Source organism: Paroedura picta, chromosome 4 (genome assembly GCF_049243985.1).
Source record: "Paroedura picta isolate Pp20150507F chromosome 4, Ppicta_v3.0, whole genome shotgun sequence".
NCBI lineage: Eukaryota > Metazoa > Chordata > Lepidosauria > Squamata > Gekkonidae > Paroedura > Paroedura picta.
Genome location: NC_135372.1, coordinates 44,416,231 through 44,488,319, shown reverse-complemented (window position 1 = coordinate 44,488,319; position 72,089 = coordinate 44,416,231). Strand labels below are relative to the sequence as shown.

Sequence of the window (72,089 nt, the reverse complement as noted above, 5' to 3'; positions counted from 1 at the left end):
TAAGCATACACATTGGCTATGGTGGGGCAGGGCCCTGTGGCACTTATTTAAGGTGTCCTGAGGCAGGGCCTGGCCTCTCCACCAAATACAGCCACTTGGACAGCTTCCCTCCCTCCCGTCCTCATTATTGTATTTGGAGGTTGTGCGTTATATTTCTTATGGGGTCTCCATAAGAGATCGGCTTGAGGAAGAGCTAGCTGGGTAGTCCAGGGACTCTGAGCCAGGTGGCTGGGTGGCTGAATGAGGTGGGCATCCATCAGCCATCCTCAAAACTGCCTCCCGGGGAGATGGACTCTAGGAGAAAGGAACCTGCCCTCCCAGCTGGGATGGATGCAGGAACCAGGGCACTCCCAGAGCCAAATATGAGCAGCCAGACAGCTGATGGAGAGCTCTACTTCTCGTGCCAGGCCAATCCTCCAGCTGGAGGTTTGTACATCAATAAAAGCTATCCACAGGTCAGTCCTCTTCCACACTCTACTAAGCCTGAGGAGTACACATGCTTGCTGCACATCTTTCCACACGCACACCCTCACTCCGGGCTACGCCACCACAACCCACACAACACCCCCCTGCAGCCACATGTCTTTCCAGACTGGACACCTCTCCACTTACTTTTCCCACCCCGAAGCTCTAATGCCCGTTGTAATCCTGGATACAACGGGCTTTGCCCCAAGTATTATACAGTGTCTTCAAAGTGGACTAGGAGGCGAATTGCCTAACTAAGGAGCAGGAACAATGGAGCACTGAAAGATTTTAATAATGCTTTAAGGGTGATTTTGTAATGTGATCTATGAAATGTGTGTTGTGAACTGCCCCAAGCCTGCTTGCAGGGAGGGGCGGCATATAAACCAATAAATAAATAAACTACTGCTGGGAAAGTAAGCTCGCAGCCCTCCCATATGTCTACAGAAGCGCCTCTTTGGATCCTGGCCCATATTTGCTTTGTCTTTTGCTCCGTCAAGCACTTTATGTCTTCTCATTATCACTGGGAAGCTTGTCAATCGAAATAAGGAAATATAAATATTGATGAATAGACTGATAGGCCTTCTTGGCTTATCTGGAGTTGACGGGATGCTGTCATTTAGCTTGATACTGAAACATATATTTTGTCTCCACATAAAGAGTGACAGTTCTACTAATACCAGTGTCAAACTTAAAAAGCAAACAGGCCAGTGGGTGGGGCCGTGGCTGGAGAGTGCACATCACTGTCCCCCATTTCATTCACCCCTCCCAGCATCTCAGAGGAGAAGAACTGTGTTTTTAAGGGATATCAAGCACACTGGAATGAAGCCACCCAAAAGGAAGCAATGAGTTTTTATCGCTCCTGTGTTTGTCAGCGAAAAGCATAAACACCCTCACAAAAGCTATTTTCTACTATTGATCGACAGTAATTTTAGTGCAGGCCCAATTCTCCATGATGAAACATTAAGCTTTGCAGAGTATTCATAATGAAATGATAACATCCCATCTGCTCGACAATGAGGCTGGAAAGTGATAAAGCAAAAAAGGGGGGAGAGAGGGAAGCTTTATTATTCACAGCATTGTTAAGATTGTGATTCACAGGCCACTTACTGTACGTTGCGAAGCAGAAGTGATACAAGACGTGTGAGAGACTTCCCCGCAGCCCTCTTTCACAGATCAAACCTTCAGGCAGGTAGGGAGCCCATGAACTTTGTTTGCAGGGAGGGCAGGGGTGATGTGAAGGAGTTGGCCCACTCCAAAGCAGTGGAGGGAAGAAGAAGACTTGGGAGATGTGCAGGCCTTGTCCCACTGCAAAGTCTTTATTACTTTGGTTATTCTTCAAATGGCTGTTATAATTCTATGCAATGTTTATTTCCATTAAGATTATATTCAATGACTGTTGACCAAACATTGGGCTGTTTACTTCAACCAAAGATGCCAATTTTAGATGTCTACTGTTACAGTTCCTGACCATGTTTCCTCTGTTTTTCATTCATTTCCTTCCCCAAGCTTAAATTCTTATTTTGGGCCTTCCCCATATCTCCCAGGGCAAGGTTTTGCAGCCTCCAGATGGGGCCTGGAGATCTATAATTACAACTGAAATCCAGGGTACAGAAAATACTTCTTTTGAAGGAAATGGCTGCTTTGGAGGATGTCGTCTATGGCATTATACATACTGAGATGCACAGGAAGTGACATCATCACATTAGTGACTTCCAAGTGATACTCTATTATCTGCACAACACCTCAGTGGTAGAAGCCTGTTTTACCATAGAGTTTTTGCCCAAATACCAGACCATTGCCTCAAAGTTGCTGGAGTGATGAGATCACTTCTGGTGCAATGGGTAAATCTTGGTAAATTTCCTGCCATCTTCTGCCAGTTGCTAGGAGGAATTGGTCAACTCTAGTATAACTTCAGTATGTCCAGACCTATCACTGGGTTTTTCAGGGGGTTGATTTGTATGTGCCAGAAGCAAAACATGCTTGCAAAGTATATGGTGTGTCCCTGTTCATTCAACATCATAGCCATCCATCCATCTCAGGAGCATATTTTCAATAAGTAGAGTTGCCAGCTTGCCAGTGCACACCAATGTAACATCTAAAAAGGGCTTCAGTCATCCTTGAATATAACTTCCTATTATGTAACCCCACATTTTATTCTCTCTTTCAGAGGCCGAAGAATTTGGGATCTTTTCGTCCTGCACCACAGTCTACCCACACTTAATAATAGCATCAGTTTTTTCCCCCTTTCTCCTTCCTTATGCTCAGCAGTTCTATTTCTGCTTGACTTGCATGCAGGTTAAAGAAGCAAATTAAAGCTCGCATTAAGGATTATTGGTAAATAGGCTATCCTTCGTCTATCAAAGGCCGCAATGGCACTGAGTGAGTTTCTCTGTACAAATATTTCTTTCATCATCACTTTACACTGTTGCTTGGAAGGAATATTAAAATCTGTGGAAGAGAGAAAAACATTACAGTTATGCTCTTCGTAAAAAACTCACACACAACAAAACAAAACAAAGTAGACAGGAAAACAGCCTAGACATCAAAAGATGCTGTGTAAGTCTGTTCCCAGTAAGCTATTTCATACCTCTTCAGCAACTTTTGCTTACAATTAATGCAGTCTGTGTAAATGTGAACCTTTTGAAAAGTCAAGCGGCATTTCCATTTGAAAGTACTCAAAAGCCTCCATGCTACAGTGGGAGAAATATAGCTTTATAGCTGTAAGAAGATTCTTGACCGGTTTTCATATTCCATAATTGTTTTTGAAGAAATGCACATTTCCAGATAGGTAGCCTGAATAAGTGATGCTCACACCTTTCCTTGGCTATTTCTGCTTTGCTGAAGAGAAACATTCAGGACAGGATTTTCCAAATGCTCACGGTGCATATTAATTTGAATTTTGAGCACTCAGACCCAGTATTGCCCACTGGTAGTCATAGAGACCTAGCTTAACTGTGCACGGTTCACACCAGAAAGGCCCAAGTACTTGGTTTAATTGTGACTTGGCTTAATTGTGTGTGGTTCATCCTCGAAAAGCAGAGACCTCACTTAATTGTGCATTGTTTCTGCTTGTAGTCTTCCATGACACAGTTTCCCCCATGTGCTAGAGCAGGCTTTCTCAACCAGAGTTTCATGAAACCCTGGGGTTTCTTGACAGCCAGGGAAGAATTTCCCAATTGGGTTGTAGTTAATTAATTTAATTTTTAATTTTTTTAAAGCATTTATCAGGTGTCGACCTGCCCCCCTAGTGGCCAATGATGGGCCTGGAGGGGGTAGAAAGGAGAGGATGGACATGTACACAGCTTGCTTCAACCATATTCTGCATGATTGTGCCCCTTGTGGGGTTTCTCAAAGCCTGAAGAATGTTTCAGGGGTTTCTCAATGATAAAATTGTTGAAAAAGGCTGTGCTATAGCTATGGCAAACTATTCCCATTCAAAATGTTCTCCATGCAAGATGCCCAATACTTTGCCGTCACTTATTTAGTTCCCATTAAAACGGGTTCCCTTTAAAACAGAAGAATTTCTTTTCTGCCAGAACAGTTGATAACCACAAAATGAGGAAGTGGTGGAACTGGAGAAGAAAGAGAGGAACGACTTCAGGGCCACGGAGCAAGTGGGCAGGTGGATCTATGATGGCTAGCAGGAAGTTTCTATTTGGGAAGAAAGGCTAAAGGGTACAACCAGTGATGCTGTTTGAGGTTGTACAGATAAATGCAGTGGCTCAAGAGACAGGACTTCAGCATGGCTCCCAGAATTCCAGGAGTTCCAGTTTCCCTGTGGCTGATGTCCTTCCCAATTCTAAATACAATGCATATGGGGGGTTCGAAGTGCTTTGTAAAGGTTAGGCATCCCAGTTAAAGTTAGCTTCAGATAAGAAACACACACTGAAGGTATAAATGGGAAGAAAAATTCTGGTCTGTAACATGTTAATGTGTTAAATCTCTTGACAGCTGCTATAGCTTCCCCCCTCCTTTTTTTGTTATCCTAATAAAAGGTGTTACTTCACCCAAATGTTATCTCTCTGTGAAAAAGTCTATATTTACAAACTGGGAAGTTTTGATTCCAGCAGGGAGTTCTTTAGCGCATATGGCGCCATAGACACGAGTGCTGATACATCTGCAGGTTGTCTCTCTAAGGCCCTGGTTGGTAGTAAATCTATTTCCTCTTTTGCTGAGCTCCATCTATACCAAGCTAATAGCTGTTTTTAACAGGAAGCAAGGGAGGGGAAATGCCACTGTTTATATACAGTACATCTCTGTTGTAAAATGAAATACAGGCTCACCAGTCAAAAGGGTAGGTTATGAGCTTTAAAAAAATCCAAATTTTGCCAAGCAGAAAAAAAAAAACATTGAAACGAATCATACAAAGCAGGCTGAGTTCATATATTTATTGAACTTAATATTTCTGTTAAAATTGAATATTTGGGGAGGGGGAGTGATCAGGAACAAAGAAAACAATAGGTGGAGGGTGACACATGTGGCTAACTGTGTGACCCTACGCACCCAAATGAGCTTAAACTGGAATCATTGTCTTGTTCTCTCATTTGGCAGAGTACGATCTCTCCTACTCTAAAAAAGTTCCTTCTTTATGGATTTAAAAACTGCACTGGAATTTATACTTAGACTAGAGGCAAAGCCCATTGTACTCAAGATTACAATGGCCGCTAGAATGCACACCTGCATTGTGGCCTTCCTTGAGGGCTGGCTACATGGCCAAAGCTCCTGCCCACCCTTGGACTCTTGAGACCCCGCCTCCAAACCTCAAGGAACACTCCTGACCCAGGGGTCACCAACCTCCAGCTGCGGCCTGGAAATCTCCTGGAATTGGACTATAAAGATCAGCTTCCCAGGAAAAAATGGCTGTTTTGGAGGGGGGACTCTAAAATGACAACTCATCTCCAGCCTCCTGGAAACTAAAGGGCTTGCTGGGGGGCGGACTCTTTGCTAAAGACAAAGTCTAACAAAAATTCCCCTGGATTTCTATTTTCTATTGGTCTGTAGGCCACAGAGATTCGTTTGATTGGAGACCTTATCACTAGCTGACCTTTGCTAGGGATCATATTACATGTTCTATATTATTTTGGGCCTTATGACCCCTTCCATCCTAACAGTTTATCAGGACTTGAATAGGTCAAATGCTTTTCTCTGCAGTTCTGTTGGGTAGATTGCAGATAGTGCCCTTATAGACCTAGCACAACTGAAACTTTATCTCACGCCCTTTGTAACAACACCCGCTTGAGGCAGGTCAAGCAAATACAGTATGTCTAGTCCAGGATCACAAAGAAGTTTCTATGGGGGAGTGGGGACTCAGATCTTAGACTTGTTAGATCATAGTATGACACTCTAACCAATGTACAACAATGAGATGTTTGGAGCTAGAACATGCTCTGGATGCTATCTGAACACTTGCAAGGGATTTTCCTGGAATATCCTTCTGTGTGTTGTCCAAGCAGTAACCTCCAAATGCTACTTACATAGGATACAACAATCACGTAAGGTCCAATTCCTTGACATTTGCCTGGGTATAAGTCTCTATAATCTTCATTTTTAAAAAGTACTATTTTATGGAGCATAAAACATTAACTAGCATAAATCATTGTCAGAGAGTGTCTGTCAAAGCCATTCAATCAATAGACTTTAAAAAGGATTGAATAGGAGATAGGCTTTATCAAAGGCACCGTGCATAATAACCAGAAATGCAAACCCAGTTTTCAAAGGTAATACGAAAACCGTAGGATTGATGTCAGCATCATGCTTGCTTGTAAATGGCCCTGGACCATCTGTTTGACTGCGATTAGCGATCAAATATTGTACAAGATGAAATTGTCAGGCTCTGGGCAAGAGCCCCTTTATATAACCAGTGTACAGAACCTAATGAAGTCAGGCTCAAACCAAATGCCATTAAAATCAGTGAGATTTAGTCCAAGGAAGCATGAATGAGATTGGTCAACATGGCACTTCCTAAAGAAGGATGCTCTGTGGAATAAAGCTGCAAGCCTCTTTGAAGGACTCTTTGTTTTTTTGTGTTCAGTTGTTTGCTGATTTTATGCCCTGCCTTTCTCCCCAACAGAACCCAAAATGATCCATCTCATTCTCCTGTCCTCCCTTTTATCCTTACCATCCAGTGAAGGTCACACAGCAGACTTCAGTGGCAGAGCTGGAATTCAAGCCTGGATTTCCCTGATGTCTCTCTATCATTCCTGATGGTTGAAATTGTGTCATATTAACTCCCCAGTACAGTTCTAGCCACATACCATGAGCCATGTTCCATGGCCCCACTTGGGAAGGCACATTTCTATCTCCAGCAAAAGGTATAAGTAAGCATCACAGTATGTCATTTATTTGCATTGTCTGCATCTCTTGAAGTGTGTTACCATGTACAAATCTTACTTGGTAGATATACCCAGTATGTAAATAACTGTTCCAAAAGACTATCCCCCCCCCAGACATATTGGAAAATCTGAAACATGGTTTATTCAACAAAATAATGTGGGGGCATGCATGCAAATATAGTCAGTTATTTGATTCAAGTGCCATGGCTGTCCCCCAATGACATCATTACATATCCAGATATCTTTGGCGTGGATCCAACCAGCTTTTCAACTAGTGAAAACAGAAGGAAAGTGACTATGGAAGGAATTATATTGGGGTGATGAGACCTGCATAGACAATGTCATGTGGAATGAAGGCTGTAATAAGGAGAAGAATTGGTCAAGACTGAATGAAATATCTGGCCAATTAATTAAGCAGGGAGGCATGAATTGGGAAAGTGTGACTCATGGGAGTTCATGTGGCTCATGAGAGATCACAAACCACCACAAACTCATCTGAATGCCCTCCAATTCCACTCCTGATGCTTTGGATTTTGGTAAACATTTTGACTGAGCAGAGATAGTCTTCTGGAAATGTATCCATTAACAAATCACTTGAAAGTTAATGAAAATTTAATGATGGTTGGCCTGCCACAAATTTCAGTTCACAAACCACGAACCAGCCAAAATTCATCATAAACTTTAGGATTTAAAAAAGTACCCACTTTCTCATACATTTTACCTTTGCAACTCTTCTTTCAATAATAAAAACAACCCAATGACAGGATCATGTTCCAATGCTATAATTGCTCAGTGCAAAGATCCACTTGATTTTCAATTAATGTCCAAACTTAAAAAAAATGTGATTGTCTTACTGTAGGAATAAAAGAGCCTTCTTCACCCACCACATCTGTTCTATCTCTACTTGGACAGCCCTCTTTACCAATACAGGTAATTGGATACATGACATCTGCCTGTATTTCACAAATGGAAGAAGAAACAGCTAAAATGAAAGAATGCAAAAGGTCTAACAAAGACAATGAAGTGGGCTAGAAGAAGAGCCAATAGAGGGAAGAAACTTGTGGTTTATAACTGTACGTTTAAAATTTACAGTGCTCTTTGTTCGTTTGTTTGAGACTGTTTGTTTGAGACTGTGAATCAAGGTGGCACCTGCTGTCACCAAGCATCCTCTCCAAGCCCCACCCCTGCCTCCCCAAGCTCCATCCACCCCTGGGTGCCAAATAAGCTAGGTAGGCTTCTAGCTGACACATAGGGTTGTCAGCCTACAGAAAGGGGCGTGGAGCTCAAGACTACAGGGATCACCTCCCCTGAAGAAAATGGCTCTTTTCTAGGCTTGACTTCATTGTGTTACCTGAACTCTATCACCAAATCTCCAGGAACCTAGAGCTGGCAACTCTAGAATTTCAGAGAGTTGGCAAAAATAATTCTCTCTCTCCCAAATACTCAAATTCAAGGGCATCCAATCAAGCTGATGGGCAGTAGGTTCATGAGTGACAAAATTATTATTATTATTATTATCTTTCGATTTATTGCCCGCCACTCCCTTACGGCTCGTAAGGGAATGAAAATGAAAATACACTGAGTGATTAAAAAGTGCAATTTGCTGCCAGTGGATGAAGTGATGGCTCCAGGAATTTACTTCAAAAGGGTATTAGATAGATTCAAGGAGAATAAGTCCATGGCTATTTGCAATGGTGACTGAGAGGTATCTCCTCATATCTAGCTAGCTGTTGTCTGTAGTCAATCTTCCAATCAACAATCATTCTGGAGGAAAGCAGGGAAGAAGTGAGCTCTAAAAAGCAGGAAGTCTTCTGTTGAGCCAATCAGGACGCTGGAGGAGATAATTTGAAAATCATCAGGCTGTTCCAATCCTATCTATGCTAAATATGCATTTCTTCAAATACCCTCTGCAGGACATCCTTTATGTTCTGCTCAGTTATGCATACTGCAGATCTTCCTATTCTGACACTTATAGCCCCATTGCATATCAGTGGTTTCTAACATGATTCTTCTGTATGTCTCCTGTGGCTTCATAGATACACATTCTCCTCTCCAGCAAAAGTTATGATAAAAGCAAGTTCTCACAACAAATAAAAAAGTGAAGTCATTATTGGTAGTCCTACCCCTTAGATGTTTTATTGGGACTACTCTTTCAGTGATACAAATTCCCCCCTACTTTTTAAACAGACTTTTATTACAATCTCATTGCTAGTCGACTTGGAAACACAGCAGAATGATAACACATTACATTTGTTAATACAGAAAGGGACTTTCTCTGAATGAAACCCAGTGTATGTGCTCGATTCCTTGGGTGAATATGCTGTTCAGAAGGGGGGGGGAAGAATCCTTTCATCTTGAACATTTTAAATACATTAGAATATATAAAAGGGAGAAAACAAACAGATGCTCCGTGGGTTGCCCAGGCGAGATTATGTCCATTTATTATTTTCTTTCAAATTTCAGCATAACCTTTCCAAAAATTGGGTCCTTTGAGTGGAGCTGTTGATGTTCTGCAAGCAAAGATACGGTTAAGGACAACACCCCCCGAAGTGGAAACGCAGTGCCCTTGTCTTTTAATTATTTGCTGCTTCACAATCCCTTTGTTGTTTCTGTGGTTGTTCTGAACACTTTGTGTTGAAAAATAAAAACAAATGGCAGAGTAACAGTTGTCACCAGCTAATTAATTTTGAGGGGGACATGCTGCCACTCATTAAGTGAAAGCAGACTGATGGTATCGACAGGAATGTTAAAGCAGAGCTCCCCAAAGCATAGCTTCAGGACTCTGATTCCTTCCCCCATCAACCCCTGCAAATGGAGGGAATGAGGAAGAGCAACCGCACCTAAAATGATGCCCTGAAAAACAAACACTTCATATCAAAAGTAAGGAACAGGTATTTCTTGAGCTCTTTGAAATTTTTTTCATAATTTCGATATGGTTTCCTTCTCAGATATAATGAAGCAGAGGTGTTGTTTCTCACTTAAACGATCTAATTAGGTCTCAGAATTTCAAGAGGATAATCCTTTGTGGACTCTCGATTGCCTCGTCTTGCCAAGACTACAACCAAGGTAAGTTTCTGCTTTGTTGGTTTTTGCTGTGTTCCTCCAGGGGTATCTATACTTCTTCCAGTTTGTCAGCTTGGGATATAAATAATAATAAATAATAAACAGCAAGCAAAGTGTGGCATTCCAAAGTCTTAGATTTAAAATAAGAAACACGCTGGTTCCCGCTAACAACTTGGTGCAATAATAGTCCTGTTCAAACATTACAATTTAGGACTATCAGGTTGAGAGTAAAAGCCAGCAGGAGGTTTGGAGTGGGGACGCAGGGGTGGGGAGTGCAGACATGTCATCACTTCTTGGGAATATGTAGAAATGTTGGCAGTAGCTCTGGGCATCTCTGGAAACTCTATGGTAAAAATATAGACAATCATGTCATTCCTAGAGCTACTGCCATTGTTGGCAGTTTTTGCCTGGAAGTTATGTCTTCTACCACTGAAGCCCACAATAGGATTGGCTAAGCAACATCAGCATTTGCCACACTCAAATGGTGCCTCTGCAAGAAGACGAACATCTCTCTCAAGACCAAAGCTTGTCTTTTGCGTACACAATCCTGCCAATCCTCTTATATGGATCAGAAACATAGACTTTACTAAAACCTGACATAAACAAACTTGAGACCTTCCAAATGCGATTCCTGCAGCAGATTCTGGGTGTCTTTCTATGCAATCATAATTTAAATGAGACAACCAGCTGGAAATTAAAGAACAAATCCAAAAGCACAGGCTGCAATGGTTTGGCCATGTCTGCAGAATGAACACCAGCAGACTGCCTCATAAACTCCTCTGATGAGAATGACCAACTGAATGGAAGATCCAACGACTGGCGCCAAAGAAAACATGGCTTAAACAGATTGAGGAAGACCTTAGAAACCAGCGATTGACTATCCATATGGCCAAAACGACTGCCAACAACTGGCATATTATAAACGGCAAAAAAAATCCAGCAGTACCTACACCTACACCTACAGCAACGTATTGGTTGAGAGGACAACCTGCTCCACCAACTGCCAGCTAAAGAGGAAGCATGGAAGCATTCCCACAGGTACTTCCTGTTTGGTGAGGAGAGCCAGTTTGGTGTAGTGGTTAGGAGTGCGGACTTCTAATCTGGCGTGCCGGGTTCGATTCTGCACTCCCCCCACATGCAGCCAGCTGGGTGATCTTGGGCTCATCCCAGCACCGATGAAACTGTTCTGACCGAGCAGTGATATCAGGGCTCTCTCAGCCTCACCCACCCCACAGGGTGTCTGTTTTGGGGAGAGGAATGGGAAGGCGACTGTAAGCCGCTTTGAGCCTCCTTCGGGTAGGGAAAAGCAGCATATAAGAACCAACTCTTCTTCTTCTTCTTCCTCACCAAGTGAGAAGAAAAAGCAGCCCTTCAAACAGCAATTGTTTAAAATCGTGCATGCAGTATTTTGTTTTGCCTTGTAACTCTAATTATTATTATTATTTATTAGACGTACATCCCACCGCTTTCTGAAGACTTGCAGCATTCTTTTTAAGGACTGATGCAACATTTTTGTCCAGGAACAAATTGTACCCGGAAGCCCATCGCTCACTGTTTTGGTCCATCATCTTTGGTTCTTCTTTAACACAGAATCTCTGCACAAGTACTTCCCCCACCCCTCAGTCTTTAATTATGAATAATCTAGAATTGCCATAACATTTCATTTAAAGTTTCAAAGGTTTGCTGACGAGAAAACATCTATAGAATTCAAAGGAGTTGGAGATCTGCATGCTTTCAATGGCCACTGGATTGTGCCTCAAATAATTTTGCTTGAACAAAACATACAATGAATATTGAGGGAAATAACAGGAGTTTTAAGAAGACTTATGAAATTTCCCAAGGGGGGTGGGTTCCAAAAAAAAATAAAAATACTTAGGACAATATCCATAACTTTCATCCTGATCCACAGTCAACTATAGGGGAAACATATAGAGGGAAAGCCTCTCCCCATAGTAAGAAGGAGCATGCAAATAATTCAGCCATTTCCAAAGATATATGTTTGTTTCTTTTCTGTACAGGGACACAGCACCAGTGAGACACATTCTTTTCAGAACCACAGATCAGATTTATTTTCACATTTCCAGATCATTACTATTCATCATTGTGATATGCCACGTGCACAATTGATTTAAGTGTGCATTGCTCTCCATTTCGGTACCCAGGCTTAGTTTAACTGGAGATTATCCCCATCCTCACCCCAGAAGCATCACCGAGTTTAACAGCACATCCTATCCCCTTCAAAAGCACAGACCTAAGCAGTTTCCAATTAATTGTGTAATTAGAGAACAAAAGTTGTTGTGTATCGAACTGCTACCTTATTAGCAAATCATGTATAAGTTCCTGAAATGGTGAAGATCTGTTTGCAGAATCTGCAGTCCATACAATACACTACCATGAAGGGGTGGGAGGATTAGATTTCAATGAAACCTGAAAGAGTGGGAGAATGTCAGTGACCTCTTGAACCACGGCAGTGGCTCACATTTCGGTAATACTCAGTAGAAACTAGGGATTCAGAGTCTTGACAGCTGACTGCTGGCGTGACCTGTTTCTCTAGCATGCTCATAAGAACAACTATAATAGCATTTTACCTGTCACAGCTGAGTAGTGTTTACTTATTTATTTGGGAGGACAGCGCTGCTCATGAGTGAACTATGAAGATAATCTAAGGCTCACTCCATTTCCCAGAACCAAATCCAGGTTTTCGATGTTGCTGTGCGTCGCTGGGCTCCTTCTCAAGGTGATCTGCTCTTCAAAACAATGGGGTGGCAAACCGTTTAATTGGCTTTCCTCGCGATTTATTCAAGTATAAAAAAATGGAAGTGGGCTTTGTACAATTCTCAAATTCCATTTAAATCCGGTTATAATTGAAGTAATAGGAGAATCGGACGCAGGTTGTCCTTGTCAACGCTTGATTAAAATAACTATAGAGAGCTGTCAGGCAACGGGTGAAGCAAATAGATTGCGATTAAAAAAAAAAAAAGCATGCCATCTTTGTGACACAGGGGGAGCCTGGTCTGTTTAGCCTGGAGAGGAGATGACTGAGAGGGGATCTGATAACCAACTTTAAGTATTTAAAAGGCTGCCATATAGAGGATGGATCAGAGTTGTTCTCTCTTGCCCAAGAAGGGCAAGAACCAATGGGATGAAATTAATTCAAAAGAAATTCCATCTAAACATCTGTAAGAAGTTCCTGATAGTTAGAGCAGGTTCTCAGTGGAACAGGCTTCCTCGGGAGGTGGCGAGTTCTCCATCTCTGGAGATTTTTAAACAGTGGCTGGATAGCCATCTGACAGAGAGGCTGATTCTGTGAAGATTCAAGGGGGTGACAGGTTACAGTGGGTGAGCAATAGGGTTGTGAGTATCCTGCATAGTGCAAGGGTTGGACTAGATGACCCAGGAGGACTCTTCCAACTCTATTATTCTATGATTCTATGGTTCTACTAGAATTAAAGCCCATTGTAGCTGATACAATGGGTGCTAGCAGGGAGGCAGGGGGCAAAAATAGCAAACACATTTACATTTAATATGGAATGATTTCTTACTATACATGTTTTTCAAAAGCAAATGTTTCAAAATAAGAAAATGAAATGGAGAAATTCTTCCTACGATCGCTTTCAGGGAGACCTATTTTCATATGGAAGCCCATTTGTGCTTTGGGTTCTCAGAGGCTAGGGTGGGCATTGTACATATATAGTCTAATAGCTTAGAAAGGGGTCATTATAGAAAATGGCTGCCCAACCCACTATGAAGTGGTCTATTCAAGGGAATGTACTGAGCTCAAGTATCACACATAATTGCCTACTCCACCAGCTCTGCTGTAAGTGAAGGCGACTGATTGTGAGTACATAGAATGCCCAGTTGAAAGCGAATTGAGTAGATCACCCCTTAAATTCATAGTGTTGTGGACTTAATGCCTCTGCAAATGCTCAAGATTAAAGGCAGGCAAACCTCAATAGAGGTAAGAAAGTGAGAGAGAGCTGACATCGACCAACAAAGACATCACAGAATCAAGGACAAGTGTCAGCTTCTGATTAAAGTGGTGCGGGACTGAAGAGGTTAAGCTGCCACCTCTGTAATGGCTGCTTTTAGAGAACTGGCAATTGTTTATTCAGTCCAGGGTGTGTTAATTTACCTTCACTATCCCAACACCAAAGGTGGACGGCAAACTAGCTCAGTCCTATATGTTACATTGAGATCAAAGGATGTCTAAATGCTTGCTTCCTGTCAATCTTTTGTCTTCATGACTTATCAAAAAGGGGAGGGGGATTTATTCACAGTTCGCCATTGTTTTCTTTATCTGTTTTTATCCCCATCCTCACTTTGCTCAGCAATGAAATGGACCTTATACCAAGACACGCCACTAGTCAACGTGTTACCAAGATACCTCTGTTGTTGTGTTCTTTCTTGATCCTGTGTTAGGAATCGGCTTCTCTCTACATGTCATGTCAGGGCCAGTAAAGAGATTCCTAGTCAATCTCAAAACAACAACAACAACAAATGGCATGCAGGAAAAGCAGGATCACACCTAACTGCATCACTGTGCCTGGCGGACACACAATAGCTGTTGCAGAGAGGAGGGTGCCCCTTTTCAGCCCATCCAATCATTCATGAATCAAGGATGCCCTGTACTTAATCGGTGTGCTATGCAATCGAGAACAGCAGCAATAGTCACAGGTAAATACAAATGGCAACATACAGACTCTCTGAATCAGGACAACGTTGTGTTTCAGGTAGAAAGCTGAGCTTGAAAACCATTTTCAAAAGGAGTCAATTTAAAATTGATGGTGATGTGCCATCTGCAGCGAGTCCTCTCAAGCATTGCTCCCTAGTTGACCATCAATGGACTCTTCACATTTCATATCTTAAGCATCCTTTGATGGTTTCATTTGTAGCATCATTGACATTGTATCCACAGATCTAACTGCAGGTATCTTAACTTATAGTGTTCTTCCATATGACTTTGAAAATCAGCTGTGAAAATTCCCCTAACTTTTGGCGGTAGACGGACACGATGGCTGCACGTTTGCAATGGCAGCTGTGATGCAGTCCTCTGATTTGTCTGCCATCTTTTTCCAACAAATTGTCCTCCTACTCTCTATCACTCTCTAAACAGTACTTTCAGTAACCTGAGTCAGATAGCATGTACTAAAAGAGAGCACATGATTGATCAATAAAACTGCAAGCAGGCTTGATTCTCAATGCTTACTCCTATATGTGAATGAAGGCCAAGGGCAGCACTTGGACAGTCCATTGTGATAAAGGATCCCTCAGCCACTGAATGTTTGGCCCTCCCCTCACTTTCTTCCTTGTACAACTACCTGCATGTCTTTTGATTTTGTAATGTCCAGTTTAGTGGTGTCCAGCAAATTCCAGTAGCCTACATCTTACCACTCCATTAAGCAAACATCTGAAGCCTTCCTGCAGCCCTGCATGACGTCTTCAGCTGGAGGAAGATTACTTAAGTTGGAGGACAACCCTGTAGGCTGAAGGCAGTTCATCCTGCCTAAAGTAGGTTGCCACCCAAAGTTTTCTCCCACTATTTTATAAATCCCTTTATCACATCCCTAAAGATTTGCATATGTTGTCCCCTGATCCTCAACTGACCAATATGACTATGCCATAATGAAATCTAGAAAGAACTCCTCTTTTTAAATATCTGTGAAGACACCAATGCAACTGAATGTTAGAATATGCAGGGTCTGTCAAGTGCATGATTCAAGATTCTCTGAAGAATATTCTACAGAGGGCATCAGAGGAGATTTGTATTTAGCATATACAGACCAGAAACTTCTTGGTATTTTTCAAATAACCTTCTCCTGTGTCCAGATTGGCTAAGTTGGAGACTTCCTGCTCCTCTGAGTACACTTCATCTCTGATTGTCTCCAGAAAAAGAACAGTTACTCAGTTAGACTGCTAGGTCTTGATCTCCCCTCATTCTCTTTGCAAGATTGCTTCTCAGTTCTTACTAAACTTAGTAAACTATTTATTTGTTAAGCAGCTCCTTTCCTATTTAAAGTCTGCTAACACTGAAAGGGTTCTGCATAGCCCCACTGAAATCCCCAAATGAATCACAAGAACATTGCAAAAAATGTGCCTGGGACAACAGGGCAATATGCAGACAGCATTCCCTCTATCCTCCATTCATGCTAAGAGAGAATCAAAGAACTTTCATTTAAGGAAAGATATTCCCAATGACTTTTGGCACTGACAGTGTAAGTCCATCATGAGGCAGGAGATCTCCCCTCAGGAGGAAGTCTTGGCTACCTAGGCTCAGAAAGGAAATTGGAGAATCCACCCTGTCAGGAGCCAACCTGTGGAGGCTGGTGATGATTCAGAGGAGGGAGAGGAGCCACGGTCCAGCACCAGCAGGAGGCTTTGAGCAGAAGGAAGGGGCACTCAAGTCCTAACTTGCCAAAGAAAGAGTGCCCAGCTGGCTGCTGACTATCACCAGAGGATGGAGGACTATCACCAGAGGATGGCTGCTGACTATCACCAGAGGATCTGATTCCTCACAGGATGGGGGCTGAAAGTGAGACTTCACAGGATCTCTCATTATCCCCTGGCCATGTTGAAGAACAGGCTGTTCAGCTTGAGTGCAACAAGTGGAATTGTTGCCTTGTCCATGTGCATCTAGGTTTCTGCCCATCTCTTGACCATGCCTGACTCTGGACTGACCATGACCTTGACTCCTTGCTGCCTGCCTCGACCTCTTGGACCATCTCTGACCATTCTGTACTGCTGCCTGCCTTTGGACTTGTGGATTGTGTACTGATCCACCTCTGCCTGGTTCCTTGGAGTCTGGTAACAGGCGGCCTGTGTTGTTTTTATGATCCCTGCAAACTGGGCAGGACTTGTGCTGCTGGCTTTCCATCAGGTCTGATAACTACAGCTGGGAACCCTACCAGCTCCAAGGTCAGCACAGCTAAGTACAGACAGTGCCTCCCACCCCTGCCGGGAGACAGCCTGGATTTCCAGCCCAGCCAGGGATCAGCCATCAGAGACCCACTTAGGCAACAGGCCATATTCAGAGGCACAGACTCCCAGATACCAGAGAAAAGGTTTTCTCCCCCTTGGGAGAACATGAAGGTTGCTAAGCAGCTGGCCAAGGGTGCTTTAGTGAATCTACAGTCCTAAGATCCTGCTTTAGCAACCTGGTTCAGTTCATGCTTCTGAGAGAAGCAGCCACAGCCAAAAAGGGGGCTGGCTGGTCTGTTTCCAAAACAGGAAGTAAAATGGTGTGAACAAATTCAACTAATATAAAAAAACATATAAAAACCATTCTATGCTACTCTTCTGAAAGAGAGAGGAGACAGTTTTGACAGTCGCCAAGAATTGCTTTCTTTCCCTTAGGAAAGAATAAACTGAAAAGCAATGAAGTTGCTAGGACCACAACATTAACTTAAATTAACAGAGAAAACATTTTTAAAAAACCTCATCTAAGCTCTAGAAATGTTTTTTCCCCCTTTCTTTTCCTATTGCTTTCTTGCACTCATAAAACTGGGGGGAGAAACGCACAATATCCTGTTTTGTTCCTTAAAGTTATGCTGCACATCACGTATCACTTAAAGAGAAATAAAAAGGGTATGGGAGAGTGTACAATGGTGCCATCCAGAGGACTCAAAGCTCACCTGGATAACTTAAGCAAAAAGCAAGCAAAGAGTTCAGTGCTTCCTGTCAGCCCAACATTAGGAGCAGGCCAACCCCCAAACTAAGTGCTGCTAAGTTTTCATTGGTTTTGAGAAGAGAAATCACGCACCAGGAATGAAAAAAGCTTCAGTGCTAAATAGAAGACAAGGGGGGGGGGGAGATGAAGATTTATTTCTCTTGTCAAGGTTTTTTTTTTTTTTTGGCTCAACGTTCAAGGCCAATGTCTTCCCTTTCTTAAAAAAATCCAATGAAAATAAAATCCAGTGTTTAGGCACTCCAGTTTCCGTATCAAGTGAAATCAGTTCTGCAACCTGTCTTTTGTGTGTGTGTGTGTGTGTGTGTGTTAACACCACCACTACCACCACCACCACCACCACCACCAACAACAACAACCTTTATTGGCATAAAAAAATAAGACAAATCAGAATACATTCAATTAGTTCTTAAGTTCTCGCAGCTTAATTGCCATTTGTAAGAATTTAGTCACTTCATCAATTGTATCTGGATCCTGATTGGAGAGAAGGAACTGTACCTTGCACTTATCAGAGTAGCCAATACATTTAACTAGGAGTGAGTCTAGAGCTTTAGTCTGAATGGCATTGTATACTTAAGCATATTCTCTCTCTCTCTCTTGCATGATGCATTTTAATTTTGCTTGGCAAAAAGAAGCAAAAATCAAAGACATGTCACTACTGTCTAAATCAGCTGGCCTGTGCAGAATCTGAGCTCTATGGTGTTGATCAGAAGGATTTGACTATGTTAATTTTTTTTTTTTCTGTCATGGGTTCATGAACCATCAGCTTCAGACAGCCTTGGCTGCTATAATGAAATTCTTGGTATTACATGAACTTTGACCGAGTTTTCCAAATGTGTTCAGAACCTTTCTCCTGAACAAATAACTTTCCATGGGGAAGAAATTCTGAGCATGCCCAAGGACATGAATATATGTGCTCTCTGCATGGTGTTCTGAACTGGTACGGGCCCAGGGGGACTATACCGTATGCTTATTTCTACGATTTCCCCCATTTCCAGAGACAATGTTTGGATCAGCTGCCATTACAAAAACTCAGATCTGCCACCAGGATTACATGCCTCCAGGTGTCTGCTGATCTCCTGGAATGATCTTCAGACTACCAAGACCAGTTGCTTGGGAAGACATGGCCTCTTTGAAGCAATGGATTGAAGAAGAAGAGTTTTTTCTTATATGCTGCTTTTCTTTACCCGAAGGAGGCTCAAAGCGGCTTATAGTCACCTTCCCTTTCCTATCCCCACAACAAACACCCTGTGAGGTGAGTGAGGCTGAGTGACCCAGCTGGCTGCATGTGGGGGAGCACAGAATCAAACCCAGCTCGCCAGATTAGAAGTCTGCGCTTTTAACCACTACACCAAGCTGGCTCTATGACATTATACCCTTCAGAAATCCCTCTCTTCACCAAATTCTGCCCTTCTCACATTCCACCCATGAATCTCCAGGAATTTCCCAACCAGACTGATTCCGCACAGAGGCATTAAACATGTCACGTACTGCTTGGAAACATGTGATAATAAACCATGAGTTTTCATGCTTCCTGAAGTAGACCCCCTCCCATGTTATCCCCTTATCTTATCATAGCTTTCTGCCTCCTAATGAGGTGGTTGAGAAGCAGGAAATGTGGACAACCCAAAGTTTCCCCCCAGCTCCTTGAGCTGTCAATCAACGAAAGCCACCAATTCCTTTACAGCAGTGATTTTGGGGTCACAAATCTCTGTCCACCCCGAGTCCATAAATTAAAAAACATTTTCGCATTGCTGTGGGAACATGCCACAACACTAAAACATTTTTTTAAACGTACACTTCTGCATTGCTACGGGATCATATCACAACAATAAAACATTTAGATCTCTTTTCTGGGATTCTTTGTAAAGTAGTCTGTCTTTATGTTCAGGTAGATTTGTGATAGGCTGGCCATAGTCACTGGACCTCAATGGTTGTGTGTTCACAATGAAGATTTAAAACACAGAGCACTGTTAACCCTTGTATACATAGGCAAGGATCCATAACGCTAGTTACCCCCTTCTTGCAGTAATTTGGCTGATTCCCCCCCCCCCAATAGCTCGAAAACCCGTGTTCCAGGACACGTGTGAAAGCAATTTGGGTAACAGCATGGATGCTAAGCTAAGGGCTGCTTCATCACATGCCCCTCCTTTTCCCCGTTCATACCCCACCGCCAGAAAACACAACAGGAATGTGTTTTAGATTGGGTTGCTGCCCAATCCCAATATTAATGTGCACACTGAAGATAACATTTTACTTGAACTGAGGGCACGTAGATTTGCAGTGCCATATCTACACTGACCGTGATTTAAAAAAAAAAAATGATCCAGAAATGAGGAGGGGAAAGTAGGTGTGAGGATGGGGAAAACGCTACCAAGACAGTTGTGCATTTGTCACTTTAGATGGGTTTGCCCCTGTTTGCACCTCAATTTGCAACACAACAAGAAAGGGGAAGCAGGAATTTGCAATTTCCCTCATCGTGGAGCAAACTGGATGAAAACTTGTGCCACCTACTGGAGAGCTACGAGTTGCTGCTGATGTCATGAGGAAGAAGCACTAAAACCTGTGAGCAATGAGATGCTGGGCAGAGGCAAATTCCTCATGCGGAATCGGTCCCAGCTATGCATCAACCATGTTGAGCCACCATTCTACTCAGTAGTGTCTTTGCATAGCCCCCTACCCCGCCTTTCGCCTTGACCACTGCTGAGGCAAATGTGCTATGCAGCAGCCACTGGCATCTGAATCACTCTGCAGTCATTTTGTGTGTGGAATATATAAAACACGATGGGGCAGTTGTGTTACCACACAAGCATCTTCAGTTATAGCACAACTATAATAATATCATCCCCCCCCCCCGGGATTAGTATGTAATTCATTTCACTGATACCCCTGATCTTCCTCCAATGATCCCCAAGTGGTTTCTCATTCAGGACCCATACAAAACCAAGGCATGTTCGCTTCAACAACACAGCAGTCTCTTCTGCCTTGGGACTCTTCTCTGGGTCACCTTGACATTGGAGGAAAGCTCACAACTCCAGGTCTGGGGATGCTTCCTGGAACAGTAAATAAAGAAATCGTTCATTTCTGTAGTTCCTGAAGCTTTATCACAGAGAACCGCCACATAGTCTTTGACTATAAAGCACTGTACAGATATCAGCAGGAGCCAGTATTGCTGCCTTACTGTGTTTCCAGCAGGGCAGCAAAACAAAAGAGTTATGAAGTCATGCGGCTGTTCTCGTTCCTGCTTTATTCATGCGAGGGACCATCACAACAGGCCAAGCTGCAAAGTTCCAAACCAACAAGTAATTTATTATCTCAGCAGTTTAGGGTGGATCCCCACCCCTTTGCTTTTGTCTTGCTTATTACTGAAGCTATTCATATTAAGATAAAAGCCTTTCTTCCACCTTCTATTTTGGTTTCTCCTGCTGCTTGATCCTGCTGGGCAAGTCTAATTTTCTCTCATTGCTTCCTGCCTGTTGCCGTAGGGGGAAAAATAACAATAATGCCTTCAATTTGACAAGACAAGTTTGTTTTAGGACTGTGTTGAGAACATAAGTTACAAGTGCTTTGAAAGACTGACAGTCTGTGATATTTAGTAGAATTTTTTTTAAGCCATCTTGTGGCAAGTAAATTGGTCGGCCTGAAAATGAGTTAACTGTTCCTTTCTAAAGTTTGTGCATAGCCAGGTAGCGTCCTTGTGTGAGTGGACATTTCCTCCTGCAGTCCCTCTCTTTATTATTGATCCATGGCTCTATTGTATCACATCATTCTTATTTCCCTGTGTAGGCCTTTTAAGTCAATAGTTATTCTGGAATACGGCCATCAACCTCCAGACAGCACCTGAAGATCTCCAGCTATTACAACTGATCTCCAGGTGACATAGATCACTGCACCCTGGAGAAAATGGCTGATTTGGAAGGTGGACTCTATGGCATGATACCTTATTGAAGTTCATTCTCTCCCCAAATCACACCTGCCTGAGGTTCCCTCCCCCAAATCTCCAGTATTTCCCAACCCCAGAACTGGCAACCCTAAGCTAGAAGCAATTTGGCTCCTATTGCTGAGGAACAAAAGTAGAGAAACATGCAAGACTCTGCTTCAATCCATTTTTTTCCTGCCGTTTGAACAGCTTTACGTATTTTCCTCCATACAGGGGGATCCTAATCATGAGCTGTCAGGGAATGGGGGCATGTAATAGGCCCACATGTAATTGGCCCACATCTGGTGGTGTGTGCTCCCGGAAGAGCTGTGGGCCCTTCAGGAGCTTCCTCACTTCCAAAGGGCAAAGAAATGACTGACTTAACAGCATAAAAATACTTTTAATGAATGAGGTGTCAAACTCATATTCAACTCTCTTTTCCAATGTTTTTTTTTCAAATGGGTCAAGCCGAAACAGGATCCGGATATTAATCTCCCAGTTTCAAGACTGTGGCCTTTCCTCAGTGGCTTGTCCCTCTGTCTCCTCTCTGATACACCATAGAATTTGTTCTTCTCTGAATATTTTCCACACTTACAGTATCATAGGTCTATTGGTCCTTTTCTCAACAGAGGATCCTGTCTTAAATTTCAGGGGGACCTGTCTGGGTTACAAGGGTATATAAATGCAAAAATCTGTCTGTCTGTCTGTCTGTCTGTCTGTCTGTCTGTCTGTCTGTCTGTCTGTCTGTCTGTTGGGAAAATGCCAGCTGCATTACTTCTGTGACCCATGCCTCCATAGTGAGGGAAGTGTCTTAGGTTCATGCCCAGATTTCTGGCAGAGTGAGCCACTAACAGCTGCACTCCATCCAGGTTGGGTAGTCACGTTTCTTCACTTGAACCCTTTCTGCCTGGCCATAAGACCACCTTCTTTGAAGGATGGAGTTTCAGTGGACTCTGATTGAGCTATCACATCACAACTGGCTAAAGGCATGGCAGCAAGCAACATGAGGCTGGCGTCTAAAGAACAGCGACTTGAGGGGAGAATGGCCTACACTATTAGCAGCAAATCCACAACAGAACCTGTGTATGTCCGGTTCTACCTTGTATATATCTTTCTCTATGGGATCATGAATCCCTGGCTCACTTGGGTAAACATAGAGTGTGTTCCAGCCTTCCACTGAATATGCGTAAGTCAAGCTCTGGAGCCATTATTCCATCTCTCAACATTCCTCTGGGAAGGGGCTTTTTACAGATCCTTCTGATGGAGGATCTTCCACTTATCACTTCTTGTGTTTTCGCCTAGCAGCACCACCACTTTTGTTTCCAAGATTTAAGGCCATGTAGTTGACACATCCCCAGCTTTAACAATGGAATAATTAGAGAACCAACTGACTGATTTTTTTCTAGTGCCAATGTTCCCCTGCAAGTTAATTGTTTTTGTAACATTGCAATAATTTAATAATTGCTTTCAAAGCAATTATCTTTTCTGCGGGGAAAACAAAGCACAGGAAAAAGAAGTCGCAGCTTGTAAACTGCGGCTTATACGTTTACTGCTGGCTGTTGGTGGATTGACGGGACAAATCCAGAGGGAGATTGCCACTTGATAAGGCTTGGACTTCCCTCCCCACTCAGTAGAAGGCTTGGGCCAGCTGAAATGGTACAATCAGTTCCAAATAGTGATTGTGTGCCCGTTGCAATCATTTTGTCCCTATTGCTTTCACAGATATCTCCCCCACCTTCCAGGACAATGTTGTGTAGTTTAAACATCTCCACAAAAGCAGACTTTAAAAAAATCTATTGTTTTTAAGCATTTTTGCAGCTTTTTTTTTTTTCATTGTTAAGGCAAGTTCCTCCGGCTCACCTTGGATTCCAGCCTGAGCAAAACAGTGTCAAAAGACTTGATTAATTGGAAGTGAAGCCCAAGCTTTTTAAGAGCCATCGATTAAGAAAAACATGTTCTCAGAAGCACAGTGCCCATGTCCCTCTCCCTATCATGCTCCTTCCCACCCCAGTTTAACTGCCGTGTTATTGGCAAGCTGTGAATTGCTGAGATGAAGTTGCTGAGAGAAGGGGAAATATTTGTAGTGCCTCCATATTTTTTTTCCTGCTTTATAGTGCATGCTGGGAATTATGGCTAGGTATTTTGGTAACTATAGTTCCTAGAAGGCCTGCTAATTCTCAGATTGTATGGAAGGAGAAAAGGAGGAGCCTGATGCATTCTGGGAACTCCAGTTCCAATAATATGTCAAAGGCAAAAAAGAAAAATGGAGGAAGACCTGCAAGTGTCTTCTCATTTATCTCAGATTCCTCCTTTTCACTTTCCTATTTCTCTGCACCAGCAGGGCAAATTAGAGGAGAGAGGGGATTCGTCTTTCCACCCATGGTGGAAGGCCTATATAGAACTGCCCAGAAGCCTGTGATCCTGATAGGTTCGCCAGCTTTGAGGTACCCACCACACACACTTGGTAAGGCTGACCTGGTTGAGCATAAGCTGCCACCACCAGGAAGAGGGAGGCCACCACAAGAAAAGTGAAAAAGTGCATGTTGACACATAAGTTTGCTGAATCACATGCCTTACAACCATACCCAGGAAGGGTTAGAGTGGTTTTTTGCTGCATGTATTTGCTCATGTTAATCAGCATCCTAGCCTAGCTGTGTGTAGTGTTTGCCATTCAAAGCTAGCTTAGTGTAGTGGTTAAGAGTGGCGGCTTCTCATCTGGTGATTAAATTTGATTCCCTGATCCCCCAAATGCAGCTCCCACTCTTCCTTGCAGGGTCTCTTTTGTGGGGAGAGGAAGGGAAGTCGATTGTAAGCTGCTTTGAGACATCTTTGGGTTGTGAAAAGCAGGGTATGAAAACCCACTCTAATTCTACTACTTTATTTATTATTTTATTTTATTCACATTTATATAGCGCCCTCGCTGAAAGCTACAGCAGCTGTATTGGGTAGAAGGGTTGTAACTGAACCTTCCCCAAATGTGGTAACAATATACTAATAGCTGAGCTGTCCATCTCCCCTAGTTGTTGCCAGAGTGTCCAAAAAGATGTTCCCATGATAAACAGAGCCCAGAAGGCCAAGCTTCTCATTGTTCTTGCCTCATATCCTGGTATTCAGAGGGTAACTGTTTCTGATCATAAGGCTCTAATTTAAACAAGCTAATAGTCATTGATGGACCGATTCTTCATGAAGTTGTCTAGTCCCATTTCAAAGCCAACCAAACTGATGGCCCGGAGGGATGGACCAGAACCAATGGCATGAAATTAATTCAAAAGAAATTCCGTCTAAACATCCTGAAGAAGTTTCGGACAGAGCGGTTTCTCAGTGGAACAGGCTTCCTCGGGAGGTGGTGGGTTCTCCATCTTTGGAAATTTTTAAATAGAGGCTGGATAGCCATCTGACAGAGAGGCTGATTCTGCGAAGGTTCAAGGGGGTGGCAGGTTACAATGGATAAGTGATAAGGTTGTGAGTGTCCTGCATAGTGGACTAGATGTTGGAATAGATGACCCAGGAGGTCCCTTCCAACTCTATTATTCTATGATTCATTACTATGGCATACCACAAACTAATCATTGTTTTGGTACTGGCTTATATGTCCTTCCCTGATCTGTGCAATTGATTTTATTGAACACCAACTTATTGATCCCCCCCCCTCCTTCTTCCTCATAACTGCTAGGGTACCCATTGCTTTATTGGAGACCCATCTGTATATACCCATATGGGATTTTCTACACATTCCATTGCGCGCCTAGTGCCCCAAAGAAGGGAAGCTGGAGTTTACAATTCCATTGCTAACCCTTGTTTTAAAATGTAATGAATTGAACCAGAAAGCCAGAATCCCTCATTTTACTGGATTTCCCCACCTCAAATTATGCAGCTTCAGCTTTAGGATGACCCTTTTCACCCCCTACTGTTTTAACTTCTAATGTCGATAGTATGTTTGATATGGTAATGTCTTGTTAGCAATGACCTATGTTACCCAAAGACAGGGTTTTTTTTTTTTCCTCCTAGAAGCTTATCAAACTTGCTCAATTTATTACTTCATCAAAACTTCCACCTTGTTATTTCAGGGAAATGTCACAGTGTTTTTATTTTTACAACAAAAATGCCCTGATTCATTAGGAGTCATCGTTGTATATCAAGGTATTTCAGCTGTGCCTGAAGGATTTTTCCTAGGCCTTGGGGGGGGGGGGCTTTGACCAGTGACCATGGGTTCAGTGAGGAGCATCAACATACAACAGCAAGATAAGGATAATGGTCTGACTCGGTTGACACAGTTCAGACATAATGTGAACTCATCGTTTATTTGAATTACGGTTAGTTGTTCATGAATTCAGGATTCATCTTGCAGCGTATAACACAAATTCTGGTGTGTTATTTGAGAAATGCTGGTTTCTTCACCATCTAGCTAGGGACAGTGAGGTCAGGGAACCAGCTAGGCTGTCTTCATTCACATATCATAAAGGTAAAGGTAAAGGTATCCCCTGTGCAAGCACCGAGTCATGTCTGACCCTTGGGGTGACGCCCTCTAGCGTTTTCTTGGCAGACTCAATACGGGGTGGTTTGCCAGTGCCTTCCCCAGTCATTACCGTTTACCCCCCAGCAAGCTGGGTACTCATTTTACCGACCTCGGAAGGATGGAAGGCTGAGTCAACCTTGAGCCGGCTGCTGGGATTGAACTCCCAGCCTTATGGGCAAAGCTGTCAGACAGCTGCCACAAGAGGCTCATTCACATATCATACAAAACCATAATTAAGTCTAACTTTGGTTAATAATCGTGTGGTTTCAGACCCTATCTTGATAAACTAGCCATGGTTAGCAGACTGGCCTATGTTCAGGCAATCACGCTAACCATTGTAGTTTAATTAAGCCATAATTGTGTCAGATGTCCATGTGGGGCTAACATACAGGGGCTTCTTACATATGAATCCCAGAAAGGGGGAGGATGGGTATTATGCCGGCAAGATCTTATCCTTGCCACCCTCCCTATTAATGACATTTTAACATTCATTTTTTACTGTGACAAATAAAGTTTTAATTGTTAAATAGCTGCCTGTTATTGAGCTTATAAAGAAAGACAACTCTGTCAGGAAATTAGGGCAACAATAGTCCTGTGCCACTCATGTCTAGTGAACACTGTTGGAATAGGCAAGATCTACAATGTGCATAATTGAGCACAATATGAAGGGTGTCCTGCAGGGGGCATTGGATGAGATTATATTCAGCATTGATAGGATAGGAACTTCCTGATGGTTTTCAAATTATCTCAACAAGGGACTTCCTGCTTTCTGAGCATACTTCTTCTCTGCTTGCCTCTAGAACAATAGAATAGTTAGTCGGGTCTCTCTTACACTCTTCTTAATAAAAAAAATGTTTTATTCTTTAAGCAGCCTGGTGTTTCACTCTCTCTGCATATTCAAACTTTACCTACAAGATCTAAGTCCATTAAGATACAGAATACTCACTGAAAATAGGGTTTGCATAGAACTGTGGCTTTGAACATGTTCCTAAGTTTGTTTACTAAGTAGCAAGGTTGGGTTGAATATTCCCAAATGTCAAAAGCAGTTTCAAAAGTAGCACTTCTAAGATACCCAAACATAATGCACCGCCAAATATTTACATTCTCACTATACAGGTCAGAGATCGTTTGCCCCCAAACATTGGTGACTCATCATAGCTTGGATTCCCTTCTCAGGACCGAACTATGTGTTATGATATTTTAACATGCAGAGTATAGCATTCCAGACCAGAGTTAGACAATCACATGTCAAATGTGAAATAACTTGCTTCCCAAGTGTGCAGTGTTTTGAAGAAGAAGAAGAAGAGCTGGTTCTTATATGCAGCTTACATTCACTTTCCCTTTCCTCTCCCCACAACAGACACCCTGTGAGGTAGGTGAGGCTGAGAGAGCCCTGATATTATTGCTCTGTCAGAACAGCTTTATCAGTGCTGTGATGAGCCCAAGGTCACCCAGCTGGCTGCATGTGGGAGAGCGTGGAAACAAACTTGGCTTGCCAGATTAGAAGTCCAGACTCCTAATCACTACACGAATCTGGCTCATATATAATGGTGGGTTACACATGGAAACCAAAAAAGAAACAAACAGTACTTCCTGGTACCATTTCCAGTTGGGAAAATGGCACAGGAAACATTTTCGCTTCTCTTCTCCTCCATGCTGTGATCTTAATCTGAATGTTGCCCTCCTGCATTTGGCAAACAAGTTCCCTCATGCCTGCCATGTGATTGAATCAAAAACAGGTCAAGGGAACCCTGGCTGTCCACATTAGCATTGTTCTGAAAAAATATTGGAAATGTTTGAAACAAAAATAAAGAGACCAACAATCAGCAAATAATACTCTGTGTAAGGGAGGAGTGAAACAGTTACAGATAAGTAGCCTTGCTGGAGCAGAAAGTTTCAATTCAGATTACCATCAATACCTGCAATTTTTATTCTCTGTGACGTTCAAGAAATTACTGAAACATGGATTTTGTTTAAAGATGCCTGCTTTGGAGCAAAACATAGTAATGAGAATAGATTCCACTAGAAATGAGTAGAAAAACCTTGAGAAATTTTGCCAGCCACAACAAAATTATTTTAAGTTTTCTCCAAAAGGTCTACAAAATTGTCCCTTTAGATATACCTACCTCCCCCCATGAGAAATGTTGCAATTTATTTTTAAAAATGCATACTCTTGAAATTCATTGGGTGTCTAGGCAAAAGGGAAGTTCCTGGATTCACTTCAATTATCATTTGACACAGCATTTCAGCAGCAATTTTAGTTTAGTCTGAGAAGAAACTTCCAAATTACTCATACTTTCAATGTTGTCAGTATCTCTTGGTCACAAATATGGGCAGCCCAACTGAACATTTTTTGCCAGTTCTAGTGAAATTCTTTTAGTTCCCCCCAGAATTGCAAAGGAGTTTGTTTCATATATAGAATCTTCCAAATCCATCTCAAATTTAATATTTTTTTGCCTTTCGGCCCAACAGCCAGTTATAAAACTCCTTTTTCTTGAATGCCAGTCTCGAAGGTTTGTTAAACAAGGAGAGGGTTAGGATTCAGATGGTGTTTTCTCCCCAATCGACTGCTGAAGACGGACTTGTGGAGCTTTGATTTATGTCCTCAGCACTCAAGACAAATGTAGACAGTTCCAAAGTTGTACAAGTCCTAGTTACGGTTGAAAGAACCTGGGAGGAAAAACGGCAAAAGTGTTTAAAGGGCTTCCAGTAACAATGGACCCAAGGAATGAAATTTAACAAGGGGGCTTTCTGCTGACAGATTGTTTTTGTCTACAACAGATGCTTCTTGGCACAGGTAGCAAGAAATGAAATAGTGCCGTGAGCAAAACAAGCGAAAGTGGTCAAGTCAATTACTGTGCTTTGCCATCCTCCAGCCATTATTCCTATATCTCTTCCTCCAGTCAGCATCTGCCACTTAAAAATGAAGTGTTCCAATTTGACCTGGAAGATGGATTTCGAATCCCAAATGTCCCCATGCTTCAGGCTCTTGTGCCACTGTAATTCCTATGGGAATTAAGATACAGCCTTGGTTGCAGTTTGTGGCACTACACCTTTTTGAAGATGGAGAAGCTTGGTAGCAAAGAATGGCAGCTTGCTATCTCCTTCAATGCTCAGAGCTATTGCTCAGAATATCCAGTATACCAGAATGGGACCCAGAGTGGGATGTACAAAGAGGAGGTGATCCATGTTATATGGTGAATGATACTACAAATTGAATGTGTGAACAAATCCTTTGATGCTATGGTGCAGTTAAAACCTTGATTTGACTTCTTCCCACTGGACCCATTCATAATTCTCCAGAGTTTTATTCCTATTTGGAAGACCCTGATTATGTGAGCAGGACCAGTCATTCAGGTAAAAACTCTTTGAGAAGGACTCAAGTAACTGGTCATGTGTATATGTCTCCAGCCTTTAAAACAATGGATGAAACCATTAATAATGAGTTCCCATGCATAGATTGTATGGAAGACCATATGTGATGCTGAGAATTCATGTGTTATTCTTCATGCCTTTTTTTTTTGCATTATAGTCACAGATCCAAGAGACTAGGCATGTGAATGGGTTTCAGCCATCATAATTAAATCAAGCCTCCAGAGACAGAAAATCTCAAGTACCAGATGCTGTCAAAAAGGATATTTCTGAGTTTCTGAAGACATCTCATGGGTTGCTATAGAATGTGGTAGAACTCAGTAAGTATAGCCTATACATTTGGCCCTACAAAGGAATGGCAACTTAATCCCGCTGTAAGATCATGCATTCACTGGTTAGATCTATTGTTTAGAATGGGAAATGCATGGTCAAGAAAGGGTTGGACAAAATGTAGGGAATACACTTCAAGCAAATATATTGCAAAGATAAAACTTACTTTTATTGAGGTAGATATGGACTTAATTCTGATCTGGGTAGCCCAGCCCAGCCCAATCTCATCAGGTTTCAGAAGCTAAACAGGGTCAGCCCTGGCTAGTATTGGATGGAAGACCTCCAGGGAAGCAGGCAATAGCAAACCGCCTCTGAACATCTCTTGCCTTGAAAACCCTAGGGGGTCACCATCAATCTGTTGTGACTTGGCCACCATTTCTACCAAGTATGCATTCACATGCATTTTGTAATAGAAATGTGACAGAAGCCTAATTTAAAGAATTATTTTGTGGAGCGCTAATACTGCTACACATTTTCCTGGCATGGTCTCCCCGGTGACACTCGCAGAACCATCTTCCCTGTTGCCAGACAAGGAGGCCAGAGAACACAAAGGTCCCAGAAAGAGAAGAGAGACATTCCCAGTTTAAACCAGGTGAGGCTTCCTCTTCAGTATGAAGATGATACAGACACACAATCTGGTTCTAATGCAAAGAGAAATGGAGCGTCATCCAGTGTCTAGGCCCACGGCGTTGCTTTTACTCCAGCAGTATGGATGTAACTCCCAGCCATGTATTTGCCCAAAGCACAAATGACTGAGGGCTCAACTAGCATGGATAAGGCCACCATAATCTACTGCAGGCAGGCACTGACACTTGGATCATGTTCCCCAAATATCCTTGCAAATATTAAAAACTGTTCCAAAAATTCTAATGTAAATGCAGAGATCTGAAATTTGGAACAGGAATATATTTTAAATATAATCAAAGCAGTATTGGGCAAGATGTATACTAGAACAAAAGTCTCTCTTTCTTGGATCTCAAACCATACATCAAGTATTTACAAAAGTGTCAGGTTTTCGCTGGGACTAGAATACTTTTAGTGCTGGATGACAAACCAAGTCATTGTACCTATCCAACCCTCCTGTTCATATTTCTTTTTCCTGCCTCATTACTTTTTTCACCCCAAACACATTCTGGATGCTTCATTCTGCATCCCTAAGAGAAAACGTCATGGTTTCCCTACCACTCTTCTCTCTTTTTGTATAGCTGGAATCTTTTTAATTGTGCATTGTTTGTTTGCTTTACAGTGGATAGGTTGGAGTAAATGAGGCTTGAAGTGAAGCAGCAGCTTGAAAGGCATCTGTTAATTTATCATCTCAGGTGTTAGCAGCTACTATTAAGAGTCCAAATGGATGGTTAACATACCAGATGTACTCACCCCAGAGTCTTAAGATCAGATACCCTTCAAATTCTTCCACCATGAAAATCTAATCTAGAGAACAGTGTTCCTTCAGCAGAAATCCATGCACTTGAACAAGTGATTAAAGCTTCGAGGAGCACCTGTTTGTGCAGGCAGTAAATTGCTTCAGCTGGCAAAATGGGAATTGTTGTACCAAAGCAAAACATTTCTCTGGACCAGACTCTGCAAGAGTTTCAACAAGTCATACAGCAGCAATCCCCAGTGTGATGGTTACTGATAATTTTTTAAAAATATAACTTTCCTTCTTTGATACATCATCTCCTTCTCAAGACCTGGCTTTCCTTCACCTCATTGGAGCAGGGGGTGCTTCAGAAGAACCTCAGAACCCAGGAGGCATTGACTTTGTGACTTTAGGGAGCACCCCTTCAGAAATAGAAATGCTTGACTGGAAATAGAAATAGAAATGCTTGGCTGGAAATTAGAAATGCTTGGCTGGAAATTATTTGCAGCCTCATGGCAGCCATTTTGTGGTATGCCCAGTCTCCTTGCTCAAAATTCCAATGCTGTTCACAGGCTCAACAAAACTGAGAAATCTATGCTATAATATATGAACAGGGGAAAAAGGCTAGGCTTCAATTACTATTAAAAAGCATACACACATTTTCTCTTGAGTAGTTATTCATAACACGTCTCTCAACATTTCCCTCAGCAAATTGTAGCTGCTAGGGTCCTCACGTGTTCATCTTGGAGAGCCCACATCCAGCCTGTGCTGAGGCAGTTACACTGGTTTCAAGTTATGGTCTGGATCAGGTTCAAGGTTCTGGTTTTGACCTTCAAGGCCATCTGCAGTTTGGGCCCTGCCTATCTTAGGGACTGCTTATGCCCCCACAGAGCCCTTCTTTCTGCAGGCACTCATCTGTTGGTGGTCCATGGCAGCAGAGAGACCCGGGCCAGGGCCTTTCCGACCTGGTGGAATGAGCTCCTGGGAGAGCTAAGGGCACTGATGGAGCTGTCAAAGTTCCGCAGTGCCTGTAAAATGGAGCTCTTCCACCAGGTCTTGGGTTGAGGCCAGGTTCTTAAGATCAATGCCCCCCTCCCCCAAGCAGTGCTATACCAATGTGCAAACCCCCTGGTGGATGATTGTGTGGACGTAGGAGGGTTCTCATAGCCATCTGATACTTATGATAATTCTGAGACTTTTAACTTTGTTTTAATGATTGGGGTTTTTATGGGGTTTAGATTGTTGTAATCCGCTTTGAGTCCCTGGAGAAAGGCAGATTCTACATTCAATAAATAATGATAAAAAAAATAATAATTTCTGTTCAGTTTTAAAAGCTCATTTTGACATAAAAATTGTGGGTCTAAGACAGGCACGTCAAAAATTGTTTATTTACACATATATGGGCACATATGTACAAAGGAGAAAAGTGTAACAAATATCTTTCTTCTCCTCTTAGTCAACTTTTGTTTTTCCCTTACCCAAATCTCCTTTTTCTGATATATGGTTTTTACTCTAGAACTTTAACTTGACATACATGGTAACACCCTTGAATCTCAGAGCACACAAATCTTTAGTCGTAACAGGTGATCTGATCAACAGTAATGAGGAAATAACTTAGATACCAGCTTTCTCATAACAAAAGTAAAAAGTCTGGAAGAATCCATCACACTTTCCACTGGAAAGCTTTCATGGCTATATCATGCTGCTGTTGAATGTACTGATTCAATGGGTCCACATAGAGCAAACAATGCAGGGCTTAACCACTTACGGACAAGCTTTGAGGAGTGAAGAAAAGCAGCAGGGGTTAAGGGGATGTGGTACAAGAAAGACACAACTGTAATTGATGGTCATTTACTGCGAATGTGGCTATTTCCCTTTTAACCTCAAGCTATTTTCCGCACACATCCCATTTCATTATACAAATAGATTATATCACATAGACAAACAATTTGAATCTGGATCTTGTACAAGTCAAATTTTATAATCGTGTTGTTCAGCAGTCGGGTCTTTGACGCTAATGATATCTGTAAGATTAAAAATGATCTAGCAACCTGTCAGTAAGTCTTGCAGCAGTTCTGGCTGGCTGATGAAAAGTGAAATTAGGTTAGGTCATCATTACTATGTGGCACAATTTAATTTTCAAGTAGCCTTCTTAAATGAGAATATGGCAAGTACATATATGTTTCTTAATTTTCTGGGCATAATGTCATTTTTACCACACGATGAGACAAATATTAAAGGACTACAACAGCTGCTGCTGCTGAAACAGTGTAGAAGTAGAAAGTGGTTGTTGCCTCTGAGTATCAATGGATCAATCAATGGATAGGGAGGGAATCCATGATTTGACACTCAGGGTCAGGACCTGCACCAACTTAGATAGGGATGTGACTTTCTGAGATGATGATGAATGATGGTGAAGAAGAAAACCCATTTTTGTACCTCGCTGATTACTACCTCAAAGAGTCTCAAAGTGACTTACAATTGCCTCTCTCTTCAACAGACATCCTGTCAGGTAGATGAGGCTAAGACAACTCTGAGAGACCTGCAACTGGCCCAAGGTCACCCAGCTAGCTGCATGTGAAGGAATGGGGAATCAAACCCAGTTTTCCAGATTAGAGGCCACTGGTCTTAACCACTGCACCAAGCTGGTTCTCACATCAATATGGCTCTCAAGGACCTCTCCTTGCAGACCCCACCATACCTGAGTCAGGATCTCTGAAAGGAAAGCCAGAAATCAAACCTTTGAAGAACCACACCCATTAAAGCAGAAGAACTGGAGAACCAAGATTCAATTTCTCACTGGACCTATCTCCCCCTCTGAAGAGATGTCACGAATACTGGTGACAATTAATGGAAAAAAGACCATTAAAAGTAATGTTTTAACCCTCAAGCTGCCAGAGACATCTGGCTGTTGCTACTATAAGGGGAAAAATACTGGAATAGATAGCCCTTGGTTTGGTCCTGCAAGTAATCAAAGTAATAAGAAAAAAGTCCCTGTTACAGGATGGGTTTTTATTAGCTGAATTTTAAAATTTGCTCAACTGGAACTAGACCAAGGTCATTTGTAATGGCCCAGAGTTTACTCCACTTTCAGAAAGGGAGGGAGACTGATCTGAGAACAGCTGCTTGACATGATTATAGCTCCAATAGAATCTTCATAGCCAGGCACCAGGTGTCTCTGAATATCATTTGCTGTGGACAGAGGAAGACTTGTGGGCCTTTTTGCACGCCTTCAAAATAGTACAATGGTTGCTAATTGAAAACGCTACTGATTTGCAATAACGCACGACGTCGTTGACAATCTGCAACACTCCTGAAACCGACCCGCAAAAAGCGCTTCGTTGTAGCGCTTTTAGGGAAATCCCAAAAAGTGGATTCACCCTCTGGAAAGCGCTACACTCTTGCAACCAATCTGCAACACTAGCGATAAAGACCTGTGCGTTAACATTGTTGCGGTTTCTTCAAAGTCCCTCCTCCTGAGCCTGTCCTCCAAACTTCCGGCGAACTGTTCGCCATTTTTTTTTCTCGGACCGAGCACAGATCAACAAAGCAACGAGACAGCGCCTGGCTTTCCAGCACGATCACTTTCGGAAATTGTGCCCGAACACCACAATAGTATTTCAAAAGCACAGTAGCACACACCGTCACGGTCCCAAAATATGCCCAAAGCTTAAAACCCCGTCTACCATCGGCCAGAGCTAGCGGAGTCAACGTACAGGGAGCATTTTAAAAAACTTTCCTCTGAGCGTGGCAACGAACGTTCGCCAACCGCAGTCTCCTGTTTAGCTTTGAGGGGTTCAATAGATATGATGCGATGTGATATCATGAGGGGCGGTTTATGTGTAGTGGGTCTTTGTGTGGTTCCGGGTGCGTGGTTGTGCTTGGGTGCGGACAACCCCTTCCATCGGCGGCTAGACCTCCAGCTAGCGGAGTCGCCGTCCCCCGTTCATTTTAAAAAACTTTCCTCTGAGTGTGGCAACGAACATTCGCCAGTAACATGTCATGTTTGGTTGATTTAAGCTTTGGCTGGCGAATATTATTGGGGAACTGTCGAGTACTGTTGCACTTGCTCTGGGTGGACACCGGCATGCGTTTGTGTAATGGTGGACATTTCAGTAAAATGGCTCCTGCTGCATGTCCACACTGCTCTTCTCGCGTGTAAACGAATCAGCGCATGCGAGAAGTCAAACAATAAGAGCGCCTATCTGGCCATTAGGGGCAGATCCTGTTCCCGCGCGAGGAGTTTTGAACGTGACATGTGACCTCGTGTGGCCAATGTGCGTGTCCCCTACTGCCCACCACCAATCAGGAGCCGGCTAGTCCCTTTGTCTTTGTGTGCGGAAAGGTATATGATCCGTTGCACCCTGCACCTCCATTTTGCTTAGCCACTTGCGAAGGCAGTATGGACTCCGGTTCACAATCATCGTCCGTCCAGGCAACCGGCAGGGGGCCAACATGGAGGGACGCCGAGATACGGGACCTGATGGCGATTTTCGCTGAGGAGAAAATACAGGACGCCTTCCGATCCTCACATCAGAACCGGGAGGTGTTCGAACAGGTGGCGATTTGGATGCGTGCCCTGGGCCACCACAGGAACGGCCTTGAATGCCGGTCCAAAACAAAAACTATGCGGGCAGAGTACATGCGGGCCGTGAACCACAATAAGGGTTCCGGCAACGCTAAAGTAACCTGCCCATATTTCGAGGAGCAGCGGGCACTGTACGGCGAGGGGGACGGAGACGGCCGGCCAAAATGCATCGGGAGGAGCCTCAAGGTCATCCGTAGGCCGGCTGCCCCAGTGGAGGAACCACCCGCTGCGGAGGATCCCGGAGAGGGCACCTCGTCGACCGTCCAGCCTCCACCCCAGGTCCAGCAACGCGGTGCGGACCTCATAACGCTGGACCTACTTGCCCTCGTTCCTGGGGAGCCAGAAGACATTTCGCAGCAGACGCCCCTTGCCTCCGGTAAGCACTTCTAATTTTGTACAAATGTGTGTTTTCTGACGTTTGGGAATCGTTTTCTCGTGTATTCGTTGCAATGCATAATATGCTAGGCTGTTTGTAGACTGTTTGCTATGGTAGCTATTTGAAACGGTTATGTTTAACCAACAACCCCAAAAGATTTGCAGCATGCCTCAGCTATAGGCCTTCTGCAGTACTTTGGTTCACTACTTTGGGAGCATGCTGTGTGGTTCAGGTTGTATGCTTGCCCCTTTTTCACTATTGTCTGCTGTTGTCCACAGAGACACAGATGCCAGGGACGGAGCCCCTCGAGTCTCCAGCAGCAGTGGACGTGGATAGCGATTCGGGGGCATCAACAAACATTGGTAAGTATTAGTGACAATAATGGGGGGGGGTGTGCTGTGTAAACTGCTTTGTGCTTTTCTGTTTGTGCAGGGGGCAGCAGCACTGCTAGGAGAAAGAAGAGAGTCCCTCTACGTTGCTGGTGTAGGTTTTGAAGCTTGCTTTGCCACCCTTCGGTCCTAGATCTGGTTTTTTTCTTTTTTGCAGATTTCATACCCGGAACACAGGAGGAGGAAGAGCGTGGGGTGCTAGGACCTCCTGCCCAGCGCAGGCGGCTACAGATTCAAGATGGTGAGCGTGCATGAACTGTTCCTTTCGAGCCATAGCTGCAGGACAATGTCGCAAACCACTAACCATGTGCTCCCTTTGCATTGTTGTGAGTCTTGCTGTGAAAATAGGCAAACAAAAAAGCCCACCATGGGCAGACAAACACTAACCATGTGCTCACTAGGCATCGTTGAGAGTCTTGCTGTGAAAATACGCAAACAAACACTAACCATGTGCTCCCCGGCCATTGTTCAGAGTCTTGGTGTGAAAACAGGGAAACAAAAAAGCCCACCATGGGCACCATGGTGGGTTTTGATTGTATCGATGGTACTAACAGTTCTGTTTCTCATTTTTTGCCAACAGAGGTTCTTTCAGATGAGGAGGAACCACCCCTGGGTCCAGCCAGCCCACCACCTAGAGGTGCGCTCCCAGCAGAGGAGAGGCTTATGAGGGAACGCGCCAGGCTGAGGCGCGTCTCCCTCTTGACCAACGTGGGACAGAGGCTCCTTGAACACTGCCAGGAGGAGACACGGCGTGCTGCAGCCGCCGACCAAGCCATGCTCACTCTCATGGCCCAGGAGGGGAAAAAATTGAGGGCAATCCTTAGGGATTCGAACCAATCCCTACGCGAAAGCGTGGAGGAGGTGCGACAAATAAGGAGACTGATGGAGAGGGCGGTCCTGGTCATGGAAACGGCCAACCCGCCACAAATCACCGTCCATGTCCTCCCCCACCCACACCAACACCACCACCTCCAGCACCCACCCCACCGACCCCGTCTCAGAATGCCGCCACCCAAACAAGAAGGAGGACTGTTCTCGGGAAGAGAATAATAAAACCAGCGGACAAGTTCTCCCCCTCCTAGTTTGGGCCAGTTTTTCTTGTTAATTTTATCTGTGTTTGTTGTTGTTTGTAAAATAAAGTTTATATTTTTGACTCTGTCTCTGTGTACCCTACTGTAGAATCAGGAAGGCCGAAAGCGGCCTCTCTAGTGATTGTGTATATTCTGGTTCTGTTGTGTGGGTTGGAGGTTGGAGGGGTGTCAGTTCAAGGAGTTTTAGGAGTGTGGGGTGAAAGGTGTGCGAGTGTAAGGAGTCACACTGGAGTCTTTTTCAGAAAAGTTGTAATAACATTTTATTTTCAAAAAACTTTTAACAGGGGAAAAACAGTAGGGAATGTAACTTGGAGCCCCACCCCCACCCCCACCCCCCAAGAAATCCAACTTTTTTTAAAAAAATAGATATATTTAACAGGGGAAAAACAGTAGGGAATGTAACTTGGAGCCCCACCCCCACCCCCACCCCCCAAGAAATTCAACTTTGTTTTTAAAAATAGATATATTTAACAGGGGAAAAACAGCTGGGAATGTAACTTGGAGCCCCCACCACCACCCCCCAACACACACACAGAAAACAAAACTCAAGTCCCACTGCTCCCCTCACCAGCCCCTTTCCCTACGCCCTCTGTCATCTCCCTCAGCCTTTTGCCCAACCGGGTCACTGTGCCCCTGACTTTACGCCTGAAGAGGTCTTCCTCCTCCTTCTTCTTCACTGTGTGGGGAGGAAAAACAGGTACACATTAGTGCCACAGATATTTTTTAATCTGGAGTTTACATGGATACAGTTTTTAGTGGCCTTAGCCACAATATGCAGAGAGTTAGGCGGTGGGGAACATAACCTACGTTCTTCCTCCTCCCTCTGCTGCCTCTGCCTCTCCAGCTCCCCTCTAAGGTCAGCCACTTCTGCCTGCCCTGCAAATGGGTTAAAAACAAATGGTAAGCCATATATGTAGGCTAAAGTGACACAACCCACACCCAAGCACAGGTGCAGTACTCACAGTCCCTCCGCTGCTGCTCTACGAGCCCCTCCAAAGATGCCAGCCTGGCCTCCATGGCACGCATCCTGGCCTCCATTGTTTCTGCTATAGAAATCAAATAAAATGAATTCAATCACACTTCTAATGGAAGCATCACAGCAGGCTCCCTTATGGCTTCATGGGGGTACACACACATGGGTCTCACTCAAAGAATTATAACTCTCACCTGCAGCCTGTGCTGAGGTGGAAGGCCCCTCTTCCTCCTCTTCCTCACACTCAGGTACTTTGGCCACTGCTAGTTTTGCTGGTGATTGTGTGGCTGGGCGAAGAAAAAGAAAATTCATAACTAAAAGCACACAAACCAAAGATAATACACAGCTGATGGCCACACCACAATCAGAGCCAAAGTGCATTGCCAAAGTGGTTTGACAGTACTGGCTGGCGATGTCAGCAGGAGTTGACAGCATCTTAATGCTTTCTCAAATATAATGGAGACAGTAGGGGAAAGAGGCATCTAGACATTCAATGCATGCTTTAGGGTAAAACATAACGAGGGCAGCACTCACCCATATGTCGCCTCATCTCCAGGGAGGGCTTCCCAGCCTTGTCCCAGATCTTGACCATCAGATCGTGGAAGATTGTTCTTCCACTGGGCTGCGGAACCCCCCCCCCCCCCACTGCTCTATACTATTGAGGAAGTCCAGCTTTATCCTCTTGAATTTTGTCCGGACCTGCTCCCAGGTCCGGACGTAGCCCCTCTCCTTCAGCCTGGATGCCAACACCAGGTAAGCACCCTTGGTGTGGCAGTGGGTGCTGGCCATAAGGCGGCCAACGCTTTTGGACTGGAGAACCAGCTCCAGAAGTGCCTCAGCCTCGGCGCGCTGCCAGAAGGAGCCCTTCCGTGGCTTCGGCATCTTTGGAATGACGGTTAGGCAACGAATATGCGTTGCTCCGATCGGCCACCCCAATTTTAAATGTATCAAAGCTGCCCACCAATAAAATTATTCCTTGGAACATCAGTGGTTTTATCCTCCAGTTTGACAGGGGTCACCAATACTTCCTGGCTACCCGCCTCCCCAACCTTTCCCTGTTCAGCGCTTCCGTACTGTGTTTGTCAACTTCAGCGTGGAGTTAGCATTTAGGTCTGTCAAAGTGCTTTTGGACCAGAGATTCCCCGTTTTTTTGCTGGCTAAATAGACAAACCGCACAAGACAAGGTTAAACAAAGAACATAAAACTTTATTTAACAACAGAGTAGAAAACACGATCAAACACGCCTCCTATTTCTGTATAGGTGAGTGGCTATAGCGTCCCGAACCTTGCACCCCTCCGCATAGATCCTTTTTTTCCTGGCTTCAGGGATGTCTGGTGTATCCTCAAGGACTAGAGGTTCTGGTTCAGCCACAGGGAAGGGGATGTTATGTCCCTTGTCCTCGCAGATGTTGTGCAAAATGACACATGCGATGATCAACGGAGTCACATTGTCTATATGCACATGGAGTCGTGACATCAAGCAACGGAACCGAGACTTCAAACGTCCAAAGGCACGCTCCACGACATTCCTTGCCCGGGAGTGACTGAGGTTGTAGTGGCTCTGCACGTCTGTCCTTGGCCGCTTATAGGGAGTCATGAGCCAGCGGCGTAATGGGTAGGCTCCATCCCCGAGCACCAACGCCGGTACACGCACGCCCTCAATGGTGGCGGTGGGGTTTCCTGGAACAAAGACCCCTTCGTCCATGGCTTTCCTGAGGTTAGATTCCCTGAAAACAAGGGCATCATGCCTCCTCCCACTCCACCCCACCTCGGCATCTATAAACCGTCCGGAGAAGTCCACAGTTCCTTGCAGGAGAACAGAACAAAAGTCCTTTCTGTTCCCGTACTCCTTTATGCTTCCCCCGGGTGCACGGATAGGGATGTGGCTTCCATCGACGGCTGCGAAACAATGCGGAAATCCAAGCCTGGCAAACCCGTCCATACTCTGAAATAAGGGAAAGAAAATAATAGAAACCATGGCATGTTAGCGTGGGGTGCATCGCGTATTCGTTGCTCACCTGTCAAACAAGAAAAAAAATTTAAAGGGCAAAGGGGATAGAATGACACTCACCGCTCCAAGCCGGTCTCCGAGGCACACCACTTTGCTGTACAATTCAGCCTCCATGGCGAGGCAGAACTCCTGCAGGATCTCGCCAACCGTTGTGACTCCTAATCCGAATTGCTGGGCTACTGTCCGGAAGTACTGCGGGGTGGCCAAGTACCACAAGGCGGCTGCCACCCTTTTTTCCACTGGAACAGGGCGCCGCATGCCAGTTACTTGCCTTTCCATGCGGCCACGGAGAGCCTCCACGAGTTCAAAAAATGTTCCCCTCGACATTCTGAAGTTGGCAATCCAGTGGTCATGATCCTAGCGATACCACACAAAATTTTCCCACCAGTCAGAGGATCTTTCGTCCACCCAGAACTGTCTGGGGAACCGGACCTCTGCCAGAGCTTGCCAGCGTTTCTTAGCCGCCATGGTTGCCCTTAGAGAACGTCTTCTACTGGTGGTCATCGTTCCGACCATACGTTGTCGGTAGTCCTCGATAGCAGCCCTCCTATGCCACACGATGGTATGGATACGCTGGACTACCGCAAGCATCTGAGCCAACAATTGAAAAATAATCCTCTCCATTGCAACGTTAACCTGTGCTGCGGGCAGTAGGCTATGCAAACAAAAGAGTGAGGCCGACCACGTGTCTGCCTAGGTGCATATAAGCAGGTAACCTGTGGGCGTGTACTGTGGGCGGGGATTAACCAATCAAACATATCAATGCATCAACCTCTGGTTCATAGAAAACAATAGAAAACCCGTTCCAACGGCGCCAATGATTTGACGATGATGCATTGCTACGGGGTTTTCGGGGTTTTTTTTAAAAAAAGGGAACCCCAACAAATTCGGCTTCTGGGTGGAGGTCAAAGGTGTCCCTGCAGTTTGATTGACGGCCACGGGAGGCCAGAAGCGCTAAAAAGGGACCTCCTTTGTGGCGATAAGACGGAGACCGGAAACCTGTGGGTAACGAAACTGGCGAGAAGTGAAAGTGCCAAATTCCGCAAAAACCGCAGCTGTGCGTTATGGGCGATTTTCGCTAGTTAAAGTAGCGATTTCACAAACGGCAACCAAATAGCCACTTTGAGCTCTGTGCGAAATGGCCCTTGTGGATTCACTGGTAGCATCTTGGCTATCTATTTTAAGATTTGAGGGTATCCTGTCTATATTTGAATGCTGTAGAAAATCTGTGCTGGTGGTGATATGACATAGCCTGATTTTGTTGGAAGGTAAGCATGGTTAGAATTTGGATGGGAAGCTACCAAGGAAGATTCTGCAGAGGAAGGCAATGGCAAACCATGCCAGCTTCTCGCTTTCTTTGGAAGCCCATTGCTTCCATTTGTATGTAGAAAGTTTATATCAAGCCATTCTTGATGACTTTGGGCTTCAAAGGTAATTTGAGTTGCTTTACCTTGAACATCTAGGGTGATGATAATTTCACTTTGTTTCTTAAAATATATTTTGGGCCCTAGTTAGGAATATGGGGGGAGAAAGGGAAGGAGTGTATGATTTAAACAGGGTCAAACTCTGTACTGCCCTGCCTGATCCCCACAGTGAGCTAACTTTCTTTCAGGAAAGCTTGTGACCATTACTAAACTTTTAGCTGAAGAAACTATGAGAGATTCCAGAGAAGCCACAGGGTTTCCTGGAGCACAGTTTAAAATCGACTGCCCTAGAAAAAAAGTTCTGCAACATTTTACTATCCAATCCAACCCAATCTTTGTTCCTTTGACCATTGTTAAGAAGGGGAGCCCACAATCAGGTAAAACAAACCAGGCAGGTGGCTCTTTAAATATGCTGTGCTATAAATATGCCATGAGATATTTGACTGTACAGTAACTCAGCTTTCTACATCTCTTAATACCCAAGACATTTTCTCATCCTACTTCTGGAAAAGAGGCTATAATTTACAGTTTTCAGAAATGGAACAGCCTTCATTTGGAGGCATCATTCCCCTAAGTTCAGAACATCCTTGAAGATTTAGCTTATCAAATGAATATGTCATCCCACTTCCTCACTTGAATATGTGTAACTGCATCATCTGTTAAACTTAGTTGGTTTTGCAAAGATAAACTTATTTTTTTTGGCTGAACAAATCTTTATGAGAGCCTGGCATTTTTGTTCCTTTCCTTGGAGCTGAATGATAGCTTTGCTGAAGCAATTGTTTCCAGATTTTTTTTTCCCCCCTTGAGGAAGGGAGATGGAAAAAAATCACACAGAGAGATATTTTAAAAGGCATATGAGATGGTTGGAAATGATTGTGGGGAAATTGGACAATATAAAGAAGAGAGAACAAAGAGGGCAATGTTCCTGACCATAGCTGTAACAGGCAGCTCTTATTCATTGTAATGCGTTGATTGAAGAAAGGGACATGAACGGCTGCAGTTGAAATGGTGTCTGCATTTCCCATGGGCTAGAATAATTCATCCACTCGATAGTCAAACTGGACCGTGTTAAACTCTTTTTAAAACACTGGACACTTATCCTGATATTTGCATTAATGTGTTGCCCCAGTACATCACGTTATTTATTGGCAATTAGCGATACAATTGATGGGAGGATAGTGTGCTATCATTGCCATTTCCTTTCTGTAAATCCGAGAGATTAAAGTTGCAGTAGCACATTATATTTATTTTATTCTTCGATTTGTATCTCGCACCTCCCAGCCTGCCGGCTCAGGGTGGCTTCCGTGATTATTACATAAAAACATATCTAATATATAAAATCATATACCGTGTTATAATATTTTAAAGCATTGCCTTAAAACAATCATGCCATGCCAGCTGTGTCAGCAAAACATTTAAGAGCATCTCAGTTTTTGGGGAGGGGGGATCCATATAGAGGGAGCCTTCATGGTGTTTGACCACAGCTGATCTGATGTTGATTGTCAAGCATCCCTAATAGCAGTTTAAAAGATGGGGACAATTTATGGGATGTGCTAAAGAATGTCCAACTTAGATCTGGAAGACCCAAGTTTGAATTTCTCTTATGCCAACCAAAGCTTTTCTGGGAGACCTTGGGCCACTCGTCCTACCCTGCCTTCTAAGATTGTTGGAGGAGTGGACAACAATATTGTAAATTGCTTTGGGTATCCAGTGGGAAGCAAAGTGGGGAGAGACCAGAACTGAAGCTCACCGGCTGCTGGGAGTTTCAAAAATTCAACCATCAAGCAATCCAATGAATGTTTTTATCTACTGATGTAAACCACCCCAAGCCAGCTTGCAGAAAGACTATAAATAGAAGAAAAACTCAACGACCACAGCAACAACAGGTCCCAGCAGAGTAAGTAATCTAGACTCAGATTGGGTATTGATCATGTTCTTAACATCACTAATGACTGATACTATGCTTTGTAAAAACTATATTTATTTATACTCCATTGGAGCACAAGGACACAACAGCCATGGCACCGAAATGCAGGGTTGCTGTGCGCGTGTGTTTTAAAAAAACAACACAAAACCTCTGGTTCTTTGAAGGCTATGTGCTCCTCCTCTGTGATGACAGTTTTGCCTGGCTCCCCTAATATTTCTTGAAAACTCCCAGTGAAAAGATAACAACAAATTACATAGCAGGCAAGGATATTTGGCACTTTCACACACACTGATGATGCATTTCCAATACACTTTCAATACACTTTGCAACTGGATTGTACTGTGTGAAATGACAAAATCCATTTGCAAATGGTACTAGTTGGATCAATATGGCGTTATTTAGCATGTGCGAAAGCACCCAATTGTCGTGGTATGATTCATCTTGCTATGTTAGCACAGGTGAACCCAAGAACATGGAGGACATTTAATTCATTTGAACACGAGGGAACTGGAAGGGAACTTTGACCTGATCTAGGAAGAGGAATACGTCTTGGCTATTTTCCCTCTCTTTCAGCTCTCTGTTACAAGAAAATTAATGTCACATGGCAGCCAAGCACCAGGAGGTGTACCAATGTGAGGAGCAAGTAAAAGGTCAAATCCCAGGATGAGTCTTCTCCACTGTTGGGTGAATTTGCCTTGTGGCCCTGATGTTACTCTCAGCATGCACAAAAAGAAAGGCGGTAGTATAATACACACAAAACAGCCAATCTTCCCCAAGACTGTTTATGCACTGGGCACGTCACTGCCCCAGCTCTTATACAGGAGCACAAATTGGGGGCAGATGAGGTGCACTGAGCCAAATGCTCCTTCATGTGGGTGCAGGAAGAGGTGGGGCAACCTGCCACGACTAAAACTCCAGCCTGCAGCCCAGTATGAAACCTCCAGTGCGTAAACGGTCCAAGAGCAGCAAAACTGTGGTGTAAGGGTTTGTGGCCCGTTTGAGGGTCTCAACACTTATGAAAACTACTCCACCAGAGACTGAACCAAATTTCTGTATCCTGGAGATTATAATTTATTATTAATATTTGATTTATTGACCGCCACTCCTGGGCCAAGCGGGCTCGAGGCAGATTACAATAAAATCCCAGTAAAACATCAGTAGTAAAACATCCTCCCTTCAGTTATCTGAAATGTTCTCAAGAGCCTTTCAAGCTTTCTGAAGCTGGAATAAACAAACAATTCAGACAAAATTGCTATTGTGAGATCTTCGTGGTCTGCATAGTAGGAGTGCTGAAAATATAATAAATGAAAGGGGCCTCAGTATCACACAATATCTTTAGGTAACATCCAGCTGTTTGTGTGGCAAATGCACAACACGTGATATGCCTCCAGTCTAACACCAATAAAATAATTGAAGCAGATACCCTTCAAGTTTCTACTTAATCTTCAGAGAAAGAGAATTCAAGTCACTCTCCCAAGATTGTGTGCCAGGGTTGTCTCTTGAGTTATTTATGAAAACTTTATGGCGAATCGAGCACAAATTGTCTTTCTTTACCACTGCTATGGGAAATGAAAATCAATAAAGTTGAAGTTTGTTACAGATCTGGGCTTCCAGAGGCAGACTCCTTGACCAATTCAAAAGATTTATTTTCCATTGTCTCACAGCAGGTTTAGTCAAGCTAGGCTCATGTGGGCATGTTTATCACATGATACCTGCCATATCATGTGCGCAAATAAGGCTTTGTGTAAATAATAGGACAGCTAGAACCCTTGTATCACTGATTGTCAATTCTAAGCTACTAGGCGGGAGGGCGGTATACAAATTTAATAATAATAAAGAGTATTTTAGTGGAGACAGCTTATGTATTCAGCCACTAGAATGTGATGTGAGTATTAAAAGTGTCAGATCTAAAAGACCCAAGTTCAAATCTTCATTCAGCCATCTGAAATTGCACCAGACAGTCTCTCTAAGCCTAAACCACCTTTGCAGGGCAAAATGGAGAAAGGGGGGGGGGAATGTATGTCACCCTGAACTCCTTAGAGAATGGTTAAGCTTCCAATAGATAAAATGACAACCATCAAGTTTTAAGTAACTGTATGATGAGTAATTAAGTAATTAATTACTTCATTAAGTAAGTATGCTAGTATGTAATCAGGGAGGTCATAAATATATGAATTGACTTGCAGGTATTTGTATGCTTTTTAAATTTCAATTTTATTGGGAAACAAGAGGCAAAGCACATTGCACCCAGGGAAACAATGGGTGCTAGGATGCACACCTGCAGTGTGGCCCTCCTCAGGGCTGGCTGGCTACATTGTAAAAGCTCCTGCCCGTGCCTGGACTCTTGAAGCCCTGCCTCCAAACCTCAAGGAACATTCCTGACCCAGGGGTCACCAACCTCCAGCTGCAGCCTGGAAATCTCCTGGAATTGGAGTACAGAGATCAGCTCCCCAGGGGAAATTTCCTTGGCACCTTGGAGCTCAGTGGGTCAGCAGAGGGCCATTTCTGGGCCTTCTGCAGCCCCCCCCCCACCTCCATAAGGCTCTCAGAGACTGCCCCAGCTCCCCACCCATGTTCTCTGAGTTGAAAGAGGCCATGGCAACTTAATGGCAGTCACGCATGCTCGGAGGCCGGCTCCTCTTCCATTCAACAATCTTTTGAAACCAGCAGGAATTTGGAGGTGAAGAGCTGACATCTTGTTAAGCCCTTCCTGACTGAGGACTGCCTCATGATTTGGGCTAAATTACTACGATGGGCCATTCCTGGATGAGAGCCATCACTTACTTATGAGTTTAAATTTCCCAGAGCTGAGGCATTTCCTTGGCACCCTGGATCTCAGAGGACCGCCAAGAGGGGGGGGGTGTTTCTGAGTGTTCTGCAGCCCCCCACCTAAAGAAGACTCACAGAGGCTGACCCCTTCCCCACCCCCTTACATGTCCTCCAAATTGAAAGAGGCAAGGAGGCAAGGCCAATTTACTGGCAGCATGGCATGCTCTGAACCTGGCTCCTCTTCCACCCAGCAAACTTCTGAAACTGATAGGAAATTGGAGGTGGAGAGCAAACCCATTACTAAGCCCTTCCTGGCTGACCACTGACTCCTTATTGGGGCTAAACCACCAGGATGAGCCATTCCTGGATGAGGGCCATCACTTACTCATAAGTAAACATTATATGGGCAGAAGCATTTCCTTGGCATCCTGGATTCCAGAAGGTCCGTGGGGGGGGGTATTTCTGGGCGTTCTGCAGTCCCCCACCTCCAGAAGCTGCCCCAGCTCCCCACCCATGTCCTCTGAGTTGAAAGAGGCCAGGAGGCGATGGCAACTTATGGACAGCAGGGCATGCTCTGAGGCTGGCTCCTCTTCCACCCAGCAAACTTCTGAAACAAGCAGGGAGTTGGAGGTAGAGAGCTGATTCCTTATCAAGCCCTTCCTTTCTGAAGGCTATCTCCTGATTGGGTTTAAACTACCTGACCAGGCCATTCCTGGATGAAGGCCAATCAGGCAGTGAGTGACTTGTCAGTTTGGCTTTTATAAAGTTTATTACTGATTCTGTGTTGCTGAAGACTTCTCCTTGTGGTCAGAATAAGTACTGAGAGTTACACTGGCAATATGTTATGACCAAAGACGCCATGTTGCACACAAGCGCATTGATAAAAACCATCCCCCATCCCAACTATCTTTTCCCACCTTTCCTAACCAAGTTTGTTCTCCAGCCATGAGTTTCCCAACATGCTAGAAAATGTAATCACCCCATCATGTTCACTTGTTATCTGAAAACAGGGATGAACACCTTTTGTTTCCTTCCTAAAATATAATTCTACTCTTTGTTACTGATGGACTGGGCTATCTGTCTGTCTTACTCCATCTCTTTCAAACATTTTTAACTCATTCTCATTATCAGGAGAAAAATGGTCAAAATACATGTTCTACATTAAACTCTCACTTAGACTATGGAAAAGTGAATAACCATCACAGGTATCTGTTAGTCTTACTGAAACGGAAGTTCCCAAATTCTTCATGGGGTGCAGAAAGGTGTTGCATAGTCCAAATTTGTCAGATCCCACAAGCTATGGAGGGTTAATACTGGGATGTAGGATGACTTCTGTTTCTCCTTTGCCTTGAAAGTGTCATGCTGGGATTGCCAGAAGTGGTTTCTGACTTGGAGGCACATACATATATAGGTTTTTCACCAATTAAATAGGCAGGACTCTTTCCTCCACCTGCCCTGAATTCCATCTTGAGGATCTTTTGTACCTGCACCATCCACAAGCTCCACAAGTCAGAAGAAAATGTCTCCATCCATGCATCTTGCAGGCAGTTGGATCATAAATGCCCAATGAATACTTTTGCTCCTTCAGCTAATAAGAATAAGAGCAGTGGATTGTAGTTCTTTGGTTCCTCCAGACTTGTAAGGTGAGGTGCTGGGGAAAAGGAAGGATGTCATCATAGTATTGCCAACTGAGGAGTGTGAGTGGGGAGTGGGAGCCTAGAGTGGTTTGCATTTGCACTGTAGGCTGCTGTTTAGACATCTCTGCTCTATACTGAATGGCATTATTTGTCAAGTGTTTTAACTCCATGCCCTTCCCTAGGTAGATACGCTTGATCACCTGCTATTTTGGCTCATGTTCTGATTGGTCAGTTGGGATCAGGGAGTCAATTTCATAACAAGCTGTTTCACTCTTCATGAGACACTCATACCTGTTCTGCATAACAGCAAAGTTTTGTGTTCTGGCCTTGTGGGAATGCAACGCGGTAAGAAGTTTTGTTCAGGGGGTGGGAATCAAAAGCCATCTTGGGCAGTTAGTAGGGAGAGGGGATTAAAGAAAGAACAACAGGGCACCCATGACACTTTTAGTAAAACCTGTTTGGCAGCTGCTTGTGTTGTACTGAGGCAAAGCAATTTGGCATCAGCTCACGTCTAATCATGGCAGTCAAACGTGGTTCATTGAGCTGACAAATACTTGGTGCTGCGTTCTCAGCATCCCTGTTCCTAAGAAGTAATGGGAGAACTACTGGGCTGCTTCCCACCAATATGCAATGAAGCAAAGTTTCTTGCCTCACTGTGGTCTACAGCAGATACTTCAAATGTCTGCAAGAAATTGTGGTTTTGGTTGTAAGACCCGTGAAGGTAATGAAAAATACAGCTCAATTTCTTCTGCACACAGTTGCACAAATGCTGGTGGAAGTGTTTATGCAATGCTGTAACAGAGCTGTTTTTCTTACTAGCAACCCTTGCAAGAGCTTCCGCAGTTATAGCTGCTGTGGTATAGTGGTAAGAAAATGTTGGGAAAAGACAAGCTGTTTAAAATCTACATTCTGACATGAAGCATGCAGAATGGCCTTGGGCTGATCATTCTCAACCTCAGCAAGAATTTTAAAATGCACTACATAGATACTACCTTTGGTGCAAAGAAAGACAATCTTTGGATTAATTTTGAAATTCCTCACAAAACTCTGATGTAAAGACCAAAGATGATCAATAGACAATACTGACCTCTGGCTTGGTTTCAGCGGCTTCAGGTGTTCATGCAACCCATTGGTCCATCTCTGCCATCATCATCATCATCATCATCATCATCATCATCATCATCATCATCTGGATTTATTACCTGCCACTCTCGGCAAAGCCGGCTCATGGCGGATTACAAAGTAAAACAATACAATCCCCTAAAACCCCTATGACCCCCTAAAACCAATAGTTAAAATACAGACTACCAGAAAACGGTGGCAACCAACCCACCACCTACCCCCACTGGGAGCCAGGGGAACAGCTGACCACCACAGATGGCATGTGGTGGAGTACTCCTCCTTTGGCATTAGGTATTGGGGGAAAATCCAACCTTGGGACTGTGTCACCCTTTCTAAGGCTGGAGAAGGCTGGGGAAGAGACATATGCAGTAAAAGAGGGCAACGAATTTGAGCCCATGCCTGATCAGGAGAGATTCCATAATGGTGCTTTAGTTTGTGATCTCCTTTGTGTATTAAATGGGAAAAACACTTCCTACTGTTTGTTTCTCCTATATTCCCAGCTGCCTCTTTATCATATTTTAGGTGCCTTACTTGTGCGATTGAAAAAAAGTAAAATAACGTTTTTTTAATGCCCACAACAGTCATTTTCCCCCTTTTAAATGTGCATCTGTTGTAAATATCTGCTATGGGAATCAATATTAGTTAACTTGGGGGAAAAGAATCTATGTTGATATTTATGTTCCATTAAGTAGTTTCAAATAAGTCAACCAAACTCAAGAGACACTAACAAAACAAACTGTTCTAAGATGAAGCAGAGCTACTAGATAAGCCACCTGGGATTCCATTAAGTTTTTGTGAGAAACTGGAGGGGGGAGGGGAGACACAAAGGTGGATTGCACTTCAAAATGGAGGAATGTCGGAGAGCCTCCTAGCAACAGGAGTTTGATGTGTTGTTGGAAACATAACTTCAACTAGAGCCATTACTTAAGGATACAGTGTGCTGCTGGGCCTCTGAAGCCATTTCAAACCATTCATGAATGTAATCCAAAGTCATTCTTAACAACAAACAAAAAATCCATGTGGAAATACACCAAGGACCAGACTGTCAAGAAACCATGAAACAGCAATAGTTTCATAGGTCTTTCTTTCTTTCTTTCTTTCTTTCTTTCTTTCTTTCTTTCTTTCTTTCTTTCTTTCTTTCTTTCTTTCTTTCTTTCTTTCTTTCTTTCTTTCTTCCTTCCTTCCTTCCTTCCTTCCTTCCTTCCTTCCTTCCTTCCTTCCTTCCTTCCTTCCTTCCTTCCTTCTCTCTCTCTTTCTCTTTCTCTTTCTCTTTCTTTTCTAAATTCTTCTCAGAACGTTTTTCTTCCATGAAGACTTTGGCTTCACCTCATATTTGTCCCTAACAGATGCTGGCTCACTTCAGTTACAGACAGTTAAATTGTGACTAAAATTACTCTCCCTCAGTTGAACATACCTCACAGGATTGTGGCCAAAACAATGTAAAGGTGGGGAAAAGAGACATGTGGTTTGACAACTGAACCACTTACCTAGGAAAAAATCCAGACAGACAGATGGATGGATGGAAGAATGAGAAAATGGATAGCCAGGCAGACAGATGTCAATACCCTATAGATGACTAAATTTCCATATTGCATTTCTTTTTGTATTTTGGTTAACCTCTTCACCAATGCCATGATACAAACTGGGGGCCCCCAATGACTCCATTTAAAAAAATGCTTGGAGATTAACTAATTGCTTTCCCACAAAATGAGTAGCTCATCCCTATGTTATCAAGTGAAGATCCATTGGCTGACTTACATCAGGGCTCAAGACAAAGAATATAGATGGTACACAGGGGATCTCCCAGCCTTTGCTGCTGTGTGCTACTAAAGGAGGAGGCTGCACTCTTACAAAGAAGACAATAGGAAACGAGGACAGAGCTGCCATGACCACAGCTGCATAGCATGTAGGTTCCGAATTGTCAGTGGAATCTGGCATGAATGTGGTGTGATGACGTCCATTTCTTGTGCTAGATTCTACTAAATACTCAGAAGCCTCATTAGGGTGGGGTGTGTCTCATCACCCATCAGTAAGGCTGTAATTTCCTTCTCCCCCTTCCATAATGTATCCCCCCCTCAGTAATCCCAGCACACCACCCCAAGTGCTTTCACAGCAGAGATGTCCTTAAAGAAACAAATAGAAACTGAAGAAACTGAAGAGGCTTGGACTAGATGCTTGAAGCCTGTTACCAGCTCATGAATCAGTGTTACTTGTGCGATGTTTATTTCCCTATTGCTTACCTGTCCCATTCGGAACGCTGCTGGCAGAGAATCATACTGTTGTCCTCACCTACGATGGAGTGAAGTCCAACTACTGAGCTGTTCTTGAATTTCACCGAAAAGTGTGTGTCACGATGTGGAGAGATTTCATACTGGCAGGCTCCGCTGTGCTTTGCTGTGAAAAAGAGAGATGTCTCACCAGCGCCTGGAATCATTGTGAGATGCCAGCAGGAGGGAATTGAAGGGGAAAGTGGCAACCCAACTGTATGAGATTTTTCTGTTCCTCATTTCCATGGCTCTCAGGTACCGAGTGGATAAAGTACAGCTGCTGTTTCCCCATTGCATGGGGACTCCTGCAACCATCGTGCTGAGCAATCCATATGGAACTAAAGGATGATTTATTTGTTATTGGCTTCAAGTATACCCCCATGGAGCTCAGGCTGGCAGGCATAGGGTTCCCGAATGGGATAGCATCCAGGAAAGCTAGGAAGAAAGCAAAAAAGTTGCATTCGGTGACAATGCAATGCAGCCAAAATCTCCCCACCACCCCCTGGCACTGGATGTTCCAGACTCCTCAGGGGGAGGAAGGAACAGTAGATTAAGTTTCCAAGCTATAATGAATTTGCTGCTTCAAAAAAACCTTTCCAAACATCTCTGTGGAATACTCTCTATGGAACTTTTGGAGCATGTTCTAGCCAACAAGGAGTGGACTGATGAGCTTCATTGCCCATTGTGACCGAGCAATGCACATCTAAATAATAATAATAATAATTATTATTATTATTATTATTATTATTATTATTTTTTACAGGTGTTGATTTTTAATATGGCATTTTCTTTTCATTTCCTGGAAAGTTGAAAGAATTCCCTGCATGCTGTTTCGACGGCAGCTGTCATCTGCCAGAAGGAAGCGCTCATCCGCTGAATGGCTGGAAGCCTCTGAAATAGACCAGCATGGACATTCGCTAACCTGATAGAAGCTGCAGTAGCAGCAGTTCACTGGTGGTGAATGACACCTGCTGGATGAATCACTTCTGGTTCAGCAACACTGTTTCTTCATTGGTTTCCCTCACCTCCTCCACCACCACCACCACCACCCATTTGTTTTCATTACCCCGACAAATGTAAGAAATGTTGCTTTTTTGTTTCAGATGTTTATTAGCTTCAAAATGAATAGAAGAAGAAGAAGAAGAGTTGGTTCTTATATGCCGCTTTTCCCTACCCGAAGGAGGCTCAAAACGGCTTACAGTCGCCTTCCCTTTCCTCTCCCCACAACAGACACCCTGTGAGGTGGATGAGGCTGAGAGAGCCCTGATATTCCTGCTCAGTCAGAACAGTTTTATCAGTGCCGTGGCGAGCCCAAGGTCACCCAGCTGGTTGCACGTGGGGGAGATTAGAAGTCCGCACTCCTAAGCTCTACACCAAACTGGTTGTGAATTGAAAGCCTGATCAGCCTTAGCCAAAGAGTAACCGGAGTGACTGTCCTGAGTCCAATGTTTGAGAAGGGCCCACCATAATGAAGGAGAGGGAGGAGGAGGAGGAGAAGGTAAGATGTTTTGAAGGTAAAAATATTTTTATTAAATTATTTCCATTCTCCAAAGCACCATGTATATGGTTTTTCAAAACATATAAAACTCTTTATATACAAATCTTTCATAAAACTCTTAACTCTAATTTATACAGTTACACAATTCAACATTACCAACTTCAAAAATGATAAGTTTCAAGATTCAAATTTATATCAACAACAAACAGTACTCCACAAGTTATTTTTTTTAATACAGAAACAATCTTAAATACAACCTGGAAATTTTCCTAAAGCCTTTCCTTTCTACTGTGTGTCTGCTCTCTTCAGAAGCAGGAGGAGGAGAAGAACCTGTTGTTGTCACTTACACCTGCTTTATCTGGGGCTGTGGTAGCTGTCTACTCATAGCAGTGTTGACATCTCCCATGGATAAGGTGACCGGATTGTCCCACTTTTGGAGGAACATCTGGGGGCACCTGGCAAATTGTACTTATGTTGCAAGTAAAAAAATATATATTGCAATACTATTTTTGCGTTCTATGCGTTCTATGAAAATTTTTGTTGCTCCATATAGACCAAATTTTTAATCAAGAACCCCCCCGTCAATGGCGTCCTACTTTACCAATGTTAAAATCTGGTCACCTTATCCATGGAGCAAAGGTCTCCCCTTGCTTGACTTCAGTTGCAGGATGCTAGCAGGAAGGTAGCAAGGATTCTATGGCCCCAGAATGACTAAGACTGTCCCTGACTAACATATATCCTACAACACGGCCATCATTCTCTCGTGGCTGATCTTTCCTCAGGTAGATCAGTAGTGACTGAGCTGTTCTTCTCACCAAAAAAAGCCAACAACTTTGAGAAGCTATTAAAGTACTCATGCTTATTTCAAAAGGATGAGTGTAGCATATTTGTCAATATTGGACGGTTGGCAAGCGACAGCATTTAACATTAATATTGTATAACAAGATAAGTATCAATACAATGTTCTTCCCTATAACTATAAATAGATGTGAAGGTTGGTCAATGAAGAAGACTGACAGGAAGGAAACTGATTCATTTGAAATGTGGTGTGGGAGGAGAATTGCGTGCATGCCATGCACCACCAAAAAGACTAACGTGAATTCTGACTCAAGTCCAGCCTCAATTTTCCCTTAATCTAAAAAGACTCAACTGAGGCTATCATACTTCATATCATGAGAAGACCCAACTCACTTGGAAAAAAATAATGCTATGAAAACTTGAAGGCAGGAGGAAAAGAGAAAGACCCAATATGGATGAACCTGATAAAAGAAACCACTGCCTTCAGTCTGGAAGACCTCTGCAATGTTGTTAATGACGGGAAGTGATTTGATGACACATAACATAAACACATTGTTTCATCGTTGGCATGTAATTTTATTAAGATAGCTTTGATAGATAATAAGCCATTTGTATGTGGTCATGACATTGTATGAGTGAAACCTGCCAAATTCAAAGCAGATGCAAAGAGGCCTAAAGTTTGAGGGGAAAATTCCATCTTAAAGACAATGTGAGAGCCATCCTGGTGCAGTAGTTAAGAGCCGTCTAATTTGTAGAACCAAGTATAATTCCTCACTTCACCACATGCAGCCAGCTGGGTAACCTTGGGACAAACACAGTTCTCTCAGAGCTCTCTCAGCCTCCACTACCTCACAAGGTGACTATTGTGGGGAGAGGAAGGGTAGTTGATTGTAAGCCACTTTGAGACTCCTTCGGGTAGTAAAAAACAGGGTACAAAACTCCTTGGGTCTTCATCCATTTAGAAAAACAAAGTTTGTTTTTAATAGTGTCCAACAGGTGTCCAACAGGTAAAAATCATTACACATGTCACATTAGGTCTGTAAGTAAAAGTAATGTAATTTTTTTTTGCTTCACCAAACCCCTGTGTTATAGCTAGTGCTATCTGATGTGTATGGAGCTATAAACCAAAAATGCATTAAAATTACAATTGACTGGCATTACTGTTATGACTATCTGAATGCATTCCTGAGAAAGACACTCTCATAAATAAACTTGAGAGGACAAATCACTTTTTAAAAAAGAAAGGCATATTCTTTTAATAGTAAAAAAAGCTGATAGCTAGGGAACAATGTCTGAAACAAATCAATAACAAGATTCATGGACTGTTTAATATGTTATAATACACCATATATATGTTTAATAGAGCTTTGCTACTCTCTTATGATTTATTCAAAACTTCATTTGTCCCCTCCATCCAATAAAAAAAGTTCTAATATTACATGCAATAGTTACAACAAAGTCAACCAAACCTTTTCCTTCCCATAAGATGTCTGAAAAAACTGGCCAGTTACTGCTTGATGTGCTTGTGAAATAGTCTGAGGGACAAATCAGAGAGGAACAAAAGTTCCCTGTTGCATTTTCTTTTATATCCTTTTATATTGCTGTGATTGGTTTAAGTTGTCTGCTTTTTTGCTGTTGCTTTTATAGATCTGTTTAGTCTATACATACTGTATAGTTTCTGTGTACAATTTATACAGTATTTATAGATAAAATGGATCTCTCTCTCACACACACACACATACACAGACTCTTATACTAAAAGAAGAAATGTTAGTTTTTCTGTCCTGGCTTTCCCTCCTCTAAGGAATCTAAAAAGCCACCTTCAATTGCCTTCCCTTCTTCCACCCACTACCGGCACCTTGACCGTTTATGCACTGGAGGTTTCATGCCGGGCTGCAGGCTGGAGTTTTAGTCATGGCAGGTTGCCCCACCTCTTCCTGCACCCATTTGGCCTGGTGCACCTCAGCCACCCCCGATCTGTGCTCCTGACAAGGAGGTGGGGCAGTGAAGTTCCCAGTGCATAAACAGTCCTTGTCAGGTAGGTGGGGTGGAGAGTTTTGAGAGAATTGTGACTGGTCCAAGGTCACCCAGCAGCAGCCATGAGAGAAAACAAATGGAGGAATCCAACATGATTCTCCAGATTAGAAGCTGCCACTCTTAACCACTACACCATGCTGGCTCTCAATTGTATCAGATACTATGAGATATAGTATCAATTGTACGTTGATAGAGAAGTAATACTTGAAAAAGTTGTACATTTCATGAACAAGATGTGGTGTGAGAAAACAGAAAATGGCATGAAAACAACCAAGGTGTTAGAGGTGAAGTAATTGCATCACTCTTGGCTGTGTTACCAGGCAATTCAGCGGAAAAGCTGGTTACTCTTTCCCTTGCTGGAGAAAATATATCTATTACTGGAAGAGTGGCTATTTTCTTTAATGTAGCCATTGAGTTGTTGAAAGAATTCTGCTAACCAAGCATGTACAAGTACTATAATTTGGTTTAATGACTGCTTTGTATTACTGAAAGAGGTCAGTTGACCATATAATAAAGCTTTACTATATTACTATGAAAACAAAGATCCGTTGATTCAATTTGCAAAAGGGAGAAAAGAGATGAAGGTGGATATGATGGGAGCAAAAACAGAAAGAAGACAATCAAAATTATCCCTGATTAAACCTGTCCCTCTCCAATGTTCACTGCGAAACTAACAGCCATCCCACAGACACTTCCTTAGGAATAGACCGTATTGCACTGACTTGAGAGGGAGCCTGAATAGATTTGCTCAGGATTGCTTTCTAAAATGGATGAATTTTCCTTCCCCAGGCCAGGCAGCCTATTTTACACATGCGGGTAACCTTGACTACTGTTTCCTGAGCGATAAGATACAGATTGTGACTCTACTAAAAAGATGGGCTCTCAGTCATGGGCCGGGGAGGGGAACAATTGTGTCTGGGTGGAAGTGATGGGGAAGCAAGGATACACTGAGGCAATTGGGGCTGGCACTGGCTGTCAATCAGTCAGCTCTCAAGCATCTTCCTGCAGCCTGCTTCAGAGGCTGGCCCATCATAGGATGGGTGGGACCTGCAGACCAGTGGGCTGCAGGCTTGTCTCTGGCACACAACCCAGATTGAAAAGAGCAGGCTGAAGAGGTGCTTGGGATTCAGGCACTCTTTCTTGGCACAAGAACTATGGACAGATTAAATTATTATTTAACAAAACCCATATCAGCTTGGCCAGTGAGAGGGAATCCTGTAAGCAGAGGAGAGGGGACAGGGCCTTGTCACATGGCTCATGTATCTAGGCCTGCCACATGCAGGGCCATTAGTTCATCCTAATTTGGCATGGGGAATTGTTATGCCAATCAGGGCCTTCTTGGCACATTTGGCCCAGTTCATAGCTCTCCCCATCACTTGAGGTTCACTATATGAAAAAGAAAGATACCAGAGACTTTCCCCCTCCTCCTCATCTTCTTGGTTTTCTTTCTTTTCCCTTTTTGTAAGTTCTTAGCAGTGCTGTTTTGTTTGTCTGCTAACAACGCATTTCCAATCAGCCAGGAAAGGAAAAGATATTCCACTGTTTGGCATCTGGCTCCCACTTTCCCCTGGCCCTTCCTGGATGACCTCTGCTATGTTGAGAATGGAGAACATGGGGAATATTTTTACCAGTGGTCTCCAAACCTCTCTCCCAGCTCTGTTCCTGGGAATTTCCACAGAGGCAACAGAGCTGTTAGCACTGCTCAGACACCAGCAATTGCTAACACTCTTTGGGGAGAGGACTCTTACAGGATTGATTCAGAGGGGGGAGGATCATCCTCTCCCTCCACTTCCAAACTCCATGTTGTGCCTCCCTCCCACCTTAAATACTCAGCAATGACCTATTTATACAAGATGAGCTTTTCTCCCATAGATAGCTTGTCCACTGGTTATAGATGATTGCATGTCTTTCCAAGTAGGATAAAATATAATCCCAGTTCAGGCACAAGGTTGGGAGCTTAGAAATCCACAATTGGTGGTCTAGAAATAGTTCATATTGTACTTCACGAGGAAGGGAGTTATTAAGAGAGAGAAAAATATTTATATATCACGTTTTTTAACCAGAATATCAGTTAGGATTTAATCCAGCTGGAAAGCAAAAACCAATATATGTTATCTAACTCAGGCAGTGCTAAAAATCTATAATATGGACATTTCTTTACCTTCAGAATGGAAATTGCATCAGGATCTTAATGTAAAATAATAAAATCAAGTCTTTAAAAGTTTTCTTTAAACCTTTTTTTAAAAGAGATACGAGCTTTAATACAACTTAATTTGTTCTGTAACAGAGAAATGGAAGATATAATGCTTGTGAAACTGATAGTCTTTTAAAAAATCTTTATTTTTCAATGAGAACGTTAAAGCGTGGTTTCTAGAGCTTCAGTTGGAAGTTACACATCTGAGCTTTAGAACCACACTTATAAATCTTCTGATAACTTTTCTCATAGCTTTTGAAGACAGGGTGGAATATAAATCCCACAATAAATAAGTAGTGCTCTGGGCTTTTGGGTGGGTGGGTGGCAGGATGGGTGGGGGGGGGGAAATGATCTTGCTAATATTCTGCACAAACCCCATATTAAAATGTGTGCAACAGTGTGTGTTTTCTTCTTGCCTCTAATTTGCTCCTGTGTGCCTTTTATAATTTTACAGGTGGTTGATCTTTGCCTTGACCTTGATCACCTGAGGTCAATTATGCACTGGGCTCCTGAAGCTCATTCAGCTTGGTTAAAAATCAAACAAACAATCTGCACCTAATGCCAGTGTCCTCTCTGATGCCGTTCACCCTATTTTTCAATGTGCATCGTTCAGGAACCACCATGGAGTCCCTTACAGCAGGGGTAATCAACCTGTGGTCCTCCAGATGTCCATGGACTACAATTCCCATGAGCCCCTGCCAGCATTTGGGAATTGTAGTCCATGGACATCTGGAGGACCACAGGCTGACTACCCCTGCCTTACAGGAATTTCCTTACAGGAATGTTTGACACTTGTATGGTGACAGATGGGGCAAACAGCAAATGGTGGGGCGGGAGCTTTTGATCACTGACAGAGTTTTGTTTTTGTGAACTACAACTGAATTCCAGGGGATTGATTGGCTGTTTTGGCAAAGAATTATCATATGGCTGTATTTGGATGTGTGACACAGTTTACTAATTTAACGGAATTAATTTTTGCTTCGTATTCCCATTGTCATGTAGGGCAGCGGTCCGCAAGCTTACGCTCGCTGCGGACCGCTGCGGCGTAGTGGAAGGAGAGGGTGGCCCGGGGGCCCGCGCACGCGTGGCAGCCCCAGCGCAAACGCGCCTGCAGTCCGCGCAGGCGCGTTTGGCGGCCGCCATGCCGGTGGCTGCGGTTCCCCCTCCCGGCCCCTCCGGGCCGCGAGCAAATCGGCCGCTAAAGCTAAAGCAACCGATTAGCTTGCGGCTCGGCAAGCTTCTCTTCCCTCCCCTCCCGAAGCGAGAAGCTTGCCGGGCCGCGAGCTAATTGGCCACTTTGGCGGCCGATTTGCTCGTGGCCTGGCCAGCTTCTCGCTTCGGGGGGGGAGGGAAGAAGGAGCCGCGGCCCGGCGCCAAAGCCTTCGTGGCCCGGCAGAACCACTGATGTAGGGAGTTCTTAGTCTGAGGAAGAGTGCTTGCACTCAAAAGCTCACGCCTTGAATATATCTTTGTTGGTTTTAAAGGTGCCACTGGACTCTGAATTCACCATGGAGTCATGTCACTTATCCCCCAGCATATCCAAAAGTGGATTTTCTCTGCTGAATTGAGAAATGCATGCCCACTGCACACGCTTCCAGGAGCAGATGTGCTGTCTCTTTCAGATTTTCTCCTCCCACCCCAGCCACACCTCTAGTACTGATGATATGCCAAGGTCTTTGCTACTTGGTGAGTTTATCAAGGCGAGCCTTTTGAAACTGTAATGGCAGCTTTGCTTTGGCCTCCTGGTTCATCATTTGACTGAAAGGTTTTCCAGCCTTCATCTTGTCTAATAATTACAGAGTCGAAATTTATTTTACATTACCAGGCCCCTTTAAGTTTTCTGCGGGTCAGGGCTGAGTGTTACAGTCAGAAGTAAAAACAAATATTTCTTTCCTGTAGCCTCTAAATGTCTTTTTAATTCAGGAATTCCCATCCCCTTAAATTACCCTCCTGAATCTTTCACTGACATGGTGCAACTTTGAGATGAGCTGCAATTGCTTATTTGGTTTTTCATCTGTGTATAGTTGGATACTTTCAAGGAAGAGAGAGTGGCTGAAGGACTCACCCTTCTTCCTCATGACATCTCCTTCACACAGGGGCTGAGAAAATCTCCCAAAAGGTGTCCTCTGTTATTTCCCCCTCCCCTTCCCCTCCCATTTTGGCAATTCCTTTTTTAAAAATTAAGGAAATGCTCAGAAAGCAATTCCTTGGAGACAATGCAAAAGGCATCCCTCCCCTCCTCTCTCCTTTCTCTGCGCTCCAAATGAGTTGATATGTCATCTTCATTAACATTCCACGTGTATGTGTGTGGGGGATGGGGGGACAACACAAGGAGAAAAACTTGCTCAGTCGACAATAAAGGAAAATTCTAAAATCGAAAGCCCTGCATGTCCTCACTAAAAAATAAACCATAGAGAGGGGGATAAAACAGACAGATTTTTTTGTCCACGGAAAATTGTGCATGTGCATGCACATGTGTGTGTGCATTTTCTCCCAAGCTACATACAGGAGTTTGGATTCCTTGAAAATACCAAAGACTTGCGGTTTCTCCTTAAATTAGTAGATTGTCTTATCGCCTTATTCTCCTTAAATTGGTAACTCTCTGTGCTGCAGTGGAGAAAGTAGGGGGATGCAGAGAGTAAAGGAGAGTAAAGCGAGAGTAAAGGAGAGCAATGAAATTGACACTCCCACCTACTGCCCAACCAATGAATGTTCATTGACATGAGATGACATCAGCTGCCACAAAAAGTGTTCCCCCCCCCCCCTAGTTTCTGAACAATACCAGCTTTTGGCGCAGAAAGAAGCACTCAGTAATCACACTTCCAAATCGGGAATAATGACATTTGCAGATCCAAGGGCAGGATACTAATAAGGATCTATTTAAGATTGGTGGTTCCTATAATGCTAAGAATAGTGAGTGCAGAATGTACCCAGGCTAGCCCGAGCTCAAAAGCTATGCATGGTCAGTCCTGGCTAGCATTCAGATAGAGACCTCCATCAAATATTAGGGGTGTGACATGTAGGCAGGCAGTGGCAAGCCACCTGTTGCCCTGAAAACCCTATGGGGGTCATTATAAGTCAGCAGTGACTTGACTACCTTTTCCTCCGCCGGTTGTTCTTTGATCTTCTTAGCACTGAACAAATGTGTGCTTTGCCTTCACCTACTCTACTGCTTTGAAAAGTGGGATGCATAAAGTAATTTTCAATTGAATTTCTTGGAATGCTGCTCCTGTGAGAGAAGGGACTCACAGTCAGACGTCTTCCATGGGGGAAAAGGCATTGGCACCCCCCCCCAAAATGCCCCTCTTGGTTCCAAGCATTTACATTACTCTTTGTTTTCAAAATCACGTTAATTACGTTAATGTTTATTTTGGTTGCCGTTGCAATCATTCAATAATAATTATTACTGTTGTTGCAATCATAATTTGTTATGTTTTCGATCAGGCCCACAGTCCTGTGGTGACATTGCAGGCAGGGAAAACGCAAAAATAAACACATCATCAATGGTAAAAAAATGTGTGCCTGGTGGGGGGGGGGGGAGGACCAATCAAAAGGAGGCCCTTTCAGCACAGTCCAAAGCAGAGTTACCCACCTTCTAAGTTTGCTGAAGGCTTAGAAGGGTTTAACCCTGCTTAGAATGGCACTGCCCTTTTCTGAACTACAAACGGCAATGTGAACATGCAATAGCCAGAGGGGGACTGGGGCTCAGTTCTAGCAATAACAGAGATGCACAAATCATCTTTTGTCCACCAGAAACCAGAAAAAAAGACCCGGAAATGTACAGCTGTAGCAGCTCCTCTTCCCAAACATTGATTATGCCCAAAAGTTGGCAGTGATTAAGAATGCAATCTATCTTCCTCCTGTTAGTGCTGCTTCTTGCAAACATATCCATTGCAGGGGTTTGCTCAAGTGCTGGAGGCAATCGGCAGCATCATTTAACTGCTTATTGAAAATTTCCCTATTTGGAGACTGAAATGATATGAATAATTGCAAAACCTCTCATTTCTGTCACTCGAGGTGCCTCACTTTCTCTTTTCTGCCCAGAAGAATTTCTGCTTGCATTTTAAGGTATTTTCTTCCTCTTGCTTCCTTCACGCATACCTGGAGATGTGCAGCTGTGCACGTGCAAGTGTTCCTTGCTGTATACATTCACTGAAATGGTTATTTAAATGTGTTTTTGCTCTGCTAAGCCTTCCTGAACTTTATGCCTTTGATTGGGTGTCATTCTTAAGAAAGAGAGTGGTCTCTTCAGATTTTGCTCAATTGTTTTTAGTGCCTTTTGCATTTTTTTAAATCAACACCCTTTGAGAAAACTTGTTTATTTTAATTGCCCTTGCTCTCAATTGGTGTCACTTCCCATCAGTGAGTTGCCAATTGATATCCAGGTCCTGACAAAGCTGTCATTCATTCATTCATTCATTCATTCATTCATTCATTCATTCATTCATTCATTCATTCATTCATTCATTCATTTACAGTCATTGTCCAGCATCAGAACATAGGTAAAACCACAGTATATTTTAACAATCAAGTCATTTAACATCAACCAAAGATTTCCGCACTCTACTGGCAGTTTAACAGAACTTCGCCTCTGCATACGAAATAGAATTATTTTTATCTGCCAGTAAGATGCTAACAAATACATCATCATAGGCACATGCTGCAATCTTCCACTAAGCAGTGCTGATGGAAATGCATTGAAACGAGATTTCGGGAAAGCCCTACGGAATTTAAAAAGGGTGTGATGTGTTAAGGATGAAGGAGTAGACATAGCTGTTAAAGTTCTGAAGGGCCTGCAAAATAGCACTTTTCCACCAAGCTGTGACCTCCTCAACTCCACTACCCCCTGCATTCTATACCATCTCTAGCCCTGGTAGCCAGCGGAGGATTTTTCAGTGGGTGCGAGTGGGATTCTGCCTGGCTGTGCTGGATTCTTTTAAACATTAAGATCATTTAAATAGGTTTCAAACTGAGTTTTATTATGATATTTAGGATTGCAAATTTATTCCTTGTTTGGTTTAAAAATGTTGTTAACTGCCCTGAGCCAACAGGGATGGGGTGGCTTAGAAATAAAATATTTATTATGATTTATTAATTATGAAACCACCTCAAGCCTGCTTGTGGGGGAGGGCGGCATAAAAATGAAATCAAACCATAAATAAAATGTCACCACTCAGCCAAAGCTAATGGGCCACTTAGAGCTATGATACTGCCTCATTCACAGTATCATCCGGATCAGTGACAGGGCAAATCTCAGAAACAGGCAGAAGAAACAGTTCAGGGAGAAAAAAATGGTACCAAAGCAGCAGCAACAGCCTTCTGGGCAGAACTTCCCATTTCACTATTTAAACCTGATAATGTTCATCAGGTAAACATTCTGGGCTTGGCAGTCACAACTACCCATAAGTGACTGAGCTCACCAGATGTCAGCACTTCACTGCTGTTTGGGTCAAACAACTGCTGGACAGTTTTTTTGGCGGATTAGTAGTTGTGGAGGTTCAGATTCATCCCTTTCTTCCAATGATCGACCTATCAATCAATCAATTAATTTATACAGTCACTGACCAGATCAAAACAGCCACACTATTTAAAAATGCAGTCTTACAATAAAATCTAGATTACAACATTAAAATTAATACAGCATTAAAATTAATACATAATGCTATGTATGACAAAAATATTTACGATTAATTAGGTGCCCCCTGACTGTGTTCTCTAAGTTCTTTTCTAGTTTGATTGGTCAACCATCCATATTTGGCCACCGTGACTTCTCCGGGTTGTAAAGTGCCTTTCTTCTAATTCCCTCCTCTCCCGCACATGAAATATTGGGTCAGCTGAATTACATAAGCAGCAGAGGGAGCGCCATGACTCCCGTAAGACTGAGCAAAAATGAACAAGCAGGAAGTAACTTTGAGAATAGTTCATACTTAAATGAATTACGGTATGACATTACATATTTTATACACACACATTATATGACTGGCTGGCTAATTTGCTAATTTGCTTAGTTTTAACATGATTGACAAGTAGCAACAGCAGGTCAGTTTGGGAATTTAAACAAAGCAACAATCACACTGTTTAATGGTTAGATTCAGAGTCAGAAAACCTTTATGTGTGGTGTTGCTAGAACAATAACTATGGCAACTTCAAAAGGTCTATGGCATCACAGCTCTTCCTAACTCTCTTTCCTCCTCTGTTATTCCCAGTCTTCACCCCCAAATCTCCAGCCATCTCCCAACCCATAATTGCAAACGTACCCAGGCTGAAAGGGACCGCCATTTTATACAGGAAACTTATTTTCACAGCCAAGCTCATCACTACAGGGGAACAGCCAAATGCTTTATGAGACTGGAAACCAAACTATCTCTCCTGATTTCTTTAACAAAGAGAAATATAAACCTTCTCCAAAAGATTCCACAATGAGAAAAAGACCTTTGCTCACCAACTTTCTGACCCGTGAATCATTCCTGACATGTGAAAGAATGACTCTGTATCATTTCTTGTTATCAATATAAGTATTCTATTATCTTGTTCTCTTCTTGTTGCAAAGTCCCCTATTTTTTTTTTTTTTTTACAGCTGAAGGAGAATCTTTTCATTATCGTATTTCTGGATTTTTCTTTAACAGGATTTTAAACTTTTTAAAAAGAGTGGCTTTCACTTTCAAGGAACAAGCTATAGGGGGGGAAAGGCCAGAGAATATTCCAGTAAAGTTGTCTCAGCTGACACCAATGAAATGAAGTGCAGAAAGACTCACAAAACAATAAAGACCTTGAAGTTCCATGTCCTAGCCATGATACCCAGCTTGGAAGAAAATGTAGCATTTTTTTTTTCATGAAAAATAATTGCTAGGAGATGTTTTAAAGACAGAGGAAGGGGGAACACAGGAGTGCTGTTGTGTGAAGAATGATAGATTGACCAAGATAACTAGTTCTGTACCAAACAATACAATATAGGACGGATTCCAAATAATTTCCCGATTTTTGTTGTCTGTTGTAGTGAAAATTGAGCCCCATTTTCAGCTCCCTCTTGAAAAAATGTGTCAGTGTTTATCTGAAATAGGGAACTGAAAATCTGTGGTTAAATGTGTGAGTACTTGTCAATCTAACACATTTTTTGCCAGCCCTTCCTTCAATGGTCTTAGAACCTTGAACACGGTTCTTCCCTTCCCCAGTTTAAAATCATACTAAGTGAAGCTGAGAAAGAGTAAATGGACCAAGATCATTCCACAAATTTCATGACAAAGTTGGAAATTTGAATACCAGTGTTCCAGACTGACAGTTCTGGAAAAGAAGTTCCTGACAGAGCGGTTTCTCAGTGGAACAGGCTTCCTTGGGAGGTGGTGGGTTCTCCATCTTTGGAGATTTTTAAACAGAAGCTGGATAGCCATCTGACAGAGAGACGGATTCTGTGAAGATTCGAGGGGGTGGCAGGTTACAGTGGATGAGCAATAGGGTTGTGAGTGTCCTGCATAGTGCAGGGGGTGGACTAGATGACCCAGGAGGACCCTTCCAACTCTGTTATTCTATGACTAGTAATTAAGCCCATTGTACCCAAAATACAATGGGCTCTAGAAAGCGGGGGTAGAGGGGGGGGGGAAAGGCGAGGGCAGCGTTGTGAAAGAAGAGGTACCTGAAAGCGGAGGCATTGTCGAGGGCGGTCGGCAGCAGCAGCGGCGGGACGTTCTTTTTCGGCGGCGGGGCAGTAAGTAGTGGAGGAGGGAGGCCGTTGCTTCGGGCGGCGGCCCCCAGGCGGTCTGGCGGCGTGTGCAGCGGCGGTTCTGTAGGGCAGTGGTCCCCAACCTTTATTAGGCTGGGGACCGGCAGGGCTTCGGGCCGCGCCCGCGGGCCGCACACGCGGATCGGGCCGCGGCCGCGAGCCGCACCCACGGATCGGGCCGCGCCCGCGAGCCGCGCCCGGCCGCGCCCGCGGGCCGCACCCGCGGATCGGGCCGCGCCCGCGGGCCGCACCCGCGGATCGGGCCGCGCCCGCGAGCCGCGCCCGGCCGCACCCGCGAGCCGCGCCCACGGATCGAGCCGAGCGGGCGCGGCCTGCACGGGCGCGGCCCGGCCCTGATTCCCTCTCGGGCAGCATCGGCGGCGGCCATCTTCTTGTTGGGCGGGGAAGCGGCGGCCATTTTCTTTGTTGTGCGGGGCAGGGAGTCTCCGGCAGCGGCGCTCCGCGCTGCTGGCAGGGGCTCCCTTGAGGGGAGGCAGGCAGCTCCAGGGCGGCATCTTCTCTTGTTGTGCCGGGCAGGGAGTCCCCGGCAGCCGCGCTCCGCGCGACTGCCAAGGGCTCCCTAGAGCGGAGGCAGGCAGCTCCAGAGCGACGTCTTCTGAGCGGCGGCCATCTTCTTGTGGTGCCGTGGGCTCCCTGAGGCGACGGGCTGACGGCTATATCCTTGTTGTTGCGGGGGCTCCCACAGGAAGCGGCCTGACGCGGCGAGAGGCGCTTCGCGCCTCTCGCCGCATCAGGCCGGGAGCAACTGCGAGCCGCGCTGCGCGCGGCTCGCAATTGCTGGGGCTGGGAATCAGAGGGAGCAATCGGCAGGCGCTTCGCGCCTGCCGATTGCTCCCTCTGATTGTCTGTCATGAGGAAGGGTCCAATCCGGACCCTTCCTCATCCCGGACGCATCCCGCCCCAGAACCCCTTACTGTTTTATTTAGTCCGTGGCGCCCGCGGCGCCACGGGCGGTGTACAGATTCTATAAGGAGAATCAGTGAGGGAATACCAAACAACATTTTTAAAAAATTCATCACCAGTTAATAGTAATAAAAGGGCACACATGATTCTTCCTGGGGTGAGAATTTCATAATTTTGTATAGGTTATCTGGCTGAATGCTACACAAAGAATGCTGGAACAGACTGGATATTTAAGCTTTATATATTTTAATTAAAAAGTTAGGAAGCAAGTTTCTTCCCACATCATAATTTGAAAAAGATTTCTTTTGAATTGCTTTAATTTTTACAACTTTCCCTCTCCTTTCAAATGCAGCTCAAGTTTATATAACATTTTATTTAGCCAGTATTTTTATGGGTCTGGTTTAAAACAAATTCCCCGCTAGAAAAATGCCACTGTCAAAAAGTTTATTCAGTAAAAAGACAAATACACAGCACAGCTCCTTGAAGCTGCTGTTTCCCTTCTTCTCTGTTAACAGAATAAACAAAAGACAGACAAATGGTTCAACAATAAGCAAGCATTACTTATTTTCTTTTTTTATAACATTAAAAGGGAGCTGCTTAAGGTTGTTGTTTATATGTCAGACTAAATCAAATTTCATTTGCAGTCATTTGACTGAGATTTCTTTTCTAATGTCTTTTTTACACTGTTGTGTTTTGAACAACCAGCCTCCCCCCCCCCCCCCCCGCATGCATATAAGATTAAAAGAAAGTAATGATTGAAAGAAGACGGTTTATTTCTTGGTTTTCCAAGCTATTTACAACAGAGCTTGAGCACATTATTACTTTACTAGCAGAAAAGCCCCTTGTATCCCTGAATACAAGGGGTGCTAGAGCTCATCGCCCCCTGCCCTGGGCAGGCCAGCCAAGGCCTGGAGAAGCCTCAGGGAGGGGTTGATGGGCAGTCCGTTCCCCCACTGATGTCCCCAAAAGACCTGCGGAGGTTGGCAGAGGCCTCGGAGGGCCTTTTCTGGATGGAGGTAGGCAGTCTGTTCTCCCCCCACTGCCCCTAAAAGGCCCACTTAGGCCTGTGGAGGCCTCAACACACCTTTTTGGGGTGGGGGGAGGCACTGGTGGGCAGTCTACTCCTCCTGCTGCTGCCCCAGCAGCTCTACCAAGGCCTGGCAAGGCCATGGCTGGAGCAGTTCAGGACATCCATCCTGATTGGCTGTTTGTTGGACAGACAGCCAATCAGGAATGGGACAGCTACAAAAGCCGACCTGATTGGTGGTTAGGCAGTGAGTCTCAGCTCCTCCCAACACCCCTTACAGGCTTTATTGATGGTTACAGATTTTTTGTAAACAAATATATATTTGGGACAGACCTTTGGGGACTTCAAATAAGAGGAAAGTTTTGTTAAGATCTTCTCATACATGTTTTTGGCCATTTAATCTTTTAGTATAGTTGATAATGCTTACTATTATTGCTGGGTAACACACACACAGAGACACACACACAAATGAGTCTTTACTCATGAAAAGCTTGATTGAAAACAGGAAGTATTGCACTCACCTTTTTTTGCATCTAGACATTTCTGATATCATAAAGCCAAATGCCACTGATTAAAGCACTTCAAGATCAGAGTTATCTGTGGAGAGGGTCTCTTCTTCACTGGCAACCAACAGAACATTTGTGGACAGGACCATGAAGGGTCCACAGCTTCATATAGACCACATCCCCCTAACACCCAAACTCAAACAGGGGAGAGAAGTTCATAATCAGGAGGCTATAAAATGTGAATAATCAATTGAGGCACCTGGTAACTAAGCTCCTCTGCTCAGAATAAGCAGAGAGAGGGTTGGCTCAAAGTCCTGAGTCCACATTAGACCCCCAAACTCAACCAAAATGTCGATCCTCAATGAAGAAAGCCCCTCAGTGTGAGCCGAGAAACAAGTTGCTCAGAGTTCTGTGTCTACCTAAGACACCTTCAAAACCCATCAGGGGAGAGGAATGACAAACATAATGTGGGTCCTCAGCTAAGAAACCCACTAAATAAACTTCTCTGTGTGAGCAGAGGAATGGATGGCTCAAAGCACTGAGTCCACCTAAACCCCTAAATCCCAGCAGGGAAGAGAAGTTCCCAATCGTGTCAGAATGTACTCTGCCAGTTCATTTTCAAGAAATCCCCTGCTTCTATCTGTAACTTCAAACAACTTACAGAAAAGAGGCTGCGGACCTGAGCTGAGTGGGTGGGAAATCTGTTACAGCCAGCAGTGTGTCATGAACCTCGATTTATGCCTGATTTATGCCCGATTTCGCAACGAATATTTGTTCATTCGATGTCTCAAGACCTTTTTCACTGGCGTAGGAGCTGGTGCTTAATCGTTTACACGCTCTTCAAGTAACCCCCCCCAATGGGTGCAATTTCTGGCCGAAATTACGGGCTGTGTTGAACAGGGGACTGTATTGTGCAGAAGGAAGCTTTGTTTTACTGTTAAGCTGAATTGCTTGTGGAGGGACTTCAGCTGGAGAAGTCTCACTTATTCGTTGCTTTCGCCGGTTTAAGGGGAAATAAATGGTGATTGCGTCTCCAGAAGCTTGGGGGCAAGAGCTAGGGAGGGGCATTCTTTCTACCGCTATTTTGAGAACGCACATGTCTTTTTTGGATGTGTTGCAGGTTGTTCTCAGGAGTGAAGCGGGTTTTTTTTTAGGGGGAATCCACTTTTGACGATTCCCTGAAAAGTGCTACATCGAAGCGCTTTTTGCAGGAGTGTTGCAGATTGTGTACGACGTCGTGCATAACATAAAAAAATAGTGTTACACAACAGTAAGACTTTAGCAACATTAACACTGTGCAGAATGACTCTATCTTTACCCAGTTTCTTCCTGAAGTTCAGCACTCCATTTATTTTCTTCTTTTTAAGAATTTGTTTCTAATCAATTCTGTTTTAATCAAAGATAAATTCAAAGAGAGGAAGGATATGAAGGGAAGTTCTACAACATTTCACAGTTCTACTCTGTAGATGCTCAGAGACAGGCATAATCTTCTCAAACTTTCCTATCCTCCTGCTAGAATGTCACCCAGTGGTGGGTAACATAAAACCCCTGCGATGGCTGAAATTACATTTATTTATCTTCAACAAAATAAAGGGGGGGGGGGGGAGGAAAAACGTGGATCAAAGGCTACATCTAAAAAAGCAAATTGTGGACAAGAAATTCTCCTCTGTAACAACACCACTGTAAACAAGGTGATAAAATTCAGGAAGGAGACATTTTGGCTCTGCCATCATCTTGAATAGCACTGACCACAAAACTGAGATAAATTCACAGGCCCTGTTGAGGCTTAATGTGTCAGCCAATACAAGGACAAGCATAAGCCACTAAAACTGTGGGCACAATGTTGGAAGCTTTACGATCCCTGCTGAGAAGGGAACTCATTTTGTCATCCTGCAGATTTAAATATACCTATTTCACTTAGTCAGCATCAACCTCTGCAAATATATTCTGATCACTTCCCAAAAGCTGTCAGAATGATGAAATGAGAAGAGAATTATTTCTGCATGTGGAACAGCTGATCAACAATCATGTCCAAAGTTCACAGCCAAGAGAGAGCAAAACATTATACAGGGCATTCTTCCAGACAAAGCTGTAAATCAATATGAATTTGCTACAGAATATAATAATAATAAAAAAGTTAACATGTTTTCCATTATCTTTGTGATGATTATGGTAATATCGTTGCAGTTACTGCACCAACTTGGTTTGTCTGCATTGCTTCATGCCTCTCCAAGTTTTAATGATATGCATTAAGAACAAGCTAGGACATTCAGAATAGTTGTCAACATGAAGACGAAGGAGAAATATAGCAGTCTACTTGTACAATTGGCTTTGCTACAAGCATAATGTGAGCAATTGGCAACTTGCCCATGGAAGCCCAGAAGAAAGATGAAGGACACTGGAGAACCTGACCCAGGTGGGCTGTGGGATTCAGCACTGAGATGAGTCAATCAAAATTAATTAAATTACTGGTGGGTTCGAGCCCTCTGATTTCACTCTTATTGGTTTTTGGTATCTGATATCCATAGCTGAGTTGTGTTGCTGATATGTCTCTGAAAGAGTTGCCTAGCTTTCCCAAACTTCCATTTTCTATGCATTCAATGTGCCTAGGGTGATGCCCTGACCGGGATAGCTCAGGCTAGCCTGATCTCATTAGATGTTGGAAGCTGAGTGTGGTCAGCCCTGGTTAGTATTTGAATGGGAGACTACCAAGGAAGTCCAAAGCTGTAACACTGAGGCAGACAATGGCATACCTCCTCTAAATGTGTCTTGCCTTGAAAACCCTATGGAGTCACCATACGTTATATATGACTTGATAGCGCTTCACACACACATGGTTATTGTGCATATCAGTAGATATAGCCAATCTGAACAGGTTTTGCAGCCAAACATGTCTTAGAATCTTCTGCAAAATTCAAGTGTTCCATGGCAGACGCACCGAGGTTCTACAATGGATGTCAGTGTAGAATGCATTCTAGGAGCATGAAAAACATCAGTGTGATGAAATGACTTATAAAAAGACAAATGTTTTCCAAGAATCTGGATCTTCTGAACAAAAACGTTACAAACATTTATTCCTTGAAAGAATGGGATGAGCACATCTGTTCTTGCAGTAGTGCCACATGTCAAACACATATTGACCCTTTTCCCTCCAAGAGCATCTTAACTTTTGATATTTGATACACACAGAGTGAAGATGATGAGCACTCACTTTTGTATTTTAGGAGAGAATATCTGAAATGAACTGGTTTCATGCAGGGGGAGAACACATGCTGTTTTTTCTATATTGATGTAATGCAATTTATAAAAAGCTACTTGGCAGCTTATGTTTTTGAATTCTCAAGAGCACTTCTATGGTTTATGGGTAATGTACTTCTAGACAGAACAAAACAACTTCACCAGGGGCAGGGGTGGGGGTGGGGGGTCTTCATGCCTGGATATTTTTTTTAAGGAGTTTACTGCACGACTTTATAAATGCCTTAAGGAAGAAGCTATCAAATCCATCCACAGATATCTTTGACAGCATGAACTTCCAGGAAGACACTGGGATTTTTTTCACAGTACCTTATGATCATCACTCCTGCTGCTATATCATTGTTGGAAAAACAGACTAAAATGCCCATCACTTATCACCCCATTTGGATTCAACTGATTTTGTCCTGCTGATCCTATGCTACAATAGCCTTGTTGCTTGACTACTGTAAAATGTAGAGCTAACATTACAGAAAACTTGGAAACTGCAATTACTTCACAATGCAGAATCCAGAATGCTATAG

At 43.6% G+C, this 72,089-nt stretch overlaps 1 protein-coding gene and 1 long non-coding RNA gene across 3 annotated transcripts; both read left to right on the top strand.

Moving 5' to 3' along the window:
• The first annotated feature begins 6,554 nt into the window (after positions 1-6,554).
• On the top strand, positions 6,555-9,362 carry LOC143836769 (uncharacterized). 2 transcript variants are annotated; one of them, XR_013230722.1, is made up of 3 exons: positions 6,555-6,776; positions 7,710-7,870; positions 9,261-9,362. It is a non-coding gene; the product is annotated as an uncharacterized LOC143836769 (long non-coding RNA). The 2 variants fall into 2 exon arrangements; XR_013230723.1 differs by having other exon boundaries at positions 7,657-7,870.
• Positions 9,363-29,039: 19,677 nt separating this feature from the next.
• On the top strand, positions 29,040-37,544 carry LOC143834693 (uncharacterized). Its single transcript, XM_077331371.1, has 5 exons — positions 29,040-29,156; positions 35,744-36,002; positions 36,281-36,364; positions 36,549-36,632; positions 36,972-37,544. Exons 1-5 carry the CDS (start codon positions 29,040-29,042, stop codon positions 37,439-37,441), a joined length of 1,014 nt encoding a protein of 337 aa, XP_077187486.1. The 3' UTR covers positions 37,442-37,544.
• Positions 37,545-72,089: the final 34,545 nt, after the last annotated feature.

Coding starts and splice junctions, on each gene's coding strand:
- LOC143834693 (XM_077331371.1), top strand. CDS start 29,040: ATGGAGAAGCTTGGTAGCAAAGAATGGCAGCTTGCTATCTCCTTCAAT. Junction 29,157..35,743: donor GTGGGATGTACAAAGAGGAG/GTGATCCATGTT, acceptor CCATATTTCGAG/GAGCAGCGGGCACTGTACGG. Junction 36,003..36,280: donor GCAGACGCCCCTTGCCTCCG/GTAAGCACTTCT, acceptor TGTTGTCCACAG/AGACACAGATGCCAGGGACG.